At 42.1% G+C, this 72,089-nt stretch overlaps 1 protein-coding gene across 2 annotated transcripts; it reads left to right on the top strand.

The window, feature by feature from the left end:
* The first annotated feature begins 14,836 nt into the window (after window positions 1-14,836).
* On the top strand, window positions 14,837-59,364 carry RPLP2 (ribosomal protein lateral stalk subunit P2). 2 transcript variants are annotated; one of them, XM_044076617.1, is made up of 5 exons: window positions 14,837-14,947; window positions 31,314-31,437; window positions 44,822-44,870; window positions 53,127-53,222; window positions 59,242-59,364. In XM_044076617.1, exons 1-5 carry the CDS (start codon window positions 14,844-14,846, stop codon window positions 59,319-59,321), a joined length of 453 nt encoding a protein of 150 aa, XP_043932552.1. In that variant the 5' UTR covers window positions 14,837-14,843; the 3' UTR covers window positions 59,322-59,364. The 2 variants fall into 2 exon arrangements, with proteins under 2 accessions (XP_043932552.1, XP_043932553.1); XM_044076618.1 differs by lacking the exon at window positions 14,837-14,947 and adding an exon at window positions 15,443-15,572.
* The last annotated feature ends 12,725 nt before the right edge of the window (window positions 59,365-72,089 follow it).

Below are 72,089 nucleotides of genomic sequence, written 5' to 3'. Positions count from 1 at the left end.
AACTTCATGCTGTGACTGATCAATTTAATCCCTCTGTAGTTACTACAGCTCTGCACATCACCCTTATTCTTAAAAATCAGTACCAAAACACTTTCTCCATTCCTCAGGCATCCTCTCACTTTCCAAGATTTCATTAAACAATCTAGTTAAAAACTCCACTGCCATTTCACCTAAACACATCCATGCTTCCACAGGTATGTCATCTGGACCAACAGCCTTTCCTTTCTTCATAGCTATCCTTACTTCCTCCTTGCTAATCCACTGCACTTCATGACTCACTATCCGCACATCATCCAACCTTCTCTCCCTCTCATTCTCTTCATTCATCAGCCCCTCAAAGTACTCTTTCCATCTGCTCAACACACTCTCCTCACTTGCGAGTACATTTGCCTCATTATCCTTTATCACCCTTACCTGCTGCCCATCTTTACTAGCTCGGTCTCTCTGTGTAGCCAATCAGTACAGGTCCTTTTCTCCCTCCCTCCTTAGTGTCCAACCTTTCATACAACTCTTCATACACCTTATCCTTAGCCACTTCTCTCTTTGCCATGCACCTCATCTCCTTATACTCTTGTCTACTTTCCTCATCTCTCGGACAATCTCACTTGTTCTTTGCCAGCCTATTTCTCTGTATACTCCCTGTACTGTCTCATTCTACCACTAGGTCTCCTTGTCCTCCTTCCTCCTTCCAGATGCTCCTTCCAGATGTCACACCAAGCCCCTTTCTAGACCATGTGTCTTACTAGCTCTGCTGTAGTTACCCAGCTATTCGGTAACTCTTCACTGCCACCCAGTGCCTGTCTTAACTCTTCTCTGGACTCCACCTCACAATTACCCTTTTTCAATTTCCACCATTATCTGATCCTTGGTGCTACCCTCACACTCATCCTCCTCTTCTTGATTGCCAATGTCATCCTTCAAACCACCATCCTATGCTGCCTAACTACACTTTCCCTGCCACCACTTTACAGGTCTCCAATCTCCTTCAGACTGACCCTGTGTGCATCTTCCTCCACTCTTGTATGTCACCCTATGGCTCCTCCCTCTTGTTAAAATACGTATTCACCACAGCCATGTCCATCCTTTTCGCAAAATCCACTACCATCTGACCTTCTGCATTCCTTTCCTTAACACCATACCTACCCATCACTTCCTCATCCCCTCTGTTCCCTTCACCAACATGCCCACTGAAATCTGCTCCAATCACCAGTCTCTCACCCTTGGGTACAGTCATCACCACTTCATCCAATTTACTCCAGAATTTTTTCTTTCACATCCATCGCACACGCAACTTGTGGAGCATATGCACTAACAACATTCATCATTACACCATCAACTTCCAGCTTCATAAACATCACTCTATCAGACACTCTTTTCACCTCCAAAAGACTCTTAGCATACTGTTCCTTCAGGATAACCCCTATGCCATTTCTCCTCCCATCCACACCATGATAAAACAATTTGAACCTGCCGCCGATACACCTGGCCTTGCTCCCCTTCCATCTGGTCTCTTGCACACACAATATACCAACCTTCCTTTGGTCCATCATATCAGCTAGCTCTCTCCCTATACCAATCATACTGCCAACATTCAAAGTTCTGACCCTCACTATCACAGTCCTAGCCTTTACCTGCCATCGGGCATGCATTCCCCTACTTCTCCTCCTTCGGCCAACAGTAGCCCAATTTCTGCCAGCACCCTGTTGGCCAACAATACTGGCAGTGGTCATTGTTAACCCGGGCCTTGACTGATCCAGTATGTATATCTGTACTGTTGTCCGCATGTATGATTTGGCAAAATTTTACACCGGATGCCCTTCATGATGCAACCCTCCATTTATTCCGGGCTTGGGACTGGCACAAAGAAATGCACTGGCTTGTGCATCCCCACTTATTGGTTGATAGGTTGGTACTAGGCTATTGGCCCTAGGGCCTATACAAGCCTAGCCATAACAATTCCCTGGCTATTTCTTCCCACACTATTTACTTCCCTGGACCCCTGTCTAGCAGGGCGACTGACGTGATTCCCGGGGTGAATTTCCTTTGTCCCATCCAATCATCAAGGTCCCTTTTGAAGAGGGCCAAAGAGGCGCTCTGCTTGACATGTATGGGTAGTCTATTCCAGAGTCTGGGGAGTCTCTGGGTCAGGAACCTATCTCTCCAGCACGTTTTGTTTATTGTGATGACAATTTATATCCCTGGAGTATGTGGCTCTGAGGGATTGGGATTTCTTTAAGTGTAGCATGTCCAACAACTCTGGGTTTGACATGGCCTTGTATGTTAAGCAGAGATTGCCTCGGAGTAGACAATATGCGACAGAGTATAGCTGGAGTTTTTTAAGGTGGTCAGCATAGGGCATCTGCTTTAGGCCTGTGATTCTTTTAGTGAGGTATTTCTACCGCCTTTCCAGTTGTTGTAGATGTCTTGAGAGGTACATACCAAATGGGGCACTGTATTCTATAATGGGTCTAGTGAGGAGTACTTTCTTGATTTTTAATTTCTCCAAGTCTTACGGGTTTTTAATACCATGATGGGAATGAACCCCATTCCTAAGTCAAATTATGATTAAAGTTCATGCAATTACTATTGTTTCACTCATTGATGTTTGCCAAAAGTGCTCTTTGCAGCACCCGCAATGTGCCCAGTAATGACTCCTTCTGCAATTTGTACGGTGTTACATGAATTGGTAACATATCTAAAAGCAATTGTAAATTTTTTTTTATAAGACCAGTTGCTCCTACTACTATTGGAACTGTCTGGGTATCTTTCTTCCACATGGCTCTCGTTTCTGCCTGCAGATAAAGGTATTTTATGACTTTGTGTCTCTCTGTACACAAGACACTGTAGTCACTGGATGTGGTGATTTCAATGATCAATGTTACTTTTGTCTTCTTTTCTTGGACCACTACATCTGGTTATCTAGCATCTATCTTTTGAACTGCTGGTATTTGGTGATCCCATGTGATATAAACCATCATTTTCTACGATTCTTTGTGGCTCATGTTTCCAGTGTTTTTCAGCCACTTTGATACCATAATGTTTGCACAATCTCCAGTGTAACAGTCTTGCCACTTTATTATGCCTTTCAGTATACAGTCCCTGTGCCATTAGTGTGTCGCAACCAGCAACAAGGTGTATGACTGTTTCCAATTTGGTTTTACAAAACCTACATACGTCTGTTTCTCCCACGTTCAATGAACTTTGTAAACCAGCGTGTACGTAGCCCACTGTCTTGGGCTGCCAATATTAACCTTTCATTTCTTGATGTGAATTCACCTCTCCTTAACCATTCCTGCATTTGCTCTTGATCAACATGAGGCTCTGCCAGAAGTTTTCTATACTTGCAACTATATTTATGTTTTTTCCACATTTCTTGCCTTCTCATCTGATCCTTCACCTTATATTCTTTTTGTTTTTAGCACATTCAGTTTCTGTCTGGTTTTTATCCACTTCTGGTTTGATTTCCATTCCTGCTCGACATCTATATGCTTCTGTTAAATTCAGAAGAATGTCATCTTAGATTTATTCTCCTCATGTTTCAAAATTTTCACTACATTTGGATCTTGTGAGGCCAGTAGATATGTGTGGAGTCCCACAATTGCAGATCTATACATGTAATCAATTTCAACAAGGCCCATCCCTCCTTCGGAACAGGGAATATATAATCATGGCATACACTGATTTTTATAAATCATTTGGTGTCATGAAGCATCCTTCTTATTTTAATATCCTATCTATCCAACACTTTTTGGGGCCAGTCAATCACTGCAAAACTATAAGTTAGGATAGGAAGAGCAAATTGATTTATGGCTTGGATCTTGTTCCTAGATGTCAATGCTTTCAGGATTAATTTAAGTATTCTAAAGTATTCCTTACTGAGCTTTATTCACATTTGTTCATGTTTTATTGCTGATCCTTCATTTCCCAAGTATTTATACACTCCCTCTTGCTGAATTTCTTTTATATCACATTCTTGTCCCAAACTGATGTTTTCCTGGTGCTGCAGTTTTCCTTTTTTACAGGTTGCTTTTGCACATTTATCAAGACCAAATGACATTCCAATATCATCTGAAAAAGTTTTGACAACCTGCAGCTGTGCTTTCAGTTCATCTGATGAGCTATACAGTTTTAAATCATTGACAAAGAGAAGATGAGAAGTCATTAGACTTTGTTGTTTTCTAGAAGCCAAATTGTAGCCATGGCCTAAGCTGTTAAGTAAATAGCTTAATGGATTAATGGCAAGGCAGAATAGCAACAGTGACAAGAGAGTCACCCTGGCATATCCCCCTTTGGATTTTTATCCCTGGGATAATAATCTGTCCTTTATCATGGCTTAATTGCAAAGTAGTCTGCCACTGTTTCATGGTTACTGCAATGTTGTCAATCAGTGTAGGGTGTATCTTATACATTTTTAAGCACGCTTTTATCCATGAATGTGGGATACTATCAAATGCTTTTTTTTTTTGTAGTCAATCCATACCATACTTAGATTTGTCCCCTTCTTACAGTTCTCCACTATAACTTTAACAACAAATGATCCTTTGTTCCGTATGATTTTCTTTTATTGCCCTTTTGTTCTACTGCCATAATTGAGTTTTCTTCTAGATGACTATAAACTCTGTCACCGTCAATTCCCATGTATAGATTATATGTCGTCAGACAAGTTATTGGTGTATAATTTTTAGGGTAGCTTGCAGGTTCACTCTTAAGTAAGAGTATTGTTTTTCTTGTTGTTAACCAGTGTGGTGTGTGGTCAGGGTGCACATATAAACAGTTATTACTCATGGCTAGAGCCTCGTGCAAAGAAGTTAATATTTTAAGACAAAAGTTAGGTACTGCATCTGGGCCTGGGGTTTTCCAGTTAGAGGTTTTCTCAACTTCGTTTCAGTCTCTCTGGCTGTTATTTCATCCCATTTCATCTCCTGTATCTTTAAACTTCTCATTTTTTCTTTTACTTCTTCTATCCATTTAGCATCTTTGTTATGTTCCACAGGATCTTCATAGATACTTCTCCAAAATGTATCTACTTCCTCTTTTTTTTTTTTTGCGGTCTTTTAATTCCTTTTACCTTACTTTCCAATTCTCTATAAAACTTTTTTGGGTCATCAGTAAATTGCTTATTTTGTGATTTTCCCTTATATTTATCTTTGTATCTTCTAAGTCTTTCCGCCTGTTTTGAAATTTCTAGTTTATCTCCAATAGTGCATAATAGATCCTGGTCTGTTCTAATAATGCACATTGCTTTTATCACATCTATCTTAATATTTTTGTTGATCTGTTCCCTCTTCTATAATCTTCTAACAATGACACTTCTTGTCTTAGCTGCTTTATAGTTTTCTCTATTCTATATTTCCATGATGGTATTCGCTTTTGTCCCCTCTTTTCCCTCGCTACCCTGTGTTCCTGTGGTAGAACTTTTATCAGTTATTAATTTGGCAGCACAGTAATATATTCTGTTTACTTCTGTTATATTTCATGGATCTCTATGGACAGTCCTAATTACTGTGTTCATTTGTTTTATCAAGCTTCTGACTTTTGGGGTTTTATTAACCTTCTGCAGTCTATTTCTCTAATTGATCAAGATATATCTGTCTTTGTCTATTAAATCAAGCAACTCTTAACTAATTTTCTTCCATACTGAGGGCACATCCCTTGTTTTCCATTTCCTGCGGGCGTTCTATAGAAAGTTCTATAGCATCTTCCTGTGACACATTCTCTTCAATTTCATCCTGTGTCATCTGTTGTTCTGTCATATGGGAACACTGGCCTATCACTACTCAACATTGACTGCATCAGAGTTTCCGGTTTCTTTCCTTGCTGCCTAGCTTCAAATGATCATTTATACCGGTTTCCTGTGGAAGGCTCCAAAATATCTTGATATGGCACCTGACCAGTTGCTTCCTGTTCCACTGGTTCCCCTTAATTTGGATATCCATTGCTATATCCTGTTGTGGTGCTTTCTGCACTTGATTTTCTACACTGAATCCTTCTCTTTGTAGCTGTTCCAATACCTCAGTTTCTATTGTTTTGACTTCTCCATTACTAATCTCTTTTTCTACCTTTCCTCTTAGTCGTCTTATTTTTTTGTATTGTAAAGTTTTCCATATCTGGATTCCTTTGCCTATATATTTTTTTCAAATATCTTTGGTGCTGCTCTTTTTGTATTAGTTAGTTTTGCTTTCTCCTTTGCATAAATATTACACCATATTAAATTTATTTTCCTTTCCCCTGTCCATATTTCTTCTTCATGTTTCTCTTGATCTTCATGCTTTTCCTTTTTCTGGGGACTCACTCCATCATGCTGTGATGTAATCTGTTATACCTTCTACATTAAATCCTTCACTTTGCAGGCACTCCATAACTTCAACTTCTATTTCTTTAACTTCTGCTTTACTAATCGTCTTTTCTACATTAAATCTTTCTGCTGTTAATCTTTTTATTGTGAAAATTTCCATATCTGGATGCCTTCACCTGTAGCTTTCTTTGAACATCTTTGAAAGTGCCTTCTCTATATATTAGTTAACTTGGCATTCTCCTTTGCATAAATATTGCACCATATCAAATATTTTCTTTCCCATGTCCATATTTCTTTTTTATATTTTTCAAATATCTCTAGGTTTTGTTGTTTATATTTTTTCACTTCCTCGAATGCTTCTTTTTCCAAAGAGATCAAAGTTTCTTGAGCTATATACTGTTTTTCAAAAATCTGTTGTATTAAAGAAAGCAAATTTTTATTTGAAGCTTGTGACAGTTTTTCCTGCGGAAGTATTTTTCTTTCCTCTAATTTCTCTGTTAATCATCTTGTATATCTTGTGTCTGAAAATTCTGGGCTTTTTACATAATAGTATTAATACATAGTTGCTTTCTTATCCTCAATAGTCTACTCTATCGTCTTTATGGCTCTTCTTTGACCAATCAATTTTTGTTGTTTTTGTGGACTGCTATTTCCTTCTACAACAGGGAGGCCATCCTCCCCCTGACCCGGTCATTTTTTTCAGTCCTGGCACCAGTGTGCCTACCAGGATTGGGCACTTTTTTATCCTGGTCTTGTGCACCCAGCTATCTTTTTTATTTTTGATTTACTTCTGTCCATGATATATGCTATATAAATACAGTTTATATATATATGTATCTCAGTGTCACCTTGGTGAGATTTTGTGAAACACAGGGTCCACCTTACAAAGGTACTCACCAACACTTGAGGATGAATTCAATTTTCAGCACTACTACTCTCCTTTGCTTGCTGACTTTTCATCTCTCTATCAGAAAATTATTTACATTATGCATATTGTGTTTTTTTATTCAATCAAGATGTAGGCATGGCTTTTTTATTGCTAATAAGGCTATATTTCTAAAACTGCATAAAAATTATCAAGTGAAAAAGTGTTGCATGAAAGTTATTTGGTATGTTAACAATGGAAAGCATCTGTAATGTAATGTAACTATTCATATATTATACAACAGCTGATCTAATAAATTTAATCTTTAATTGAAGCAGTTTTAATGATTAAATTCAAATGGTTGAGTACTGTTAAAGACTTTTGTCCATTTGGCAGTTTTCTTTTTCTTTCTCTGTTTTGATGTGCTTCTTATGACACTTTTTCTTATATTATTGCACTTTCTTGACATTTAGTGTATGCTGCTGTCACTGCATGTAAAGGGGACTGTTGTCCCTCAAACCCTGTGCAAGTTGTAAAAATAGCAAAACAGACTACTTTTGTTTGGGGTTGTGGGCCAGTAGCAGATACAGTATAGCAGAAACAACATTTTTATATTACAGTATTTTCTTGGTGCTACTGGAGCATATATTGGAGACTGTTGCCCTGCTTAAACCCCTACTAGTGCCAACATTAGTTATTTATTGAAATTACATACTAACTACAGTTTTTTTCCCTCCCTCAGACCAAAACTCTGGGAGTCCTTGCCAGGCCATCTGAAAATTACTCCACACCCCATTTTTATAATCTCAGTTCAAATCATCTATCTGCAAGAGCAAAATGCCAGTGTGTATATTCTGATCACATAACCTAATTTCCCATTCCTCCTCCTCATTTTTAAATATATCCCTACTGTTAGATATTTCTTCACAAAGATGCAGCCACTCCCACAGAACTACCACAATCATTTCACATTATACTTCCATTCACTTTCTGCCTTTCATTGTCACGAAGTCTAATGCTCCACTTACCATCTCCTCCTTCACCTTTCATCTTCACTATTTAGGCCTGTTTATATGTATGTTATCTTTATGTCAGTACTGCAAAGTGTTACATAAAGTATTCTTACCTTAGAACTTTGGGGTTGCTATGGACCTGCTTTTTTGGCTTACTTCGGTTACTACCTTTATTTTTAATATACGTGTTACTAATGTTGATGCGCTTACCTAATGTAATTTTCAATTTGTTTTGGGGTGTTGGTCACTACTGATAAGTGCTCTACTCTTGTTAGAAAAAACGGAACAAAGACAGAGTTAATGGCAGCATTTATCACACTTTCTTATACTGTAGAAAGGCAGTGCCAGAACTGACAGATAAACATCACTGATATTGTCAGCCTTTGATAAATATTCTGTCAGCCATCAAATCCCTGAAAAAGATTAAGGATTGTTGCCTTCCACTTAAAGATCCATCCATAACCCCTTTCCCCCATTTCTGCACATGGGGTCAGGTGTCACATAAAACAGTAACAATCTACAGTCAATATTCACACTGCTGGATGGCTAGTCCTATTGATATTTTTTTTTAAATGCTAATTTGTAGCACTGTATTGCAACAAAAACTAACCATAAATTCCAATAAAAGTAATTTACAAGAAAAAAAAGTAAAATTAATCAGAAAACAAATGTAGCTGGGGGGGGGGGGTTGAAAGTAACTTCTAGTGTTATTAGTTTACATTATTTGACATTGGTTTACCAGGAAAGTCCTATTGGGCATATAATCCCATTTTCAGCAGAGGTTGGGGGAGAAAAGCTCCACAGACATAATACAATTAATAAACTACAGAATATTAACATACTAAAATGTATGTAAAATAACAGTGAAATTATACAATAGGGAAAAAATAAGGAAAAAACATACAAATAAAGGAAGAATCTACATACAAGATAAATGCAGTTAAATCAGTAGAACATTCAGTGAAATATTGAACAAACCACAAATAAAATAATATCATTAGATATAACAGATGATACACAAAAGAGCAGATGGGTGAAAAAAAAGTGAGATAAGGTAAAGAGTTATTACAAATGGGGAGAGAGGAGAAAAATAATTTAAAGTAGGGAGCAATAGGATAAGTGGTTAGAGACTTGGATAATTACAGAAGAAAGAAAGGAGAGAGGAAAAAAGCATGGGAAAGAAATATAGGTTAGTGTCAGACTGGTGTAAGACAGGTGCAGAGCAAAGAGTCGGGGAGGAATTCCTTTAAGGATTGTTTGAATATGTGACTACAACACATTGCTGTAATATAAATGTGAATGTTGGTCCAGGCTTTGACCACTAAGTAGGAGTATAAACTGTGACCTATAGATTTTTTTGGTTTACAGAATTCAAGGAGTGTTTTTCAGATGACCGAAGAGTAAAGTTTGGAATATTCCTGAGAACACTGGAAAATATGAAGGTCTCTCTCTCCAAACACCATTATATTGGGCGACTTCAACTACCCAAACATAGACTGGGAGCATTACTCTAGCTCCAACACCCTAGCCCAAAGATTACTAGAATTTATAAACTCAAATGCTATGGAACAACTTGTTACCACTCCCACAAGAGGGGAAAACATACTGGACCTGATCATCACCAACATGGGCACTCTATGCTCCAGACCAGAAGTGTATCCCTCATTGGTAAGATCAGACCATAAACTAATCTCACTGGATATTCACATCCCGACTCCACCCCCTGCCCTGAAAACCACAGTGAAAAACTTCTCTAATGCAAATTTCACACTCCTCAAAACCGAGGTGGAATCCTTCAAAGCCCTCGGGCCTGTGGAAAATACAGCCCAGACAGCAGAATCCTTTATAAACGCATTCTATTAACACCTTCAAGAATGCATGGATCATGCAATCCCAAATAAAACCAAGTCCCAATCCTCCAAAGGCAGACGTCCTGTCTGGTGGACCCCAGCCATAAACAAACTATACAATAGAAGGAGGAAGCTACTACATGATAGAGCAAAATCCCAAAAAGGGAAGGCATCTCTGATCAGTATTAGCAAAAAACTACGGGCACCCATAAAATCGTCTAAGGCCAGCTTCGAGAGAAAAATTGCACAGGACACCAAGGATAATCACAAGGCTTTCTTTAGTTATGTTAGGAGCCTGGGTAGGAATTCCCAGATATGCTCAGAATTAGTCCAAAATGACAAAAAATACACCGAACCCACAGACATTGCCAACATCCTAGCTGACAGGTTCAGCGCAAACTTCTCCCTCCCGACCAAAAGGGCAAATATCTATCCCAGCAGAGTGCTGCCCCCCTGACATCTCAGATGCTCAGGTAAGAGCTGCCCTCTCCAAAGCAAAAAACACAGCATCAATGGGACCAGACGGTGTCCCGGGCTGCATCCTACATGAACTCCAAGAAGAGCTAAACCCAAACATAAAACTGCTGTTCAATCTCAGCCTTACTACAGGCTATGTACCCAAACAGTGGCGTACAGCAACGGTGGTCCCTCTCCACAAAGGTGGTGCCTCAACGGATCCTGGAAACTATCACCCCATAAGCCTGACTAGCTTGGTCTGCAAAGCTATGGAAAGGATCATCATGGACCTCATAAATAAAGATATTGGGGACCTACAGACACTAGATCCTACCCAGTTTGGCTTTGTTAAGGGCAGATCCTGCCTCTTAAACCTGGTTGATTTCTTTGAAACAGTCATTAAGGCCATTGACGAGGGGAAGGTAGTCCACACAGCCTACCTGGACCTCGCAAAAGCCTTCGATACAATACCCCACTCGGGCATTATAGATAAGCTCACCAGCTTAAATATAAACCCCTATGTCACTAGATGGGTTGCAAACTGGCTCAAGGACAGAACCCACATGGTGAGAATTGCTGGAGCCATGTCAGACTCCAAACCAGTTACAAGTGGTGTCCCACAAGGCACAGTCCTGGGACGTCTCTTGTTTGGTATATATTTCTCGGAGGTACAGGCCAACACGGAAGGACTGTAGCTGACCAAGTTTGCAGATGACTGCAAACTGGGCACCATAATCGACACTCCAGCCGACACAAGCATCCTCCAAAAGGGCCTCATAGAAACAGACAACCGGTGCCAGAGCCATGGCCTCAAGCTAAACGCCAAAAAGTGTATAGTCATCCCCTTTGGCAAAAACAAAGTGCCCACAAATTACCACATAGGTGGTAATCCATTAAGTACAGAAGAAGCAATTAGGGACCTGGGGACCCAAGTTGATAGCAATCTCTCATTTGACAACCACGTGGCCAAAGTGGTTAGAAAAACATTTTATACAGCCCACCTAATCATGAAAGGATTCACATCTAGATCAGGGGAGGTCATCGTGCCTCTTTACTCATCCCTCATCAGGCCCATAATTGAGTACAATGCCCCTTTTGGGATGTACCTTACCAGACACCTGCAGCAACTAGAAAGACCCCAAAAGTACCTCACCAAGAGGATCAAATGGCTCAAACAGATGCCATATGCTGCCCGGTTAAAGAAACTCAAGCTCTACTCAGTGGCATACCACCTGCTCAGAGGCTATCTGTGCCTGACGTATAAAGCCATGTCCAACCCGGAATTAATGGACATGCTGCACCTCAGAAAATCCAAATCCCATCGAGCTATGCGCTCGAGAGACTTGAACCTCAGCACTGAAAGAAATAGGACATGCTGGAGGGACAGATTCATAACCCAGAGGCTCTCTTCACTCTGGAATAAAATCCCAGTCCAGGTTAGGCAGAGTCCCTCATTGACTCTCTTCAAGAGGAATCTTGATGAGTGGATGGGAGATCATAGGTTTACCCCGGGTATCACTTCTGCGTCACTGTTAGACAGAGGCACAGTATACTAACCTCGAAAAAGGGCATAGCAAAATTATTTTAAAACGGGTGGCAAAAGCCAAACACACTCTGGCTAGGCTTATAAATGCCCTAGGGCAGATAGCCTAGTATGAACCTATGAAATGGTGCTGGTTGCTGAATATGATGAAGATGTGTATATCATTTTATGAGCAAGGAGAAGCTGAGTAAAGGGCTTTGTTTTACAACAGTACCCCCCCCCCGATGCGTAGTAGCAAGGCCTGCTCAAAACCCGCCCAACACTCAGCACCAGGTGACGTTTTACTAAATTCATGAATAAACATCTTGCTGTTTTACTTGTTGGCATGAATATTCATCCGGGAATGTCAGCATGCAGAAAGCAGATAGTGCGGACTTATTTGTGTACTAAAGAGACACAGGCCACAGTACTTATGTTTTCAACTGCTTTTTCATGAACCCACATTATCAAGCAAAGACAGCATCTTTCTGTCAAGGCATTTTGTTTATTATATTCCAAAGTATTCATTTTATTCTCTGCCTGCAAACTGAAAAATTACTAAACGTTTTTAAATGTTTATAACATTTGTACAAATTAAAAATGGTTAATCTGTTTGGATCCTGTTACCTAAGTAGCAGTTGTCCTCATCGTAGTTTAAAGATCGCTACAATTATATAATCCCGAAACTGGAAGGGAAATGTTCAATTGTTGTCTTAGACAGCCAAAATGCTATTCCACTTTTTGAGTGGGCTAAAAAGCAGAAGTGTGGCAGTTTGCAGTAACTCTCTAACAAATGAGTTGCTATTCCACTTTTGAGTGGGCTAAAAAGCAGAAGTGTGGCAGTTTGCAGTAACTCTCTAACAAATGAGTTCCTAATTAAAACTTTGTAACAAAGACAGTTAACAATCCACTAAATCACCAAGGCATTTGTCACCTTTTACAGGTTAGGTTTGGTCCTACTTTGAAACTAGATGGCAGCAATCAATAGTGAGGAAGACAATTTTGTCAAGAGGTTATGAGTATGATTGCTTGTAGCAACACACCAAACAAGTAGTGCAACTTTTCTGGTTGTACATGTTAACCACTGTAAAACGAGCCAGGAAAATATTAGTAAATTTGCCAGTGAGAAAAATAAAATCCTTGTGTGGAAAAGAGATATGGACATGCACAGAGTAAACTGCTGAAGTAAAACTAAAAAACTTCACGTTGTGGTATCCTTGAAAATAACATTTACCCTTTACCACTCAAATCATGAGACTCCTAAGGACAAAAACAAATCAAGAAGAAATTTTGCAGTGTGGAGGGTGTGATGTTCACTTCCTAAATTATGATAAGCACTTAGTTCACTTAATAAAAATTGAACTATAAGATATAACTTTAAAATATGTGCTACAAAATAATCAAATAGAAAATAGTAGATAGTCCACAGTTAAGTTAAAAATGGAATATCCTTTACTGAAACACAGAAACGCACAAGGACACATAACTAGTTAGGAACGAGACTCCTCCATGCTAAGGACACTGGGGTGAAAAATGTCAATGATTGATGATCACACTGAATGTGCCACATTTGGGACTGTGGGTAAGCAATCTTACTTGGTGTGTGTCTAACACAGTGATGACGAACCTATGACACAAAGGTGACATACCAGCGTTCACCAACACCCGAGTTACCAAAGAATCTGAATGAACAGAAATACAAGAAATATGTGACCCTGCACTTATTTATTAAAACACAGCAACAAAAAAGTCATTAATTGATAATCAAATCAAATGCAATGTGTTACATACTTTTTCAGTTCAATTCAAAATTACATTAAAAGTAGGGTAATTTTTTGGTGCACTATTTAAGCCCAATTATTAGGGTGCATATTGTTTTCTCTATTGTAAGTCACTGATTTTTTTTCTTTTACTTTTATAATACATAGCACACATGATTGGACTATATTTTTTTAAATAAATGAATATGTAAAAAATTGTTTCTCCTTTGTTCGGGGTGTGTGTGTGACACATCACCAGAGTCACGATTGGCATTTTCCGAATTTTTGACATACGGAGCCCAAAAAGTTCAGCATCACTGGTCTAAAAGCATGTTCGGAAAAGGTTAGCGACTTGTAACAATGAGACCTATATTTTAACAAACACTAGGTAATTTTCAGACTCAAAAACAAAGGTAAAATCAGTCAGGAACACTTTTTGAATAATAGACAAAAATAAGATTACTCGAAGCAGCATGTATTTTTTTTTTTTTTTTTTTTTTTTTTTTTTTTTAAGTATGAAGTAAAATAAGCCACTATCTCAAATTAAGCAGAAAAAATGGGCCAGCAATGATTTTCTATGGACAACAGTGATTAGTGTTTCCTCATCATCTTAGGCTTCAGGCAATTGACACTCAAGAAATTTCACACCTCAGCCACTTACACACCACTCAACCTTTTACAACATAAATAAATAATGGGGGGGGGGGGGGGGCAAAGGGCCAAAAATATGGACAACTTTTAAATATTGTTCTTACTAACTTAGAAAGTTTATAGAATAACAGTTTTTTGATAGCATGAATTTTCTGAAGGGTATGAAGTCTGAAACTCAAATGTCTAGCACTATTTTCTGACTTCAATTACTTGCCAATGATTTGCCAGAAAACCACAATTTTATGAAAAACGGACCAATCATATGAAACAGAAATCTAGACATTCTGCGAAAATCTGTACAGTTGAGAAGTATGGCACGTATAGATATACTACAATTTATTTATAAACCCACACCCGCTGCTTATATATACCAACTCACTACAATGAAAAAGAGGGTAAATTACAAGGCAAATCTGCAGGGCAAGGCAATCATGCGTCATTTGTGTACTATCAACAGCACTAGACATGTCAACTACTCTAGCCGTGCGAAAGCCGGTGCTACTGTTGAAAAACAAAGCCTGTTTGAAGTAGTAAGGTAACTTAAAAGATTTGAAGACAGACGTCAGATCAGAATTGAGTGTTAGTTCAGGAAGCTGAATTTAAATACTGGAATTCCACTCTTGCTTTTGTTTGTATGGGGACATATCCAAAAGAAAATCTTGCAATAAATGTTAAATTGGGTACTTATTAACAACGAGTTTTGGATAGCATCCCCAAACATAATACACAGAAATACAAAATTGTGTTCATACAGCACATCTCTCGACAAGAGCCTTTGTATGGATATGTATGTTTTACAGACCGGGAATTTAATGGCTACAAACAGTTACCAAAATAGCTATGAGCTACATGCAATCCAATAGCACTTCCCTTACTACTTTGTAATACACCAACAGTATTATGTAAACACAATATTTACCACACCATATTCCTCCCTGTGCTGATAATTATTAACGTAAACGTGCATAGTTTCTAAGCTTCCTTTTAAACAGCACTAAACTAATGTAAAGCAAAAATATATCTGAAAAACATCACTTCCTCTCCGCGACCTCTGACCCAGCCCGCCTTCGCCTTATATACTGAGAAACAGCGGCGCGCGGCCTTTTCTTAAAGTAAGAATCAAGCGAGCACTACGTTTCGTGTCTGTAATAGACTTAAACGTGAGTAGTGCAGTGTTACTGCTATTTGTTGGTGTAAAGAGAAATCTGTTTACTTTTTTCCTTAAAAGGCATTGCCGTTCAATTGTTTTACTTCAAGTTTTACCAGTCTAAGCTATTTATATTTGTTTTAAAACGAGGCCTGGACTGGTGGCTTTCACGTGACATGTGGCCCTAGTTGGGTTGTAGATGAAACTCATTTGTAATGCTTTTGAATGGGGAGCTTTCACGCACTGCCACTTTTTGATCAGGGTGAATGGAGTTTATTATATAGTGCGATTAATGAGGCAGTTTCATTAAGTTTTAATAACCCAGCCGGAAAATACAGTTTTTGGTTTTCCTCTACGTTTCTTTTTTTGTTAATGTCAGAAGGGTGGCGGCTAGGCCAGTGCGTAAGATGCGTTCTTGGATGTTGGTAGCATTATTTTAAAAACGTGAGAACAGCTTGGAAATGTGCCCAGTTTTTATTTTTTTTTTCAGATGTAACTTAAATTGCTTAGTCGGGTGAAGCAGGTCCGTGGAAACAAACCTTTAGTCCTCGGGTAGCCTTAAAAGCTGTTTGCTAACAGCTGGGTAGAGTACTGATCCACGGGGGGGGGTTGCATTGTAGTCATCCCATGCGTTTTCATTGAAGGAACTACTGCGCATCCATTGCGTCTACGTTCCGGATACTGAAAAGGCAAGGCGCAAAGTTTCGAATTAATAAAAGTGAATGTAGTGCTGATTTGAAATGCAAGCAGTTGGATGGTTATAATCGGTGGGTGCATAATCCATGCATATTATGTGGGGAAGTAGTGAGAACTTGTATGGGGAAGTTATTCGTGGGGTAGGAAAGTCAAGTTTTATGTTATCTAAGTTTGATAACGTAAATTGAGATCTGTGGACGTCAGGCAGAAACAGCTTTATTTACTAGATGATGGCAAACATTAATAGATTACTTTAAGAAATATTAAATTGTCAGTGGCTATGTTGCGGATTTGAGGAGAGGGCGTCACGTAATTAGGAGTTGGTGACTTTTAGCGCTCTCCGCGATGTAACAGCCCACAACACACTCTATAGTTGTAGTGGAGCCCTGATCCTAATCCTAGAGTTCCCCTTTTCTCCCTAAACCCAACGGTGTTACCTTCATATCAAGATTGTAGCCTAAACTTAAAACCCGCCTCCCATTCCCAGGTTTCTTTCTAATCGCTCTCTAAAGTAGTACACATGGTTTGGCTGGGGTTACTACTTCCTATGGGGGGGGGGGGGGGTAGAAGAGTATAGCAACACCACTTAGAGTACGTGTGGGGGTTGGTGGGGGAATTGAGATGGAGTTGGGGGATGTTGGAAAATGATACGCAGACCAGTTGAAGCGGTGAGGATATTTGAAGATTTAGAGTACCCACCTGGAGTGACTTCCTTCTAAAAAAAGAATGAGGTTGGAGAAAGTGAGTGGATGTTAAAAAGACAGCTTTTGTGTGTTTTTTTTTTAAGCTTGGGTACTTAGTGGCATGGTCAGTGTAATTTTTTTTCCAGGCACTGTTCCTTTGAGAGTGCCAGAGATAATGTCATCCAAGGCAGGAAGAGATTTTATAATGCAGTGGTTTGTGGGGATAGTTGATTTTAGATGAAAAAGTTTGTTGAGGTTGGGAATAGTTAACCTTGGTGTCTTATAATTTGGGAGCTTATAATGGGGTAGGGAGCTACTTGTTCTTGCATGGGGGGATCATTCTCCGTGAACTTGGTTGCATATTTATGGTGTGTACCCTGCCAATTTCATATTACACTTTTTGCAGCCTTCATTTCCAATTTCATAATAAAGTTCTAGTTTTTGTTTTTCATGCAAAAATGGTGAGCATGAGTTTGGTAAGATTTTTCTTCCAGAAAGTCTGGCTTTGCATTGTATTGAATTAGCTGTGTGTCAGATAAATAGAGCCCAGTTATTACTTTCACAACACTGCACTTGTTTGTAGGTTCAGGTTCCATGGTCTGCTTTGTGTCCTTAAAATGTACAGTATTAAGGGGTGTGAAGTTTGGCGTGGCATTCTGTAAGCCACAGTTTTAGCATGTAGCTCTTTTCTTAGAAGGAACAGTGAGATTGGGTTGAATGTTTAGTTGATGCTATTGCCGAATGCTTCCAACAAATGGGTTTTGCAAAGCTGCTTAAAAGTATTTTTTAGTTAAGGTTATATAATTCCTAAATGATACTTCAGTTTCTTTACTGAAGTATGCTTCAGTGTGTTAGACTTATCGGCCAAACTTAAAAAAAACAAACAAATAAAACCCACCCAAGTGGTGGACTGCACCCTCTGGCCCTTTCCCAACTAAATATACCAACTCTGAGATTGCAGTACAGTGGAGAAAAGGGCAAAGTTCACCACATTGGCCAACATTTTGACTTGGATCCATTTGCATGTAGGTATACACATGTAGTGTTATTGTGTTGCACTACCGGTCACCGGTTCAGTGTGCTCAGCTCATAATGTTAAGACGCTTGTACTTTTTAACTACACTGCCAGTATTTACTGTAACAGGCTAAGAATTTGGATGTATGTGCAGATGTTTGTTTTCTTTTAATACTCAGCATTTGCTTATGCCTGTATGTAATGGCATTTAAACAGTGTAGGCAGGTCTGCAATGCTTACACTGAATATATTGGCTGCGTTACAAAGGGACACATGTCTACATAAAGAAAATTTAGAGGTGGTTTTAAATACATGCTAGAACCCCTTTGGTCAGAGTAATTTTCAGTTTAATTACTAATTCAGTAGCACTGCACTTTGGGTAATGGATTTAACTAAAGGCTTATAGTGCCTGCATATTTGAACTGTTTCTTACTGACATTGGTACACCTTGTTTGCTGTAGCATAGACTAGATCCAAGCCTGCTGAATCTAGCTTTGTTTGTATGCTTGTTTGTTTGCTTATTTCCCTGAAACGCTAATTCCACCTAAAACGCGGCTTTTCAGCGCTTCTGTGGATCCCTAGTGATATCTGCATTGCTTACTGTACGTACTTCCTTGTTTCACTTGAAAAAAGTTACTGTTTGTTGTTTTTGCATTTGTTACCTGTAACATAGTCGCAAGCTTACACACTCAAGTGCGCTAGCCTCCTCTGTGTATTTAAAATAATTTAAGCTCTGCATTTCTGTTTCTGGGGGGGGAAATGCAAAAATATTCATAGTTTTCCGCCTTTCTGAACTAGTCTAGTCCAGTTTTCAGGCTTTGCTGAATCCAGGACTGTTGTAAAGGTTCCTGTGTTGCCCATATCATACTTGGATAGTTAGGTGGCTTCCTTGTTCACTTTTAGAGAGGGAACTCGAGCAGCCTATCTGTCCCTGTAGGAGTGGTCCCAGCCCAGCAACTTGTAGCTCATTGGCCATTTTGGGCTAATTTCTATCCTTTTTGAATCTCCCTGGTATAAAAATCGCTTAGCGCGGTTTTGCGCAGCACTGTTTAGCTGCGGTTAAACTATTCCATGCTCCACTAAGTCTGCACTTTCAGTTTTTCACTTGAAACACTTCAACCTAGCACTAGAAATTAGGCAATTTAAGACCGGCACTTACTAAAACTAGCACTAGCTTGCACTTCAGCCCTATACTCAAGAAGTATAAGGTTCTTTACTCCTCCAATCAGCAATACAGTCCCAACCATCTATTCAGGCATGTTCAAGGGACAGCTTCAGGTGTGCTCTCCAGTCCAGCTGGTGAATCTGGGCATCCTGAGGCAATGTTACAATTTCCTCATTTACACAGACACCCCCTCCTCCTCCCAACCAACACAAACATATGTGAGAGATGCAGCTACACAGCCAAACTGCAGGCTAAGCTCTCTCAACCCACGTCTGGATCAACCAGTCACAAGGAGAAGGGTAACACTAGCACCACATTACCAGACTCGTAGACCAGCCATAGCTGCACCAGAAAACAACTCAGAAACACGCAAAAACATACTCTGAGGCTCTAAATAAGAACCTGCCTAAACAGAGACCTCCTAAGCATACACCCAAGCAACCCCCACCCCACAACAGAAACCAGGTAACACATACGTCACAACATTAGTGTGCCAAGCAAAAACAGCCCCTAAGGCTAAATAACGCACATAACACACTAGTAATTGGTGATCCTATTATCAGGCACACAGACGTCCCACTGACTAGACTGAACAAGGAGAAGGTTACCGTTAGCTGCCTGTCGGGTGCCAGAATCCGCCACATAACACATGCACTCAGGTCACGCCACAACAAGTACAAATATGACTCTGTCATTGTACATGTTGGCGTAAATGACCTGAGACGTACCTCCCTGGACTACATGAAGAAAGATTTGGAGGGGCTCTCTGACCATGTAGCCCAGGCTGGTATGACTAACTCTGAGTAGCATCCTGCCCTCACCCAAAATGATGCCAGCATACGAAGAAAAAATGATCAGTTTCAACAATTGGTTAAACTACTGGTGTCATTCAAAGGGGATCCAGTACTTGTCAGCCTGGGACGACATGCTTGACAAGCCACGTTGCTTTGCCAGAGACTGCTTGCATCTGTTGCCCCTGGGCTTTCGAGTACTGGCCAAGACTCTTGCCACCACAGTACTGCCTTTTTTAGGTAAGGCTCAAAAGACAAACCCGCCTCCATAAACAGCAATAGTAAACAAAAACTGAGGGTAATGCTGCTCAACGCCAGAAGTCTAAACCTCAAAATGCACGCACTCAAGGCTCTCCTTAGTATGGAAGAAATTGACGTATGTGCAATGACAGAAACCTGGTTCAAGGCTCCAGAGAGCACCCCAGCACTACCAGGCTATAACTCCTACCATACCTTTAGGTCCCAAAACCAGGACCGGAACACAAAAGGAGGGTGTGTGTCCATATTCATCAAGAACACCCACACCTCCAGGTTAGTAGCACAGTACACGGATTCTGCGACCATCCAAGTACAGTTGACAGCGGGTAATTTATAGCTTGCTACATATCTCCCACCTTGTCTCAGGACCCTCACACAGCATTCCTGAGAACATTAGAAAGTATGAAGATTCTACCCAACACAGTGCTACTGGGTGACTTCAACTATCCAAACATTAACTGGAAAAACTGCTCAAACGCCCTAGCCCAATGCTTCTTTGAGTTTATAAACTCAAACGCCCTTGCACTGCTGGTCACCACTCCCACAAGAGGTGACAACATTCTGGACCTGGTCATCACCATCATGGGGGAACCTATGTTCCACACCTGAGGTAAACTCGTCATTGGTAAGATCAGATCACAAACTAATCACACTAGACATCTACATCCCAACCCCCCCCCCCCACCCCCAGTCAAGGAAATCAAGGTAAAAAACTTCTCTAAAGCCAACTTCACACTCCTCAAGACCGAGGTGGGAAGTTACAAAGCTCCCAATCAAATGGAAAATTATGACCCAATGGCAGAATCCTTTACAAGTGCATTCTATGAACATCTTCAAGAATGCATGGACCGAGCCATCCCAAGTAAAACCAAGACCAACTCCTCAAAAAAGAGGAAGCCAGTCTGGTGGACCCCGGCCATAAATAAACTTTACAACAGAAGGAGGAAACTCCTGCAAGATGGAACAAAATCCCAAAATAAAAAGGCATCTCTGATTAACATCAGTAAAAAAAACTGCGCTCCCTCATTAAATCATCCAAGGCCAACTTCGAAAGAAAAATAGCTAATGACTCTAAGGATAGCCACAAGGCCTTTAACTATGTCAAGCGTGTAGGGGCAAACTGTCAGATATGCTCAGAGCTAGTGCATAATGGCCATAAATACAGTGAACCAACCGACATTGCCAACATCCTGGCTGATAAGTTCAGTGCAAACTTCACCCCCCCCCCCCCCCGTCCACCAAAGGGGCTAGCTCCCATCCCAGAAGAATGTGACGCTCCAGATATCTGACACACAAGTAAAGACAGCCCTTGCAAAGGCCAAAAACACAGCATCAATGGGACCAGATGCTATCCCAGGGTTGCGTCTTACACAAGCTTCAAAATGAACTAACCCCCCATCTCAAATCACTATTCAAATTCAGCCTCTCTACAGGCTGTGTAGCCAAAGAATGGCGTACAGCAACAGTCGTACCACTCCACAAAGGTGATGCCACAACTGACCCTGGGAACTATCGCCCTATAAGCTTGACTAGCTTGGTCTGCAAAGCCATGGAGCTCGTTAATAGGGACATTGGGAACCTCCAGACACTGGACCCCACCCAGTTCGGCTTTAAAGGTAGATCTTGCCTCCTGAACTTGGTCGACTTCTTCGAAACAGGTCACCAAGGCCATGGATGAAGGGAAGGTGGTCCACACAGCATATCTGGACCTCGCTAAGGTGTTCGACACCATCCCACACTCAGGAATCTTAGACAAACTCACCAGCTTAAATATCAGCCCCCATGTCACGAGATGGGTTGCCAGTTGGCGAGACAGAACCCACATGGTAAGAGTGTCAGGCGCCATGTCTGACTCTAAACCAGTCACAAGCGGAGTGCCACAGGGCTCAGTCCTGGGACCCCTCCTGTTTGGTATATATTTCTCCGAAGTACAGACAAAGGCAGAGGGACTGGCTAACCAAGTTCGCAGATGACTGTAAATTGGGAGAAATAATTGACTCTCCAGCTGACACAGACAGACATCCTGGTGCCTCAAGCTAAATGCCAAAAAATGCATAGTAATCCCATTTGGGAAAAACAAAGTACCTACAAACTACCACATAGATGGCAATCCACGAAGTACAGAAGAAGTAATTAGGGACCTGGGTACCCAAGTAGATAGCATGCTCTCCTTTGATAACCACATAGCTAAAACGGTCAGGAAATCCTTCTATGTGGCACACCTGATCACAAAGGTTTCTCATTCAGATCCAAGGAGGTGATTGTGCCCCTTTACTACTCACTTATTAGGCCCATGATGGAGTACAATGCCCCATTTGGGATGTACCTCACTAGACACCTGCATCAACTAGAAAGACCACAGAAGTACCTCACTAAGAGGATTAAGGGCCTTAAACAATTACCCTATGAAGCACGACTAAAAAAGCTCCAGCTGTTCTCAGTCGCTTACCGTCTGCTCAGGTGACCTATGCCTGACCTATAGGGCCATGTCAAACCCTGAACTAATGGACATGCTTCACCTCAAAAAAAAAAAAAAAAAGATCCCTCAGAACCACTCGTTCTAGCAACTAACTTGAAACTATGTACAACAATAAACATGACATGCTGGAGGGATATATTCCTGTCCCAGCGCCTCCCCTCACTCTGGAATAGAATCCCAATCCATATTCGAGACAGCTCCTCTCTGACCCACTTCAAGAGAAATCTTGGTGAGTGGATGGGTAATCGTAAGTTCTACCCTGGCATCACTTCAGGAGCCCTGTTGACAGAGGCCCATGTTACTAACCTAATGGGGAGGCGAAAGCCATCACTCTGTGGCTAGACTTATAAATGCCCATGGGCAGATAACTTAGTACTTGCCTATGAACCTATGAACTGAGCCAGCATATTTAGATGCAGCATTGTGGTCAAGTGTTGATTCTGTTTACTGATTTCTTGCATCCTTAGTCGTGCTTTTTGTTTTGTTCTGTGACCCGAGGAAGTGATCACTGTACTAGGCAAGTGTTGATCATATGATCTGAATTACAGGGGTCTCGTTTTTCTGTTACAGTACTTGCTGCCACATGAATTTACAGTTGTTTGCATAGCTGCCCTTGGGTCCAAATAAAAAAAAATGGTAGAGGAAGAGAGGGGGGAAGAGGGGAGCTATTCAGAAAGAGCAGGTGTGCAAACAAAATTACTCATGGTCAGTGCAAGTAACCAGCACCAGGATGGAAGGAGGAAGAACCTGCTCTGCAAAAATTCATGTTTCTGGGGCCCTGTATTTTCAATTTCTCTGTTTGGCCTTGGGTGCTTATGAGAACTACAAGCTGTTGTGTAGTAGTAGTGTGACATGAGTAACACGACCACTAGAACAGTGTGCTGATTCTGTGATGAAACAAAAGTTTGTGACATCACTTCAAAGTAAAGCTTTAAGGGTACACTTTGTGTTGAGTCTTAGGGTTAAGGACAGCCATGCACACAGATGTTAACCTTTTATTGGACCATCGTAGGTTTTGCAATTAACTCGCTTTCAAGATGTCATGAGCCTTTTATTAGGGGTTCTGGTGCATGGGTTCAGCCTTCTTGCTTGCCATGATCCTTTGCCAAGTCCTGACTTAGTTCCTACATGATGCTGGTTTTATTTTTTTACAAACTTATTAAAACTGAGGTCTAGTGTGCTGGCAGGGTGTCTCATTTTCTAGGTTTTTCTTTCACTCCACAACCTGCTTGTTACTACTGGATGGCTGTGCTTTGACCTGTTCTGTGTTATGAGTGGATGTGATCTATGTCCAGATCTGTTATCCTTGCTTGTTAACAAGAAGAAAATAGGTGCAGGTCTGTGCAAGTCTTTCAACTCAAAATTCAGTCCTTAAATACAGGTTAATGTTAAATTTGCCATTATAATATTTGATTTAGGAATGTGAGCTGCTAATGCCCAGGGTTCGATTCCTTGAACCTTCATTTGTCTTCTGTGGGGGTGTGAACAAGTCGCTTAAGGGTCCTGGCTTACTCCTGGGGGGAGGGGGGGCTTGTGCCTAGTGGCTTTTCAGAGTTAACAAGTAACACTTGTCAGACTGTGGCTTGTTCTGCAGTTGTAGCCATACAACTAGAGTTGACAAGTTGTTTAGAGCTGTTTTGTCTGAAGCCTGTTACCTCCATTTTCTTGAGTGATACCACCCTCTCCCTTGAAAGCTGGCACAAGTGAATGTTTCAAGATGCCAGTGATGGGTACCTTATGAGTATAATTAGTCCTGTGAAAACACTTCAGGCTTTATTCATATCTTTTTACTGCCATAGTAAATCTTTTTTGTTTACTAGAAGTGCCATAGATGCCTGGGAAACTTTGGTTTCAAAATGTACAGTGGTCAACTCCTTTTTTTTTTTTTTTTTTTTTTACTGTTCTAGGTAAGCTTTTATGCTGTATTGATACTTTCTTTCAAATGTACAACATTGCCCCAGAAATTTGGTCCAGTAGTTTTAACCTTTGTAGAGTGCAGTGCTGGTGTACAGTGGACTGCTGGTGTACTGCATGTTCACTGACCAGTGTGAATCATTTCACTTGGTTTAGTACTTGGTCTGCACTGGTTTCTCACCTTGGAGTAACCCTTGTTTCAGTCAAATGGCTTAATGGTTACCCTTGTTCTGCTACAGGTGTCATCTTTGCCAGTGATATTTGGTGGTGCCAGGGTTGCTTTTGAGTTTCTATCATGTTTTCTGATGGCTTCTGACACACCAAACTGATTCATCCCTTGATGCTGGAAGTTCTGTATGACTTGTCCCCTTTACCTTTTGTGGTGTTCAGCAGTCTCATTGATGTAGTAGCTCGTGCTCAGTGGGTTATGTCATGCCAAGGATATGACTGTGCAGTCTCCTAATCTGTGGCTATCTACATGTCTACGCTGCTATGGCATGAGCTACCTAATGGAAAAAAACAACAGCCTAGGTGCCAGACACTTCAGTACTTTCTTGTTGCTGGGGGGGCTCTGTGCTTCAGAGGAGCAATTTCATGAGCTTTTCAGTCCCTCAGCTGTTGGGCGAGTCTGTCGTGGCACTGTTTCCTCCCGACCCTCTAACATTGCTCCTACCAAAAATAATGCACCCTGATGTTCAGAATTTTTGTACCACATGGTGTGCTGCACAGGTAACTTAACGACATGAATGGTTTATTGCAGTTTTTAGTTCCTGTAGAACAGGCAGTTTTGTCATTGGTTATAGGGACTGTTCAGGAGGGTGATGCTTCAGATAACACTGAAGAATCCCTGCTCTTATCAAGAGTCTTTTTCTGCCCCGATAGTGATTCTGATGACATTTAATCTTTTGTAGAAACAGTCTAGAACAAATATTTTTCATTGGAAACCAGTTCCTTCTAGACTAGAAAAGTATAACACTTCTGTCATGCCAGACTTGGAGGATGTCTGACTTTGCTTTCAATAATCCTGATGGTCAAGCTTCTGTACTGAAAAAGGCAGACTGTTTCCTCAGTCTAATAAATACGTTCTCATCTTGGGTCATAACAGGCAGTTTTCTTCTCCAGCTGCTAATAACTTAATGCTACCACCTTTCCTGGTAAAGATGGTAAGGCATTTTAACAGGTTTGATAATTTTTTTTCTTCCACGTTGGCATTTAGAATTTTGAGCTACAAGGCCCGATATGTTAAATTACCTGCTTAGCTGATATAGATAGGTGAAGTTTGAGATTTTAAATTCTCCTTTAAATGCGGAAATTCTGTTTTGGTCAGCTATTACTCGGGTGCTCAGTCTGAAGAGTAATTTTAATTTAAGATGGTATGAAGATTTCTTGAATCTTGCTCAGAATCTAAGTTTTCTACTTTTTTCAAAAACATGGGTTTTGAGTGGTTCAGGGGGGTTACGGATAGCACTGGGTAATCCTTCCTTTTGCCGAATTACAGTTTTAAGTAACACCAGGCCTAAAAGGTGCTTGTCACATACCCATTGGCAGAGAGTTCAGAAGCTTACTCATCCAAGCGTCAGCAGTCCCTTGCCAGGGTTTCATATCTCCTTGACTTGGATTTTCAGACCATTAGTCAAAAATCTTAATTTGTAAGCCGCGGTGGTGCAGCGGTAGCGTTGTCGCCATGCAGCAAGAGGTTCTCCCATTCGATTCTCGGCTGGGGTGCCTTCTGTGTGGAGTCTGCATGTCCTCACTGCGGTCGAGTGGCGTTCGAAAGACATGCGTAAAGGGGCGTGCCTTCGTTGAAGGTTGGGCTGGCACCTTGGCACCATAAAAATCTGCCAATCAGCGGACCAGAAAAGGTGAAAGAATTCATCAAAGATCTTAATTTCCTTCCCACTCGATATTGCTTCTTAGATGCTTTCTAGGCTGTTCTATGCAAAAGGCATTCCTAACGCATGAGAAGGTAGACATTCATCTAGGAATGTTCCTGAGATTTTCCAGTCAGTCTTGACTTCAAATTCCTGTAAAATATTCCTAACTGTTCGTGGCTGCAGTTCTCATGATTTCTTCTGCCAGTCTTCACATGAGAAAATTGGTTCATTTCTCAAAACCATGAGGACCCAATGTTCTCATCCTCTGAAGTTTCAAATTCCAGTTTTGGGATTTGTGAAGAGGTGACCGTCTTAATGGAGGGTAGATTTCATTAAGTCCAGACCCTCCCATTTCTTTCAGATCTTCTTAGTCTGTAACCATATGCAGATCTGATATTGCATAGGTGCTGTTTCTGTGGGGGTGAAAGGGCATAGTCTTTAGAACAGTGTAGACTGAGCAAAGCACATCAACTGTAGGGATGAGCCATGCTATAGAGTTTCTGGTGTCCAGGACCTTTAAAGTGGTAACAGACAATACTGCAGTGATATGGTATATAAGCAAGGGGACACCAGGTTCTACCCTCTGCATGCTGGTTTTGGTGGCCTGGGATATTGCTGTAGTTTTATTCTCCAGGCCTTCTCGTTGAGGACCCTGTCAGTTTCTTACAAATAAAAATTAAACGGTCGTCTTTCAGGAATTAATATAAATGTGGGAAACACTCAGTTGTGTTGTCTCTTCAAAATGTAGAACTAAGCGGATTCTGTTCAGACTCCTTGCAGCAGCGTCTGGAAGGTGCTTTTGTTCCCTTGGGCAGATGTTTATGCATTTCTGCCCTTTCCACTGATACCCAGGATAATTCTGAAGATTCAGAAGGACTCTCAATGTCATTGTGGTAATTCCTTTCTGTCTTGGGCAACACTGGCGGTTCTCCCTTTTCATGGATTTGGTCAGGGGCAGTTTCCACAAGCTTTTTCAATCATGCACCCCGATCTTTAACTTCTACAACTCACTGCCTGTATGATTCAATTTTATTGGCTTTTAGACACCTTTATTTAGACTACATGCAATGTGTATTAAAAGGCAAGAAGGCCTATTGGAAAATCTTGTTAGCAAATAGAAGAGGTTTTCCAGTTGTTTAATTAGGAGGTAGTACAAGATCTGGAATTATGTACCTCTGGTTCTGAATTTTTTTCCTCTGGCCTTTCTTACTTTATCTGTGTTAGTGTTTTTGACATTTCAGCATGCCTGCCCATGAGTCCTGTCTCTATGTCAGTCTTTGGTCAAATAATTTTTAAAAAGGGTTTTGTTTCTTGGGCCACACAGAAAGCAGGTGGCTCCTTCTTGGGTTCTTAGCTTTGTGCTGGAAAGGTGATCCTTGTCTAGCTTTTGAACCTGCTCATCCGAGTACAGTTCATGACTTAAAAAATTGTTGTATTCGTTTTGAAGCTCTGAGTGATGAATGAGCTGAAAGCTCTCGTGGTGGGTGAATCCTGTTTAGTATTCCATAGTAAGTCGCGTTAAGATCAAAACCCTCATTTCATACCAAAATTGGTTTCAACATTTACATTGAATCAAGTAGCCAGTCTCCCTGTTTTCTAGTCTTATAAAAAAGAACAGATTCTTGCTGTCGATGTGCAGAGGCAACTTTGGTTTTATCTTGAACCACGTCCTGTAGGATATCCGATCAGCTGTTTTATTTCCAGTGAAGGAACGAGAAGGATCAGCCAGTTTCTATACAGACCATATCTGTATGGTTGTCCCAGTCTGTTCCATTGTGAAGCCATTACAGGCAGCATCAAGGGTCATTTCCACTAGAGCCTTTTCGCTGATGGCACATTGGAAAGGGGAGATTCTAGAGGCAGCTACTTGGTCCTCTGTACTTTTACAAAAAAATACAAACTGAATTCTTTTTCTAGGCCAGGTCTGTTTGCTAGGTGCAAGAACCATTCTCCACAGACTCCTGGATCCTTATCCTTCCTCCTCCCAGGTTAGATAAGCTATGATCTATCCACTGTTCTTAGGCTACTGCAGCAGTGAGAATGATAAATGTATAACCGTTTAAGTTGTGCTTGTCATAATGATACTTGTTCAGAGACCTCACTGTTGCAGTAGTTGCACCCTCCTTTCATCTCCCTTGTTTTTCTCTGTTTTTGTGTATAGTTTATTTAGGTAGTTCAGGACTTCCCGCCCACAGAAAGAGAGAGAAGTGTTTGGTGTGTGAACTAGTTTTGTGTGCTGGGTAACTTGTGCCTTGGCTACCTAGATGATGTGTGGAGAGAGGAGCTAGAGACTTTGGAGGCAGGTTGACCATTGTATTTTTGGCATGATATAACTGAACTAGTCCGTTTAAAGTCTGAGGTTAATACAGAATTAGAAATGACAAGACGCCAAGGCTCAAACTTAATTTATTAAACAAAAACTTACTAAATAAACAACTGATAAATCATGTATAACTAATAAGTCATGTACTTACAAGCATATGCAAAAACAAAATCATCTTTACCACTGATAGGGAGACTTCATTCCTATTCAGTGCAGCTATCTGTCCAGTCAAGGCAGGGCCGACACTGGCAAAATGGCACTCTCCTCAGTTCAGGCTGATGCTGTGATCAAATCCGGATGGTTATGATTTCCATTTGAGCTTTTTATAGTCTTGAACAGGTTCAACTAATGACCTTGATCACAAACTCATGAGCTGATGGAATATTTTAGAAAATTACAGATCATTTCCTAAGTTGTAAACAAGTCTCGTAATGTCTGATCTTGTGCCTTACTTCCCTTTTCTGAAGAACAGTTAGCCCACAAAACTTGATATAGTTCCTCTTTGAAATCCCTGTATTCTGGTAAATATCTTTTAAGCTGATAACTTACAGGTCAACAAAAGTTCTGCCAGTAATCAGTGAGCAAGGCCTGCTCTTAAGCATATAATATTGTTACAATATTAGCAGCATATAGTATTGTAGCAGCATGTCAGATCAAGCAATAATCAAACATACACACACTGGTACTTGACTCGAGGCATAAAAACCAGGTAGACTGTGTAGATCCGTCACATATAACCCACTTGGTGTAGGCTACTTGTAGGAGAGGACTTTGAACATTTACTGTTTATGTTAAGTGCTGCTTCCACAACAGCAATCTCATTGCAGATGTGACCGCTTGCAGTTCTGGTATGTTCCGTTTGGCTGTTTTAAGTATATTGGTCATGTCATAGACCATGTATTTGGAGCTGCAGGTTGCTTTTTTGGCTGACTTGTGACCTTGTAGTGTTTAAAATTGTCTAAGCCTAACTTGTGGAAAACCAGCATTGTCAGTGTCTGGTCACTTTTTTTTAACCAGGAGGCAACATCCATTGCATCTTTAAAAAGATTTGGTTAGATTAATCTTTCATGTTGCTGATTGCTGCCCTAAACCAAGTCTTGGCCATTGGTTGACCATACATATCTAACGTGCCATTCTGCAAACTTGAAAATTGTGGCTAGCCCCTGACTTTTTCCCAACATTTGTTACGTATTTGCTGTGTATTTGTATAGTTATCTCTGCTTCATTGCATTTTGAATATTTTCAGCAGTGTATACAAACTGTCTTGCTCTCTCAACACTAAGATGCAGGTTGTGCAAGGTAAACTGGATTCGTCCACTTGGCGAAAGGTTTTCTTGTTGCAAGCCTTTTCTATCACAGTGGAATGTACAGCTCTGTGCTAGTGGAATGTACAGCTCTGTGCTATGTATATCGAGCTTTCTGAGATCCCGGTCTTTAATGCCTGACAAATCTGGAGCTGACGTGACTTCATTTATATTTGCCTTAGGACATCGATTTCCATTGAACAAGCTTTTTAACACTGGACCTTCTTAGTCCCCAAACCACGTATTTTATCATGTGCCATTTGTTCTTGTTAGATACTTGCTCAAGTCAGCATATTAGAACTTAAAATGGATTACTGGTAATCACTAAGTGTAGTACCTCGCTGGATGCGCAGTAGCAAATCCCGCCCCAAACATGCCTCTAGCTGCACGGACCCTGCACCCGCATGAATATTCACATTGCTGCTGCCGTGGCAAGGCAGCATCAACTGCACTTGGAGATTGCCGGATTACTTTAGGTTTACAGCTTACTTGTGTTAATAGACTTAAAGTTGCTGTTAATCTTGTTGCCTTTTATGGTCTTAAATTGTTTATAATACTTCAGACTTGCTACCTTTTAATTGCTTATTGTGTTATACGATATGTTATGTTTTCATGGTTGTGATCCATTGGTGTCCTTTCAGCACTTGGTTAAATTTAGGCCCCACTAGTGGAGTGAAGGGACAAAACCCTCACAATGACTGTCAACCCAGGTTTGATTAACAGCTCTGGCTACTGAACAGCAGGGAGGGATGTGCATGCCTTTCCTGGAGGAGGGTGTTTGTTGATGGTACTCTTGAGGGAGGCATGGTCCAGTAAGGGATGATGCTCTTGGGGGTGGCATAGTCCAGTAAGGGAAGTTACCCTGGGATGAACCAAAAAGTGTGGTGGGGCTGAGGGGGAAGAGAATTTTAAAGGATACCCCTCCCCTTTCCAGGATAGAAGCAAAGACATGCTCCCCTTGGGTGCCCTTAAGATTTGCCACTGGCCACAGTGACAAGTAAGTTGATGTAGAAGACAAGCTGGTAGCATGGCGTGGACATGACACTGGGAGCCAGGTTGGAAAATAATCCCCGGGGAGGGAATTTGGAACTGACTTTTGACTAATGCAGCTTACCTGGTAACAAAGCCATGGTGAGGTAAAAGAACTGGTAATACTTTAGAAGATATTTGCATTCACCTTTAAATTTGTTGGAGCTTTTAATTAACTTGTGCATTCACACTGAACAAATATTTATTTTTTTTTTAATACTAGAATGCGTTACGTGGCCGCTTACCTGCTTGCCACACTTGGTGGCAACTCAAGCCCTTCAGCCAAGGACATCAAGAAAATCCTTGATAGTGTTGGAATCGAAGCAGATGACACTCGTCTCAACAAGGTTAGTGTTTTCATGTCCTGTTTCATATTAAGCTGTGCAGGTTTTTGTTGACATGTTTGTCACAGTTTTAGCATGACTATTTGTTAATGGCTTGAGATTTCAGGAATTAATTGGTTATTTTTCAAATGACAGGATAAAGTTTAGGAAAGGTGACTCATTTTAATACAATAGGAAAATGAGGTGAGGTTACAGTGCCATCTTTTCTTAGTAGCCTCATTTGAAAACTGGAGTATGTGAAGTGAGGGGGGAGGGGTTCTGATAAGGACTTGTCCCAACAGTGGAAAGTGACTGTTCTCGAGTAAAGCGACTGACAGGGCAGATAGCTCCAACTCTGTGCAAATAAAAATAATTTTTGGGTGGATCATTCAAAACTGCGTTTGGGGAGGGGGATAAATAAGAAAGGAAAAGTATGGAGATCTAGTTGTTTTACTGCAGTTTTCAGAAATGTGGGGGGGGAGGTGGATCTGATTTTGAAGGGGGTAGGGAATGGATTGGTTATTACTGGGGCTAGAATACCTAAGATATTAATTACAATTGCAGTTTTGGACAGATAGCAAAAGTTGGATCTTAATAGATTATTTTGTGTATGTGTTGGGGAAGGGACAGCACCTAACAGACTTGGTTCCAGAGATGAGTACTGGTGAGAGGGGCATGATTTCCTATGGTTAAGCATGGTGGAAATATGTTTATAGACAAAAGTAGTGCAGCATAATGGAGCAGATTTAAAAAAGGTAAGCACGTCTACTGCCAAGAGTGGAGGGGGCTACGTTTTATAGCAGGTCTATGCAGCATACTTATTAATTGCTAGTCACAAGGTAGTTTTGCATTTTTGTTCTGTGTGGAATAAGTTTTAATACTGAATGTCTTTCTCGGTTCATAGGTAGGTACTAGGCTATTGGCCCTAGGGCCTATATAAACCTAGCCAAAGGTACCCTGGCTTTCGCCACCCAAGAAAATTATTTTCCTGTGCCACTGTCGAGCAGAGCCACAGAAGTGATCCCTGTGGTGAATTTCCTATCTCCCATCCAATCATCAAGATTTTTCTTGGAACAGTGCTAATGAGGAGCTTTGTTTGAGATATATATATATATATATATATATATATATATATATATATATATATATATATATATATATATAGGTAGTTTGTTCCAGAGTATTGGAAGTCTCTGGGACTGGAATCTATCCCTCCAGCATGTTCTGTTTATTGTGGTGACGAGGTTTAGGTCTGTAGAATGTGTGTAGCTCTTAGGGATTGGGATTTCTTTAAGTGGAGCATGTCTAAAAGCTCTGGGTTTGACATAGCCTTGTGTGTTAGGCAGAGATTGCCTCTGAGTAGGCGATATGCAACAGAGTAAAGCTGCAGTTTTTTGAGACTGTCTGCATAGGGCATCTCTTTGAGGCCGGTAATCCTCTTTGTGAGGTATTTCTGTGGCCTTTCCAGTTGTAGATGTCTTGTGAGGTACATACCAAAAGGGCCATTGTACTCCTACAATGGGTCTGAGTGATGAGTAGAGGGGAACAATGACCTCTTTTTTCCTGGATGAGAAGCCTTTTGTTTTGTAGAGAACTCAGCACAGCTCCTCGTGGTATCCAAAAGAGTTCCTAGAGCAACAGAGGACAGAAAAAGCAACTTTCCAGATTTTAAGTATTTTTTCTTGCATTTTTCGACCATTTGTGTTATTTGACGACTGTTTCTGTCTATTTTATAGTGGTATTACCTGTTTTTCCTGTTTTTATAAGCTTTAATTGTTGGTTGCACTTCTTAGTTTAAGTTTGATTAAAAGTTAAACTACAGGCTAATGCACTCAAGTGTACTAGCTTTTGATAGCATTTAATCGAAAAGCAAAGCATTTATTGTGTTTTCTGTTCTGTCTGTGAAAAAAACTTAAAAAAACTATTCTTGTTCTCCTAACTTTCCTGGCTAGTTTGTTCCAGTGATCAGATTTTGCTGATCCCTGGGCTTTGTCTTGGTTCCTGTACTTCTCCATTTTCTTTGTTTGGTCAGGGGGAAGTTTCTTTACTCACCAGTGGGAGTGGGGAGTACTGAGCTGCCTGTTTGTCCTCAGAGGAGTGGTTTAAGACAGTGTAGTTCAGTGGCCATTTTGGGTAATTTCCTGCCTTTTCCAGCCCCCTGCTATAAAGCACGCTTTAGCGTGGAGTTGCCACTAGAGCAGCATCGGGCAGAGCCGGTTTAACAACTTTTTCTGGCTCCATAAAGTCTGTTCTTCATTTTTTCCCTTAGAACTGCTCTACTAGTAACCTAAACAGTATATCCTTTGACTAAAAAGCGCAGCACTTGTTCCTAAAAGGTTTTTTTTTTTTCTCAAAAAAAAAAAAAAAAAAGAGCTCGGCACTTGTCACTTCTATATTATACAAAGTCCCTCACTTGCGAAACCCCCCCAGGAGTACTCACTTCCTTACTAAGTCCTCTCTTATTCAGTCTCATACCTAATTTCTTAATTTTTCTAGCATGTCGAAGGGCCAGATGCTGGCGTCCTCTCCTGCCCAGTTGGTGAATCTGGGAATATTGAGGCAATGTTACAATTGCCTCATGTACACAGACAACCCTCTCCTCCTCCCACATAACACAAATACTTGCGAGAGATGCAGCTATTGAGCCAAACTGGAGGCTGAGCTCTCAACTCAGGACTGGCAAGACCAGACAGGAGGAGAAGGCAACTACACACACCACAAAACCAGCCTCACATAATGCTACCACACCACTGAATCAAACACATAAACACACAAAGACATACTCGGAGGCTCTGAGTAAAAATTTACCTAAACAGCAGAGGCCTCCAAAGCAGACACCCAAACAACTGCTACCTCAAGACACCCCACAAGCAACACACAAACCACAAAATCAGTGTGCAAAGCAGTCACAGCCCTTAAAGCCAAATACAGCACCAAACATACTTGTCATAGGTGACTCCATAGTCAGACACACTGACGTCCCACTCACCAGGCTGAACAAGGAGAGGGTCACAGTAAGCTGCCTATCGGGCGCTAGAATCCGCCACATAACACAAGCACTCTGGTCACTCCATGGCAAGTACAAATATGACAGTCATTGTCCATGCTGGTGTGAACGTCCTGAGACGTACCTCCCTGGACTACATGAAAAGAGACATAGAAGAGCTCTCTGATTATGTAGCCCAGGCAGGTATGACCCTGACCCTGAGCAGTATCCTTCCTTCACCAAGAATGATGCCACAATATAGAGACAAAATGATCAGCTTTAACAATTGGCTTAATGTCTGGTGTCATTCAAAGGGGATCCAGTGTCTGTCTGCCTGGGATGACATGCTTGACAAGCCACGCTGCTTCACAAGGGACGGCTTGCAGCTGTCACCCCTGGGATTCCGGATATTGGCTAAGGCTCTTGCCACCTCCATAGTGCCTTTTTTAGGCAAGGCTCAAATTCTAAACGTACCACCCTAGAAAACAAAAATGGGAAGAAACTGAGGGTAATGCTGCTCAATGCCAGAAGTCTAAATCTCAAAATGCACGCACTCGAGGCCCTTCTCAGTATGGAGAACATCGATATCTGTGCTGTAACTGAAACCTGGTTCAAGGCTCCTGAGAGCACCCCGGCACTATTAGGTTTTACCTCATATCATGCGTTCCGGCCCCAAAACCCGGACCACACCACAAAAGGAGGGGGTGTATCCGTATTCATAAAGGATACCCACACCTCCAGGTTGGTGGCAACGCACGAAGCTTCGGGAAACGATCCATTTGCAACTAACCATAGGCAAAACTGCTCTACAAATTGTAGCATGCTACAGGCCACCCTCTCAAACTCAGGAACCCCACACAGCCTTCCTGAAGACACTGGAGGGTATAAATGTATCTCCAAACACCATCATATTGGGTGACTTCAACTACCCGAATATAGACTTGGGAACATTACTCAAGCCCTAACTTTCTAGCCCAACGGTTCCTGGAGTTCATAAATTCAAATGCCATGGAACAGCTAGTCACTGTTCCCACGAGAGGAGAAAATATACTAGATCTCATTATCACAAACATGGGAACAAAATGCTCCACACCGGAAGTATATCCCTCATTGGTGAGATCTGATCATAAACTAATCTCACTGGAAATCCACATCCCGCCCCCACCCCAAACAAAAAAGACCACAGTGAAGAACTTCTCTAAAGCAAACTTCACACTACTCAAGGCTGGTGTGGTATCCTTCAAGGCCCCTGAGCCAGTGGAAACCACAACCCAAGCTGCGGAAGCCCTTACAATTGCCTTCTATGAACACCTCCAGGACTGCATGGATCAGGCAATCCCAAATAAAACCAAGACTCTTTCCACAAAGGGCAAATGTCCAGTCTGGTGGACCCCAGTCATTAACAAACTTTACGATAAGAGGAGAAAGCTATTACATGATAGAACAAAATCCATAAAAGGGAAGTCACCCTTGATCATTATTAGTAAAAAAAAATACGAGCACTCATAAAATCAACTAAGGCCAATTTTGAGAGAAAAATTGCCATGGATTCAAAGGACAATCATAAGGCCTTTTTCAGCTATGTTAGGAACCTGGATGGAAACTCCCAGATATGCTCAGAATTAGTCCAAAATGATACAAAAATCACTGAACCCACAGACATTGCCAACATACTGGCAGACAGGTTCAGTGCAAACTTCACCCCCCTCTCCTCCCCTAAAGGAGAGATAACTATCCCAGCGGAGTGTAGCCTCCCAGACATCTCAAATGCGCAGGTGAAAGCTGCTCTCTAAAGCTAAAAACACAGCATCAATGGGACCGGATTGTGTCCCCGGCTGTGTGCTACGCGAGCTAAATGAGGAATTAAACCCGCACATAAAGCAGCTGTTTAATCTCAGCCTCACCACAGGATACGTGCCCAAGGAGTGGCGTACGGCAAATGTGGTCCCACTCCACAAAGGTGGTGCCTCTACGGACCCTGGTAATTACCGCCCCATAAGCTTAACAACTCTAGTCTGCAAAGCTATGGAGAGGATCATAATGGAGCTCATAAACAAAGATATAGGGGACTTGCAGACATTGGACCCGACCCAGTTTGGCTTCGTCAAGGGCAGATCATACCTTTTGAACTTGGTCGACTTCTTCGAAACAGTCACCAAGGCCATTGATGAGGGTAAGGCAGTCCATACAGCCTACCTTGACCTTGCAAAGGCTTTCGACACAATACCCCACTCGGGTATTGTAGAAAAACATACCAGCTTAAATGTAAACCCATATGTCACAAGATGGGTTGCAAATTGGCTTAAGGACAGAACCCACAGGGTTAGAGTTGCTGGCGCTATGTCAGACTCCAAGCCGGTCACAAGTTGGGCTCGGTCCTTGGCCCCCTATTGTTCGGCATCTACTTCTCAGAAGTACAGGCCAACATGGGAGGACTTTGGCTGACAAAGTTTGCAGACTACTGCAAACTGGGCGCCATAGTGGAAAGTGCATCGGACACGGATATCCTTCAGAAGGGACTCACTGAAACAGATAGCTGGTGCCAGAGCCATGGCCTGAAGTTAAATGCCAAAAAATGTATAGTCATACCCTTTGGGAAAAACAAGGTAACCCCAAGCTACTATATAGGTGGCAATCCACTAAGCACAGAAGAGGTTATCGGGGACCTGGGAACCCAGGTTGACAGTGGCCTTTCTTTTGACACTCACATTGCTAAAGTGGTTAGAAAGACCTTCTACATTGCCCACCTGATCATGAAGGGATTCACATCCAGATCTAGTGAAGTCATTGTTCCCCTGTACTCTTCACTTATCAGACCAATGATAGAGTACAATGCCCCATTCGGGATGTATCTCACCCGACATCTGCAGCAGTTGGAGAGACCCCAAAAGTTCCTCACCAAAAGGATAAAGGGACTCCAAAATCTGTCATATGCTGCCAGATTGAAGAAACTCCAGCTCTATTCAGTCGCATACCGTCTGCTCAGAGGTGACATGTGCCTGACATACAAGGCCATGTCCAACCCGGAATTAATGGACATGTTCCACCTCAAAACATCCAAATCCACCAAAACCACTAGAGCAAGCGACTTAAACCTTAGCACGGATATAAATAGGACGTGCTGGAGGGATAGATTTATCACTCAGGCTCCCTATGCTGTGGAATAAAATCCCGGTCCATGTGAGGCAGAGCACCTCGTTGGCTCTGTTCAAGAGAAATCTTGACCTCTGGATGGGAGATCGTAGGTTTACCCCGGGAATCATCTCTGTCACTGCTGGACAGAGGCACAACAAACTAGTGGGCACAGTATTTTTTCATATAAGAGGTGGCGTAAGCCACAAAACTTTGGGCTAGGCTTATAAATGCCTTAGGGCGGAGAGCCTAGTATAAACCTATGAACCTATGAGGTGTGCCACATAGAAGGATTTCCTGACTACTGTGGCGATGTGATTATCAAAGGAGAGACTACTGTCCACCTGTGTCCCAAGGTCTCTTATCACACTTTCGGTGTTAAGTAGACTACCACCTATGTGTGGGTAGTTCATGGGTACTGAGTTTTTACCAAAAGGAATGACAATGCACTTTTTGGCATTGAGCTTGAGGCCATGGCTTTGACACCAGGCATCTGTGTCAGCAAGGCCCTTTTGTAGGATGTCCACATCTTTTGGAGTTTTGATTATGGCTCCTAGTTCTGCAGTCATCTGCGAACTTCGTTAGCCAAAAGACCTTCTGTGTTGGCCTGTACTTCAGAGAAGTAGATGCCAAACAGGAGAGGACCCAGGACTGAACCCTGCGGTACTCCACTTGTCACTGGTCTGAAGCTGGATTTGGAGTCTGCTACTTTCACAGTGTGGGTTCTGTCAGTGAGCCAGTTGGCAATCCATCTTGTGACATAAGGATTTATACCTAGTTTAGTGAGTTTATCTATAATTCCACAGTGGGGGATGGTGTCAAAAGCCTTGGCGAGATCTAGATAGGCTGTGTGAACCACCTTACTCTCATCTACGGCTTTGGTGACTGCTTCAAAGAAGTCCATCAGGTTTGGGAGACATGATCTGCCTTTTACAAACCCGAACTGGGTGGGGTCCTGAGTTTGGAGATTACCAATGTCATTGTTTATAAGTTCCATGATACGCTCCGTAGCCTTGCAGACCAGGCTCGTTAGGCTAATGGGGCGGTAGTTTCCAGGGTCTGTGGTGGCTCCCCCTTTGTGGAGTGGGATAACTGTCGCTGTGCGCCATTCAGTAGTGGGCACACAGCCTGAGGTGAGGCTATGATTGAACATGGTAGGTATCAGCCCGACGCTTGATAGTGCGTTTATTGAACCTAGCGCAAAACCGACAACCAGGGACGTCGTGGTCTGGGCCTAGGCAAGGAATACAATAAGAATGAAAATCCTTAGGAGGTATTTGCTTCCCACGAAAAATACAATTATTAACTTTGACATCGGTCTGAGGCGAGAAAAGTTTCCCCGACGGGGTACTTAGCTTTATAGAAGACTTCGGCTGAAATTCTGTTCAGAAATCTCAGGAGCTGGCCGACCGGCACTTGCGAACTGCTTCTGCTTCGGGCACCGCGCGGCAAGAAAGACTGAAGAAAATGGCGTCGGCTGCCTCTTTTATACCCCTGCCGCTCTGACGTCAGGGAAGAAGCGATGACAACAGACGCCGGACCAAGGCTTTGGAATTCTGGCAGATCATGGGACCTGACGGGATAACCCAAGTGTGATGACTGCAGCAGCATAGCACGATGAACATCTTTGCATTCTTCTGGTATAGAGATGGGTCCTTTAGGGGATGACAGAGGGGTAAAGTTAGCACTGAACCTGTCTGCCAGGATGTTGGCAATATCTGTTGGTTCTGTATATTTAGTGCCATTCTGCTGTAACTCGGAGCAGATCTGAGTATTGCCACTGAGATTCTTGACATAGCTATAGAATGCTTTGTGGTTGTCTTTAGTCAGTAGCGATTTTGTTTTCATAACTAGCTTTGGAGGATTTTGTGAGGGATCTCCGCTTCTTACTGAAGTGACCAGGGAGTTTCTCCAATCATGGGATTTTACTCTTTTTTTGCAACAGTTTCTCTCTTCTGTTGTAGAGTTTGTTTATGGCAGGGGACCACCAGATTGGCTTCCTTTTTTTGGAGGATAGTATCTTGGTTCTGTTAGGGGTTGCACGATCCATGCACTCATGTAAGTGCATTTGTGTAGGATTCAGCAGTCGTACCTCTATTGTCCGTCAGCATGGGTGTCGTGAAGTTGGCTTTGGAGAAATTTTTTACTGTGGTTTCCCTAATGGGGGGTGGGGGAGGAATGTGGATGTCTAGGGTGATTAGCTTATGGTCAGATCTGACCAATGAGGAATTGACCTCTGGTGTGGAGCAACGGTTGCCCATGTTGGTAACCAGGTCTAGAATATTGCTGCCCGTGTTGGGGGGTGTGGATAAGTTGATCCATGGCATTGGAATTTATGAATTCCAGAAAACGTTGAGCACAAGAGTTGGTACATGAGTAGTTTTCCCAGTTAATGGTAGGGTAGTTGAAATTGCCCATTATTAGGGTGTTAGGTTGTACCCTAATATTTTCCAGTGTATTAAGAAATGAGGAATGGGAATCCTGGGGCTTGGTGGGGGATCTGTAGCAAGCTACAATTTGGATTTGCGGTCTTGCCCAGAGTTAGTTGCACTTGGATAATCTCGGATGCATTATGCTGAACAACTAGCCTGGAGGTGTGGATATCCCTAATGAATATGGACACGCCTCTGCCTTTAGTGTTTCGGTCCAGGTAAGGTGGCCGAAAGGTGTGGTATGAATTATAGCCTGGTAATGCAGGGGTACTCTCTGGAGCCTTGAACCAGGTCTCTGTCACTGCACAGATGTCGATGTTCTCCATTTTGAGTGCCTCGAGAGAGTGCATTTTGAAGTTTAGACTTCTATCGTTGAATAGCAATACCCTCAGATTCTTCTTGCCTGTACCTGTTAGGGTGGTGAATTTGTCATTTGAACCTGCACAGTTTTTATTTTCGGGTAGCTTGTGAATTTTGTTGCTTTAGGTAAAAGTTTGCTTGCTGTTTTTGGCTGCTCACCTTGCAGTATCAGAAGCAGTTAATTGTGGCAAGTGAAATATCCTAGCGTAATTTCTTGGATTTGAAGATTTTTTTGGTGTAACATGCCCATTTATACTTGGAACTGGCTGTCTAAACTTTATACTTGTAAATTAACAGGTGTGTATCCAGGTGGTAGTGTTTGAGTGCCTTTCCCTAATTGAGTTTGCTTTTGGCTGTCCTTAGGACATTTGGTCAAAGTTTTTTTTAATTACTGGCTGAATTGGCGTCTACGTGAAGAAAATCTTGACTAGTCTGTACCGTTGAAACTTCTGTGGCTTTTTTGCAATTTTAAGATGTCTTCTACATTGAGGTAAATGTATGTCGTACACTAAAGGGGATTTTGTAGTGTGTCCTAGTGAAAAGGTGTTCAGAAGCCCTGTCAAGATGAGTTGTATTTTCATAGGTATGTACTAGGCTATTAGCCCTAGGGCCTATATAAACCTAGCCAAAAAGGTACCCTGGCTTTTGCCACCCAAGAAAATTATTTTCCTGTGCCCCTGTCGAGCAGTGTCACAGAAGTGATCCCTGGGGTAAATTTCCTATTTCCCATCCAATCAAGATTTTTCTTGAAGAGTGCTAATGAGGAGCTCTGTTTGACATAGGTAGTCTGCTCCAGAGTATGGGAAGTCTCTGGGGCAGGAATCTATCCCTCCAGCATGTTCTGTTTGTTGTGGTGACGAGGTTTAGGTCCCTAGAGCGTGTAGCTCGGAGGGATTGGGATTTCTTTAAGTGGAGCATGTCCAACAGCTCTGGGTTTGACATAGCTTTGTACGTTGGGCAGAGGTTGCCTCTGAGTAGGCGATATGAGATGGAGTAAAGCTGGAGTTTTTTGAGACTGTCTGCGTAGGGCATCTGTTTGAGGCCAGTAATCCTCTGTGTGGTATTTCTGTGGCCTTTCCAGTTGATGTCTTGAGGTACATACCAAAAGGGGCGTTGTACTCTATAATGGATCTAACGAGTGATGCGTGGAGGGAACAATGACCTCTTTTTTTCTGTGATGAGGTGAGCCACGTAGGATTTCCTTACCATTGTGGCGATGTGATTATCAAAAGAGAGACTACTTGTCCACCTGTGTCCCAAGGTCTCTTATCACACTTTAGGCGTTAAGTAGACTACCACTTATGTGGTAGTTCATGGGTACAGAGTTTTAATCAAAGGGGTTGACAATACTCTTTTTGGCATTGGATCTTCAGGCCATGGCTTTGACACCAGGCAATTGTCTCAGTGAGGCCCTTTTGTAGTATGTCCACATCGTTAGGAGTTTAGATTATGGCTCCTAGGTTGCAGTCATCTGCAAACTTTTTTAGCCAAAGACCTTCTGTGTTAGCCTGTACTTCAGAGAAATAGATGCCAAACAGGAGAGGACCCAGGACTGAACCCTGTGGTGCTCCAGTTGTCACTGGTATGAAGTCGGATTTGGAGTCTGCTACTTTCACGGTGTGGATTCTGTCCCATGAGCCAGTTGGCATCCCATCTTGTGACATGGGGATTTATACCTATTTTAGTGAGTTTATCTGTAATTCCAGAGTGGGGGATGGTGTTGAAAGCCTTGGTGAGGTCTAGATAAGCTGTGTGAACCACCTTACCCTCATCTATGGCTTTGGTGACTGCTTCAAAGAAGTCAGTCAGGTTTAGGAGACATGATCTGCCTTTTACAAACCCGAACTGGATAGGGTCCAGAGTTTGGAGATTACCAATGTCTTTGAGTTCCATGATACTTTCCATGGCCTTGCAGACCAGGCTCGTCAGGCTAATGGGGCGGTATTTCCCGGGGTCTGTCGTGGCTCCCCCTTTGTAGAGTGGGATAACCGTCGTGGTGCGCCATTCGGTGGGCACAAAGCCTGAGGTGAGGCTATGATTGAACATGGTATTTAGGTAGGGGTGCCAGTTTATTTTAATGGTACAGGCATGAGACTCTTGGATAACATATCAATTGGCTAGGTAAAACTTCATGATCATCTTTCTTTAGGAACTATTTTTGATGCAGGCAGTAAAAAGGGGTCACTTTGTAGTACAAATTAGGATTAGGGGTTCCTGGGGTCTGCATCTCCCATGGATGGTAGGTAATGCCTGTAAGTACTTCCCTTGCCTGTCCTGATACTTAGGAATTGGAGCTGCCTTCTCTCCATTCTCTTTTAAAGAAGGTGAAAATAGGTAAAGGAAAGAATTGCTAAATTTCTGGAATTGGAAAATCATTTCTTCAGATTTGTGGATGAAGTGACAATGAGAAGGAATTACAAACCTGACTTTTCAGCCATTCACTTTTTCTGTACAGTATTAGCCCCTTGTTAGTTTTGAGATTGTCAAAATGTGTTTATACAGTCTGCATTCAGTAGCCTGAAGGTTGTGTAATTTGAAAAATGGGCAGCCCCTGTCTGGATCCTGCATTTCAGATGCTGTAAGATAACCTGGTAGTACAATTTACAGCCACTGCTGTAACAAGGGCTAATGTGCATTAGGTGTCTGACACACTGTGTTTGATCATGGTCATTAAACTATACAAAGCAAAATATGCAGCCCTAAGTACCCGATGTGTGTTATGGGGAGGGCAGTGAACATTACCTGCTGTTGCACAAAGTGTGTGTTTTTTGAGAGGAAGTGGGATTTGTCATTCAAAAATCTTGACTTTGAGGCCTTGTGTGTGAGAATGTAATCTGGTATTTCTCTCTACTGCTAGTGAATGATTCTTAGTTACCCCATGGGTAGAGACGGACATGAAGGTGTATATCTTCTGTTGTGGTTCTATTTGTTTTTAACTGGGTTAGAGGGCTGAGTCACAAGGCCCAACTTCTTTTTGGAAGGAAAGGTTGGGGGGTGGAGGGCATATTGAGACACATTTTGGATCACACTGTCTCCATGCATATCCTTTGGTTCTTATGTTGTAGTAAATGGTCACTAAAATGTGTTCCTTCAGCCTTGGACATTGGAGGTGTAAGCATTGAAAGCTGACAGACAGCTGTGCAGGTCTTTCCTTACTGCAACATGATTTTGCAGATATGTAATCTCTTTGGATGTTGTAGCGGACATCACTAATGGGGTGATGGTGTATAAACCTTTAAATGGCTGTTTTTTTGCAGATGTCTGCTGCTAAAGCAGATTGCAGTAATGGGTCTGTGTATGGGTCTGTCTAAAGGCTCTGAGCATGCTTTTGCCAGCTATAAGAATGCTATAAAGATTCCTTGTGTCGGTAGGAAGAGCTTGTTCTTTCAATTTTGAGGGGGAAATGTTTTACAGGGCAAAGTTGCTGCTTCTTTACTTTCAGTCCCAGTTTTTATTCTAACTCGCTTTTGTAGCGTTGCTTTTACTTATTTTGCTAACGTGCTTTGTTCCACTGAATTTTTCTTTCCATGCTGTTGGTATTCACTTCGCTTGCTGGCCCTGGATTTAAAAAACAGCAGCTTTTTTTTTAACAGCATTGTATTGTACACGGGTTCTGAACCTCTGTTTTATAGATGGATGAACAGAAGCTGCAAGAACTGGGTTAAGTGGTAGCACTTCAGCTAAAATTCTGTCTAATAATTGCATTTAACTGCATTACAATGAAATTGAGTAGTGAAAAGGAATGCACGGTGGTTTAAAAGATGAGCTTTTAATTGGACTATATTTTGAGGAGTTCTGGAATGTCTGGGTTAAAAAGGTGCTGATGTTCATGGGCTAGTTTTCAAATACTTGCATCACAAAACTTTGATTTATGGGATCTTGGTGATGCAGAGTGGTGGCATAAGCTATATTTGTAATCACTTTTTGGTCCATTTTAAGAGATCTGGAAAAGCAGTGCTAGTCTCTGAAGATAGCTGACAGAGCCTTGCATTGATGCAAATTGTCAGTGTTACAAGTGGAATGTTTGTGGCGATTTCATCTGGTGGTACATGTGGTTTTTTGGACCATGTGTTGAGAATTTTGTACCTCTTTGGCCTGCCTAGAAGGAGGAATACTACAGTTAACAACACTGGTGCTCCAGAAAAATGAGCCAAGGAAATAACGTAAAATAGTTTATTCAACGTTTTCATCAGACTTCATCCGACTTAGTTGAATAAACTATTTTACGTTATTTCCTTGGCTCGTTTTTCTGGAGCACCAGTGTTTGTTGTTCGAAGTTGGTTTTGCTGGTTTTGGGTTTTTCTTTGGAATACTACAGTTGTTGATTGCATTGGCCTAGTCTGTGGTGTTTTGCTACTATCTCCCAGTATCTTAGTCTTCGCTTTCTGGTTTGGGATTGGCTGGTTGAATTGCTGATGTATGGGGTAGACTGCAACATACACTGATAATCACTGGTTTGCATGCAAATAGTAATTTTTATTTTTTGCTTCTTTGGCAGGTCATCAATGAACTGAATGGCAAAGATATAAATGATGTCATCAATGCAGGTATGTTTTCTTTACGGTCTGTAATTATTTGCTGGCAGAAATGGGCAGTATTTTAGGCTTTCAAGCTTCTTAGAGAAATGTCTTTTTTAATCTTTCTGGCTGAGAACCCTCAGCTTTACCTACTTTGCATTTTGCAGTCTGTAAAGTTGTACACTTTTTTTATCCCACCATAAACATTTTTCAGACTACCAGAAGGTCACTGTAAGCTGCCTGTCTGGTGCCAGGATCTGCCACATAACACAAGCAACTCAGGTCACTCCAAAGCAAGTACAAATATGACTCCATTTCCATGCTGGTGTGTGACCTGAGACGTACCTCCCTGGACTACATGAAAAGAGACACAGAGGAGCTCTCTGATCATGTAGCCCAGGCCGGTATGACCCTGACCTTGAGTAGCATCTTACCCTCACCAAGAATGATGCCACGGTATAAAGACAAAATGATCAATTTTAACAATTGGCTAAAGTATTGGCGTCATTCAAAGGGGATCCAGTGTCTGTCAGCCTGGGATGACATGCTCGACAAGCCATGCTGCTTCGCTAGGGACTGCTTGCACCTGTCACCCCCGGGCTTTCGAATACTGGCTAAGGCTCTTGCCACCCCCATAGTGCCTTTTTTTAGGCAAGGTTCAAAAGACAAACCCACCTCCATAGACAACACAAAGAAAAAGAAACTAAGGGTAATGCTGCTCAACGCCAGAAGTCTAAACCTCAAGATGCATGCACTCGAGGCTCTCCTCAGTATGGAGAATATCGATATCTGTGCAGTAACAGAAACCTGGTTCAAGGCTCCCGAGAGCACGCAAGCACTACCAGGTTATATCTCATACCATGCTTTTCGGCCCCGAAACACGGACCGAACCGCAAAAGGAGGGGGGGGGGAGTATCCATATTCATCAAAGATACCCACACTTCCAGGTTAGTGGCACTGCATGAAGCATCGGAGACCATCCATGTGCAACTAACAGTGGGCAAAACTGCCTTTCAGTTTGTAGCCTGCTACAGACCACCCTCCCAAACTCAGGAACCCCACTCTGCTTTCCTGAGAACACTGGAGAATATGAAGGTCTCTCAACACCATTATACTGGGTGACTTCAACTACCCAAACATAGACTGGGAATTTATAAACTCAAATGCTATGGAACAACTGGTCACCACTCCCACAAGAGGGGAAAACACATTGGACCTGATCATCACCAACATGGGAACTCTTATGTTCCATACCAGAGGTATACCCCTCATTGGTAAGATGTGACCATAAATTAATCTCACTGGACATCCATATCCCATCCCCACCCCCAGCCAAGGAAACCACGGTGAAGAACTTCTCAAAAGCAAACTTCACACCTCAAAACCGAGGTGGAATCCTTCAAAGCCAGTGGAAAATATGGCCCAAACCGCAGAATCCTTTACAAACGCTTTGTATGGACACCTACAGGAATGCATGGATCGTGCTATCCCAAATAAAACCAAGACTCATTCCTCCAAAGGCAGGAGACCTGTCTGGTGGACCCCAGCCATAAATAAGCTATACAACAGAAGGAGGAAGCTACTACATGATAGAGCAAAATCCCAAAAAGGGGAAGGCATCTCTCATCAGTACTAGCAAGAAACTATGATCCCTCATAAAATCATCTAAGGCTTGCTTCGAAAGAAAAATTGCACAAGAATGCATCTAAGGCTTGCTTCGAAAGAAAAATTGCACAAGATGCTAAAGATAATCACAAGGCCTTCTTTAGTTGTGTCAGGAACCTGGGTGGCAACTCCCAGATAAGCTCAGAGTTGGTTCAAAATGACAAAAAATACACTGAACCCACAGACATTGCCAACATCCTGGGAGACAGGTTCAGAGCTGCCCTGTCTAAAGCAAAAAACACAGCATCAATGGGACAGGACGGTGTCCCGGGCTGCGTCTTACACGAACTCCAAGAAGAACTGAACCCTCACATGAAGTCACTGTTCAATCTCAGCCTTACTACAGGATATGTACCCAAGGAATGGCGTACAGCAACAGTGGTCCCACTCCACAAAGGTGGTGCCACAATGGACCCCGGAAACTATCGCCCTATAAGCCTGACTAGCCTGGTCTGCAAAGCTATGGAGCGTATCATCATGAAACTCCTAAACAAAGACATTGGGAACCTCCAAACACTGGATCCTAACCAATTCGGTTTTGTTAAGGGCAGATCTTGCCTCTTGAACCTGCTCAACTTCTTTGAAACTGTCACCAAGGCCATAGATGAAGGGTAGTCCACACAGCCTACCTGGATCTTGCAAAAGCCTTCGACACAATACCCCACTCAGGCATCATAAATAAGCTCACCAGCTTAAATATCAACCCCTATGTCACAAGATGGGTTGCACACTGGCTCAGGGATAGAACCCACATGGTCAGAATTGCAGGTGCCATGTCAGACTCTAAACCAGTTACAAGTTGCGTCCCACAAGGCTCGGTCCTGGGACCTCTCTTATTCGGTATATATTTCTCTGAGGTACAGGCTAACATGGGAGGACTATGGCTGACCAAGTTCACAGATGACTGCAAACTGGGTACCATAATTGAGACTCTGACATAAGCATCCTCCAAAAGGGTCTCGCAGAGATGGATAACTGATGCCAGAGCCATGGCCTAAAGCTAAATGCCAAAAAGTGCATAGTCATCCCCTTTGGGAAAAACAAAGTGCCCACAAATTACCACATAGGTGGTAATCCATTAAGTACGGAAGAAGTAATTAAGGATTTGGGGACCCAAGTAGATAGCAATTTCTCCTTTGACAATCACGTTGCCAAAGTGGTTAGCAAAGACCTTCTATATAGCCCACCTTATCACGAAAGGGTTCACATCTAGATCGAGAGGTCATTGTGCCCCTCTACTCATCACTCATCAGGCCCATAATTGAATACAATGCTCCATTTGGGATGTATCTTACCCGACACCTGCAGCAACTGGAAAGACCCCAAAAGTACCTCACCAAGAGGGTCAAGGGACTCGGATGCCCTACGCAGTTAGGCTAAAGAAACTCCAGCTCTACTCAGTTGCTTACCACCTACTCAGAGGCGATCTGTGCCTGACGTATAAAGCCATGTCCAACCCAGAATTAAACGACATGCTCCACCTCAGGAAATCCAAATCCCTTAGAGCTACATGCTCCAGGAACTTAAACCTCAGCACAGAAATAAATAGGACATGCTGGAGGGACAGATTCATATCCCAGAGGCTCCCCTCACTCTGGAACAAAATCCCAATCCATGTTAGAGTCCCTCAATGACCCTCTTCAAGAGAAATCTTGACAAGTGGATGTGAGATCGTAGGTTTACCCCTGGGATCTCTTCTGTGTCCCTGCTAGACAGAGGCACAGTAAACTAACCTCAAAAGGGCTATCTTCTGTGACCTACTACACAGAGGCACAGTCAACTAATCTAAAAGGATGGCGAAAGCCCAAACGCACTCTGGCTAGGCTTATAAATTCCCTAGGGCAGATAGCCTAGTATCAACCTATGAAACTAAACATTTCTGTTATCTCCTGTCAATTATTTTGTAATGCCTGATGGCTATCAGGCTTCTTGTTACTGTCCATTTCATATTGGGCAAGAGCAGTATTTTTGCATAGCTCTCATGATTGAAGTTTGGGAACTTCCCCACCCTTGATGACTCCTGGGCAGCTAAACATCACTGCAAGAGCATCCTTTGCATTCCTGACATGTGCCTCATGAGAGCCACCTTTGCTGAGTTTTAGGTCTTGAGTCCATCTTCCCCAGTGTCTTGACTGTTGGGAGCTATCCAGGCCTCCACTTGCACAGGGACAGTTGACCATCAGGGACTGCCTTGCTCCTGCCCTCAAATTGCTCTTCTAGTGCCTCAGTTGTTAGCCCAGACTGCAATCCAAGTTGAACTTTTTCCATTGGTACCACAGGACTGGACTTCTTTCCACTTGCTTACCTGGAGTTTGAGTTCTCTCATTGGCCATTGGTCCTACACTATCTGTTCATTGAGCAATTTCATATTTTATGTTGAGGGAAGTATCTGCTTGACTAAACTGTCATTTTTGGGTGGTTGGCAGGTTGAGTCATCGGGATTCTCTGTCAAGTTTTCTCTAAGTAATGACTTGTGTTTGGATTAATCAGAGAAGCTTGATCTACAAGGGACAGGTCTGAAGAATGTGAGTTTAGAATTGTTTATTGGGTAAAACAGACATTTGGACCAGCTTCAAGCTGTGATAGCTGCACTTGATGCATGCATAGAGAGATGTAAAGGTAGCAGCTTGGTAAATTCCTATCTACAAGACGGATGTTGAATTCATATGCTGCAAAAGACATTTTGCAAGCAATTTACAGAAACCGTGAAAGCATGATATATAAGCAGTTAGACTCAAAGTATATATATTTGAACCGGATGTGCTAACAAGTAGCCAAAACTTAGCTCATGTAGGAGAAAGAATGGATGTGGCTGCGCAGTGGTGCAGCGGTAGCATTGTCACCTCACAGCAAGAGGTTCTCCGGTTCGATTCTCTGCTGGGGTGCCTTCTGTATGGAGTCTGCATGTCCTCCCTGCATTCGTGTGGGTTTCCTCCCACATTAGAGACCTGCATCTGGAGCATTTCTCCCCGAGCCTCCGCTGAAAATTGGCTCGTTCAAAGTCTGACTTTTCCGGTTAAGAAATGTAAAATAACATTTAAAAAAAATTTTAAATGGGATGTAAATGGCTGTTTTCTTTGCACCTGAGGTGGACTAATTTTGGACTGTTTCTTCTTTAGAATGGACTGCAGAATCTTTTTTCATAAGGATTTGTTTATTCAAAGGACACCGGTTCATTGGAAGTATTTCCTGTGTTGATTTTGCCCTTGGCATAGTACTGAGACTCCTTGATCTGGTCACCCATAGCCTAATGGTAACCGGTCAGTGTTTGTCCTTGATAGCTCTGCTTTTGCTACAATTGACTAACATTCTTTTTGGACAGTTCAGGCACTCTTATGAATTGGTTTGTGGCTTAACCTTTGAACATATCTAATGAGTAGTGTCTGACTATGTACAGTCTCTGCCCTCTCCAGTGGCTCACTGGGTTCAGTTTTCAGTCATGGGTTGTCTATTTTTGCTCCCTTTGTAAAATTTGCAGGAAAGAGGTATGTCTTCATTACCGCCCATTAGTATAGATTATGTGCAACTTTGCCTTTCCTCCGGACAAAATACTCCTAAGCATTTGAAGTACATACAGAATTGGGTGAATTCATGATTACTTGAGGTTGAGTACATCTAGGCTGTGTGGTGGTTGCCATGGAGGACTGAGGCTACCAGCTGCTGAGTCTTCATCCTGCAATGCTGAGTTTGTCCTGTCTCTGCTTGCTTATTGTGCAACATTGAGTAAGCCACTTAGCTAGCAGGTCTCCTAGGCCTCCTCAAAGTGGGCCTTAACCTTGTAAAATTACTGGCAATGGCCATACCACTTCAAGGAATTTGTTGGCAAAATGGAAAGTCTAATCATAACTTTGTGAATGGTATTATATTGAAAGAGAGCGTGCCCCAGCATCTCGTGGTTGAGAATAGTCGTCTGGTGCAAGAGGGAACTTCCTCTCCCCATAGTTTGAGCTTATTGTTAAATATTTGCTTTTGATCAGTGGAAGTGCATTGAGTGTAACTGATACTTGGTGTGATTTGAATCCACTTGCCCTGGTGTTTAGGTGTTCCATCACAACCCCTTTGTCACATTTTTTCACATGGGGTCAGTGTTTTCTTCCAAAAATTTAGCAGTTGGGGACCAGTTGTCCTTTGTCACGTTATCTTCTCATGACCTTCCTGTGGTTTTATGCCCTATTCTTGCAGCTAAATTTGTATGTGTAGTTACTTTCACATAACTGGTGCTGTGGAGTCTGCAATCATTACAAGTTGGTCTGTTTTGCTGTAAGGACTTTTTTGGCTGTCTAGCAAACTGCAGGTTGGTGTAATGGTTAGTGTTTACCTCACAGGCACAAGTTACAGAGTTTGATTCTCACCTTTGCACACACTGTTGGCATATTGGTTAAGGTGTTTACCTTACAGACACAAGGTGCAGGGTTTGATTCTGACATTGGACAAGTGGTTAGGCTTAAAATGGCCCAAAAGGGCAGTTAGTCTAGTATGAACCCTGCATTTTGGGTCTTCAGTACCTAAAGGAGCTGCTGGTTTGGCCTTTCTGTCGTTCATCCATAGAATTGTAGAAGGCTTCCCATAGTGTCTGGAAACCATTTGCACATTCTGTCATGCACCTTGGAATTTGAGCTCTCTCTCCAGTGGTTTTTATTGCGTCTCTGAAAGGATTCACATCCCTTGCACTCCTTTTCCAAGTTTTAGCAGCAGCTGTTGACAGCAGTGGTAAATGGCAACTTAAGCAATCCTGACAGTGGCCAAAAGCCATGAGACAATTATATTGAGGAAAGTAAACTTGCATAAGTAAATCGGGCGATTGAAGGAAAGCCACATAGTTCAAAAATGTAGTAACATGTTCCATTTCAGAGAAACACCATACTTTGAGGTAGTTGATGCTTCACAAGAGTTCCATAAACTTAATGTCAAGATGTGAGGCAAAAAAGTGAAGTGCGATACAAGGCAGTTTATAGGGATTTGTTTAAACAAATGTTTTTTTAAATTACGATTTTAACAATAGAAAAGAAAACTTAGAGCCACTTAACTCAATAACAAGCACACACAAACTGTTAAATTATTATAAAATGTTAGACTTGAAAACCATTAATAATTTATCTTTAAGTTTAAGCTAATATTTGAGTGTTTGACATTTTAAGTCTTAATTGTAAAAGTGCACGTGTGTTTTAGTCTGTTACAAAGTGATTAGTGTCTTTGTTGGAACCATACAGTGTTGTAGATGGCTGTCTAGTGCACTGCCCATCCTCTTAGCGTCTTAGAGGAATTTTAGGATTTCTAAAATTTAAGGATTTAAAAATACCTTAGGATTTCTAAAATTTAAGGATTTAAAAATACCACCAGAGGGTAGAAAGGTAGCATGATGTACTTAAAATGTGATGGTTTCAATCGAGACTATTTTTTTTAATAGGTTAGGATGGGCTATAGGTTAATATTTTTAAGATTTGTGTAGTAGTGTTTTGAAATAGAACAGCATTATTTATTTAACATTTAACTGGGAAAGTCTGACTTGGAACGAAGCCAGTTTTCAGCGGAGGTTCTGGGAGAAACTCTCCAGATGCATGTCTGTGTAACGTGGCAGGAAACCCACACGGATGCAGGGAGGACATGCAGACTCTGCACAGAAGGCACCCCAGCCGAGAATCGAACCAGAGAACCTCTTGCTGTGATTTTTTTTTGTAATTTTGCAATATTATTGAATGGTATTGCCCTGTAGTACAACTTTAATTATGTTTGCTAGTACAAGTTTTAGTTGAAGTGAATTAGCTGGTATGTCTTTTTATTAAAGTATTGTGTATTCTCTTGACCTTAAGTTGTAAAAATCTGCACTGTAATTAGAGTGTTTTTTTTTTTAGACTAGGACTTTTATCTGTGAAGGCATAGTTAAGTATTTACCTTTTAACCGATATTGCTTTGTCAAGAAAAATAAACCTCAGAACAAGTCTATATCTGCTGGTAAAAAAAAACATGTACACGTCATAACTGTAAGGTATGTGCCCTTTAAGTACTGTATTTGATATGTACTTGTTGCATAGTTTTCATTGGTTGGTGTCCATTTCATAAAAATGTGTACTGAAATGCAGTCTTTATGTTAAATTGCATATGACCAAGATGCAGTATTACTTTCAACTATTCTGTTAATTCATTCCTCATGGAAAGGTGACCTGAATGCATTTAAGGCCGTATGCAGTAAAAAAAATTTAGAGCATCAGCCTCATTCCCTTGCTAGAGTTGTGTTCTGTTTCACATTGCCTGAACTGGCAAGTTCCTACTTTAGGTCCACTGAAATATGGGGATTGCATTCAAATTGTTGCTAAAGTCTCCTCTTTGATTATTTTGCCACTTAAGAAATTGAGTTGCAGCGTTATTGTCCTTGCTTCACTGTCAGTTTAGGGTTGATAAACCACATGGGGAAGTAGAGTTATTATGGATTTATTCTAGTGGCAAGTAGTGCTTATTTGTCTGCCATATAATTTTGTTAAAGTATGGTAAGCAGTATTGTTAAAATATTAAATATTTTGTAACTCTCCATATAGTAACTGTTCCATAAAGTTCCATGTGTAACATTTAAAGCGTGTCAAGAAATGCAGTATTACCACATAACTTAACTGTTTCCTTTCGTAGGCCTGTCCAAACTAGCCTGTGTGCCAGCAGGTGGAGCTGTTGCTGTTTCTGCAGCTGCTGCGGGTGGAGGTGATAAAGCAGCCGCTGCTCCAGCAGGTAAAGGGTTTTTCTTTTTTTTTTTTTCACTCCCTACCTGTGATGCAGTGAAACAAGCTTGTTGCTATGGGGTTGTAAGAGGCAGGATCAGAATCTGAATGAGGCTTCAGTGTGAAGCATGAACAGTCTTGAATAACTGCTTTGCTGGGTTGTGGAAATTGAAACAGTGCTGTAGATGTTAAAATTGGTGAGAATAGATGGTTCAAATTGTTTCCATTTTTTTATGGAAGTAGACAGGGCAGCTGCTCCCTACTGGGTCAGTTTTTCAGAATAGTGCTATTATAATGGAGATTAAAATATGGTGCTTCCAGAGGAGCCTGTAGTCATTTTGTGAAACTGAAAAGAGAAGAGCTACATTAAGGACTAGTGCTGCAGGTCCCACTCTTCAGCAGCAGTGTTGTGACTGGGAAGAGTTGTTAGGATAACATTGCCTGTAACCTCATGTTTTTCAAAGTGCTTAATGCTGGGAGTGGTAGACTGTCATATAGGATTGCATACAAAAAGTACTGTTTGAGCCAACTTGATGTGCTAGGTTCTCTGTCCATGTTTTTTCCCTTTAAACATTTTTTCTGTGGTTCATAGGTTGGTACTAGACTGTCGGCCCTAGGGCCTGTACAAGCCTAGCCATGACAATTCCCTGGTTGTTTATACCCACAATGTTTACTTCCCTGGACCCCTGTCTATTAGGGCGACTGACGTGATTCCCGGGGTGAATTTCCCATCTCCCATCCAATTGTCAAGCTTCCTTTTGAATAGGGCCAAAGAGGCGCTCTGCTTGACATGTATGGGGAGTCTCTGGGTCAGGAACCTATCCCTCCAGCTTGTCTTGTTCATTGTGACAACGAGGTTTAGTTCCCTGCAGAGTGTGGCTCTGAGCGATTGGGCTTTCTTTAGGTGGAGCATGTCCAGCAGCTCTGGGTTAGACATGGCCTTGTAAGTTAAGCAGAGGTCGTCTCTGAGTAGGCGATGTGTGACAGAGTACAGCTGGAATTTTTTTAGACTGTCTGCATAGGGCGTCTGCTTTAGGCCTGTGATACGTAGAGAGATTTCTGAGGCCTTTCCAACTGTTGCAGATGTCTTGTGAGGTACATACAAATTGGGGCATTGTACTGTATAATGGGTCTAATGAGGGACTAGTACAGTGGGACAAAGGCCTCCTTTCTGGATGAAAAGCCCTTTGTGATGAGGTGTACCACATAGAAGGATTTCCTCACTGTTGTGGCGATGTGATGAGGTTGTACCACATAGAAGGATTTCCTCACTGTTGTGGCGATGTGGTCATTAAAGGTGAGACCACTGTCCACCTGAGTCTCTCCTAACACTTTGTGTTTATAGAGTATTGCCGCCTATGTGGTAGTTCATGGATATGTTTTTTTTCTGAAGGGGGGTAACTACTTTTCTTGGCATTGAGCTTGAGTTAGACTGGCACCAAGCATCTGTTTCTATAAGGCCAAAACTGTAAGGCCCTTTTGTAGGGTATCTGCATAATTTGGGGAATCGATAATGTCATCTGTGAACTTTGTTAGCCGGAGTCGCTAAGTGTTGGCCTGTACTTCAGAGAAGTAGATGCCAAACAAGAGCGGTCCCAGGACTGAAACCTGAGGTACTCCACTTGTCTGGAGCTGGATCTGGATTTGAATATTTTTAGTGTGTGTTCTGTCAGTAAACCAATTGGCAACCCATCGAGTGATGTAGGGATTAATGCCCAGCTTGGTAAGTTTATCTGATTCCAGAGTAGTGGATGGTGTCAAAGGCTTTGGCGAGGTCCAGATAGGCTGTGTGGACCAGCTTGCCACGGCTCTAGAGACTGATTCAAAGAAATCAATCTGGTTGAGGAGACAGGATCAGCCCTTCACGAACCCAAACTGGGTGGGGTCCAATGTTTGAAGGGTGCCAATGTCCTTGTTTATAAGTTCCATGATAATGCATTCCATGACATTGCAGACCAGGCTCATCAGACTGATGGAGGCGGTAGTTCCCAGGATACAGGGTGGATCCTCCCTTGTGAAGTGGGATGACTGTAGGTGTGCGACATTCAGTGGGCACGAAGCCTGAGGTGAGGCTATGGTTGAACATGACGCTTAGGTGAGGTGTCGGTTCATTTTGTAGTTCATGTAGTATATAGCCTGGTATATCATCTAGTCCCATGGATGCTGTGATGACTGGAATTTGGCAATCTGCTGGTATTGGGATGGGCCCTTTAGGGAGTGAGGGGGGGTGAAATTGGCACTGAATCGATCTGCCAGGATATTGGCGATATCCTTGGGATCAGTGTATTTAATGTCATTCTGTTGTAGCTCAGAGCAGATCTGAGCATTGCCACTTAAATTTTTGACATATGTATAGAATGCCTTGTGGTTGTCTTTGGAATCTTTGGCAATTCTATTTTCGTAACTAGCTTTGGAGGATTTTATGAGGGATCTCAGCTTTTTGCTAAGGCTGGTAGTGGAGTTTTTTACATCTTGGGATTTTCCTCTCTTCTGCAACAGTTTTTCTTCCTTCTGTTGTATATTTTGTTTATGGCTGAGGACCACTAGATTGGCTTCCTTTTTTGGAGGAGCCTGTCTTGGTTCCGTTAGGGATGGCACAACTCGTGCACGAGTGTATGTGCTTGTACAGTGCCTTAGTGTAGGATTCAGCCGTTGAACATTCAGTTCCCTTCTGCATGGGTGTCGTGAAGTTAGTCACTTCTGACTTGAGTAGCATGAAGTTGTCTTTGAGCAAAGTTTTTAATGGTTTCCTTACTGTGGGGGTGGGTTGTGGATGTCAAAGGTGATTAGTTTATGGTCAGACCTGACCAACGAGGGGGTTGACCACTGGTGTGGAGCATCTATTTCCCATGTTGGTGATGACCAGGTCTAGGATATTTGAGCCCCTGGTGGGACTATGAATTAGTTGATCTAGGGCATTGGAATTAATGAATTCCAAGAAACGTTGGGCAAAGGTGTTGGTACCGGAGTAGTTTTCCCAGTTACTTGCGGGGTAGTTGAAATCACCCAATGTTAGGGTGTTTGGTTGTATCTTAATATTTTCTAATATGTTTAGAAAGGTGTGGTGGGACTCTTGGGGCATGATGGGGGATTTGTAGCAAGCTACAATTTGGATTGCAGCTTTACCTAGTGCCAGTTGCACCTGGAGAATTTCAGATGCATTATGTTGGGCTACTAGCATGGAGGTGTGAATGTCCTTGGTGAATATGGACACTGCTCCACCTTTCATGTTTCATTCCTGGTTTGGTGGCCGAAAAGTGTGCTAAGACTTGTAGCCTGGTATTGCTGTGGTGCACTCTGGAGCCTTGAACCAGGTCTCTGTTACTGCACAGATATCTATCTTCTCAATTTTTAGGAGTGCCTCGAGAGAGTGCATTTTGAGGTTTAGACTTCTAGCATTGAGTAGCATTACCCACAGATTTTGCATGTTTGTGTTTGTTACGTTGGTGGTTTTGTCATTTGAACCTTGCCTGAAAAAGACACTATATGGGTGGCAAGGGCCTTGGCCAGTAACCTGAATCCCATGGGCGACAGGTACAGACCTCTCTGGTAAAGCATCGTGGTTTGTCGATCATGTTGTCCCAGGCAGACAGATACCGGATCCCCTTTGAATGACATCAGAAGCTTAGCCAATTGTTGAAGTCTATCATGTTGTCCTTATACTGTGGTATCATTCTGAGCGAAGGCAGGATGCTACTCGGGGCTAGGGTCATACCTGCCTGGGCCACATGGTTTGAGAGCTCTTCCATGTCCCTCCATGTAGTCCAGGGAGGTACGTCTCAAGTCATTCACCCCCAACATGAACGACAGTCATATTTGTACTTGAGTGACTTTGAGTGCATGCATTATGTGTCGGATCCTGGCACCTGGCATGCAGCTGACTAATTTTCTCCTTGTTTAGCCTGGTAAGTGGGACATCAGTGTGCCTGACTATAGTCACCTATAAAGTGTTTGGTACATTGTCTTGCCTTAGGGGCCGTTTTTGGGTGGCACACTGGTAGTGTGAGCTGTGTCGCTTTGGTTGTGATTGGTGTTTGCGTTTTGGCTTCGGAGGTCCTCATTGCTTGGTTAGGTTAATGTTAAGGTTCTCTGCATATGTGGGTTTTATGTTATGTGCGAGTGATGGTGTGGGTTTTGTGGGGCAATGTGTTGCTTGAGGGTGTAGTGCAGATGTTTACCTTCTCCTCTTGACTGTCTTAACACAGTCTTGGCTGGAGAGAGCTTTGCTTCCCGTTTGGCTATGTAATTGCATCTCTCGCAGGTTACAGTATTTGGTGGTAGGAGGAGAGTGTTGTCTGTGTACATGAGGCAATTGCTACATTGCCCCAGTATGCCCATATTCACCAGGTGGACAGGAGAAATCACCAGAAGCTGCTCCTTGGACGTGCCTGGTTAGGGGCTATCTAGTAAAGTACAAGAGCTGTTTTCCCTTACCTTGGCAAGGTACTAATTTTAGGCTTCTTAGTGCCTGCGGTTAATTTCCCTTATTAACAGGGAGGATTTTAGTGCTTGTATTAAGTTACAACTTAGTGCTTTCTAGTAGTTCTAGAGCAAGTGCTAGTCACAGGGATATAGATTTTAGTGCTACTACTGAAAATTTGAAGAGCCGACTTTCTGGCACTGGGAATAGCCCCGCGGCGATGTGCAAACACGCGTTTTTAATGCCAGAAAGAATAAAGGGTTAGAAATTAGCCCAAAAACTGCCAATAGGCTACAGTTTCAGTGCTGAAACCACTCCTCTAGTGCTAGAATGGCTGTACACACTCTCACTGGTAATCAGAAGGACCTCCCTGGGAACTGAACTAGTTCAGAAAGCCGGGAAACCAGCAACAAGAGTTTTTTTTTTAGAAAAGCAGGCAAGGACAAGCGATAAACGGTGGATATGCTCTGAAAAGGCAAGCACACTTGAGTGTGTTGTCTAAATCGGAAAATAAGTCAAAAAAAGTAAATGCAGTTTAAATTTTTTAAAACTGGCAGAAAACCAAGTGCACCATAATAAAAACGATTTAGAGATGCAATAAAATACAGTAGGTTAAAGTACAGAAACGGCAAAACGAACAGCAGATGGCAAAAACGAGCAATTAATGCCAAAAAGTACTTGACCAAAACGTCTCTAATGAATAAGGTCTATAGTATAACACTGAAGAGCTGTTTAAGTGAATGCCTCTTCGTCGACATCACTAAAGCGCGAACGGTCAAAATAGCGAATTCTTTCCCTGGGAAGGAATTCGCTTGCACAAACATAACTGTGGGGGGCTTTGCCCCCCACACCCCCTAATAAATATGCCAACTCCGAGATTGCACTACGGTGGAGAAAAGGGCAACACTGTGTAGTTGGCCAACTACATCTTTGCCCTGTAAAGTATTCATTGAATTGTTTATATGCTTTTCAATGAATACATGTCCCTCATTTGGGGTTTGATATTGCGTTTCAGCATTGTAATATAGCCCCGAATGAATGTTACTTTGCTGAAATGGGAGACCTTTTTCTGCTAGGTAGCCAGGTAGTTCATTAAGCAGAGGGGAATGAACACTACCTCGGTCTAGACGAACTTTATGCAGGTATTTGAAGGGGGACTGGGTAATTTTTTAGTTGGGCATCAAAAACATCAACATGTTGCCAGGTTCTGTAAATTGCTGTGTAAAGCTTCGGTCTCCCAACTTTTATGATTGTACAGAAATGCAGCCCAAAAAACTGCAGGATGGAGTTTCTGGCCAAGCCCAGCATAAGTAGTGCTGTTTTACTGTGCGTTGGAATGTCAGTTCCTTGTGTCTGTGCACTTGCTTGATGTGCTTCATTAAAGCTTTTATGATATTTTTGAAAGTATCCTTTAGACACTAGAGGGTTAATCTTGGAGAAATGAATGGAAATGCATCTTATGTCCTGTTATGCTTATAAGTTAAACTAAATGTTCAGATTTTAATTATTGAAATAACATTTTGCAATTCATTTTGTAGCTCTTAAGTCCTTTTGTAAATTACTTGCAAGTAAGGGGGTGTATGTATTATAACTTTATTTTTTATTATAGCTGCTGAGAAGAAAGAGGAAGAAAAGAAGGAAGAATCTGAAGAGTCTGATGAAGATATGGGCTTTGGACTCTTTGACTAAATTGTTACTTCACTGTTGATAATAAAACTATTTGTGAAGCCTATGCTGTTCGAGTTGTCATTTCATTAGGAATTGTATGACATGCATTTTAGTCGCTTTCACAGTGATTGCATTCTCTGGAGTATGGAACAGAAAGAGTATCGTTTTCTCTAATACTTTTTTGAAATAAACCCAAGGTTTCCTTGGGTGGTGACTGATGTGAATAGAAGCCTGTATTCAGTTATGTAGACCCCCCCACTGCCTTACAGCTATCAAATTATCTATGTACTATCTCATTTTTCCCTCATTACTAGGACAAGAGCCAGTAGAGAGGTGCCCTGGTTGATTCAGTCATTAGGGCTGTTTTTTGTTTTGCATCTATCCCCCTGCTATGCATGCATAGTAATGCACCTGTAGATTAGAGTGCAGTGGCAATCAACAAGAAGTTTCACTGTCCACTCAGAGTGGCATACCATCTTAAGATGCTCCTTCTTTTGAAGCCAGAGCTCCCGCAATGTCTGGTCACCACTGGGGAATCACCCTGCAGGTATGCACCCCAGGCATACCCTCCTACCCACACCCCCTCCGTCCAATTAAGCAAGTACTTGAGTCTCTTAACTTGAGTCACCTAATTTGTAGTCATTTTGTCCCAGTGGAGCTGGCTATTATTTAGCTTAAACTGGAATTTTTGGTGCACACAAGTGATGATTTAACCCCGCATTAATGACTTGCTCCAAATTGTGAAGTTGTGCACTAGTTGCAGTGTTAATGTGATTAATGACGTAGGATCATAAGAAACTGCTAGTGTTGTGAGCCTGGTGAGTTTGGTAGATATTGTAATAAGTACCTTTAAGCACGTGTTGAGCAATCCTGAGGCTGGGATTCTAACATGAGATTTGATTAGTAGCATAATTGATATTAAGTTTGGGCTTTTATTACAGTTTGATCCCAAGTTTGATTTGTGTTGTGGTGCTTGTGCCATGTGTCCTTATTGGTTTCCAGTAGTATAGTCACTTTTTTTTCATCTTGGACATAGTAGCTGATAAGTGAGCGATTCTGAATTATCCAGCGTGGATGTATTCTGCTGTGGACTGATGTACCATCCAGGGAAAGTTTACTATACTGTATCCCCTTAAAAATATATATATTGGTGAAGGCTCTGGCCCTTGCAACTCTGAATTTTGATAAATGTATAGATATGGATTTTAGATGAATTGGCTTAGCTGCAACCTGGGTGCAAGAGGTAAGTGTATCGTGGGCTGGTTGGAATGGCTTGGCAACTGGAATTTTTCTGTAGGTTGCTGTCTTTATGCTAAGGGTGTAAAATTATCCTGGCAGAAGATGTATTGTGCTGCATAAACCTATTCATTGATAGTAAGTTTATTGGACCAGCTTAGTTGAATTTTTCTTTCTGTTTTAAGCTCCTCCACAAGACTATTTTGTATATGCTTTCCTTTAAAAAAATAGTATTCATTTTATGCCTGCATGTCATTTGCATTTCATGTGATTTTTTTAAGGTTTTACAGCATGTTTAGTTGACATTTCATTTTTGTACATGTATGGCTTGTGTTTCTGCTGTCATTACCGTGTTGTGGATATGTGACACTGGGGTATGAAATTACTTGTTACCCGAATTTTGTACAAGGGAATGTTTTGGATAGATAAAATGTTTATGTACCTACATTACCTCACAACTCAAGTGACTGGAGGATGATTTTGCCAGTAATTGGTTTGTTTGGTTTACTAATAGGCAGATCTATGATCTCTTTCTTGGGGCTTTGTCTTGCAGCTGTGAATTAAATTGAATTTATTGGGGAATGGCTTTGGGGAAAGGATTGTTCACGTGGACATTGTCAAGACTTTACCCAGCTTTTCAAACTGTTGAGTGCCATTGTTTGGGAATCCTGTCCATACACCCTCTTGAAACTGGATGCTAAGGAACCTGTGGATATATGCAGATGCTTGTTTGATCGTCTTAATCCAGTACTGTGGATTGGTAAATACTGGTGCTGTAGCTAAACAGACTTGCGCTGAACCTAAAAGTACTACAAGTGAGCACAAAGTGCGTTACATGTTGGTATAATTGTAAAATAATTTATTGTGCACTTTGTGCTTTTCAGCTCCATGATTGCAGCCTCATAATTATCTAGTAGAGTGAAAGAATGAGGTGGAATACATTGTGCTGCATTACTGTTTTGTAGGGTACTTAAGCTCCCACTTGTTTTGAACACGAGAATGTGGCTGTTATGCCGTAGAACTTGCTTGGGTAGTGGTTAGTTTAGTACCCTGTTGTTGTGCACTTCTCCATTGATTTGTGCTGTTTTTCGTTCTAGTTGTATAATGTATTCATAGGAAGTTACTAGGCTAATGGCCCTAGAGCCTTACAAGCATGCCTAGCCATATTTTATCCCAAGTTGCCCCAGTTGTCTGTGGTAAGGTGAGTGACATTTGCAGAGGTATGGGTCTTGTGCACTTCACAGGAACTTGAGTGTAAGTTGTTAATTTCCTTCCATAGGAACAGAATGGTAGTGCATCCATTCCTTCTCTGAAACCATATCAGAAGCATCTCTGATTCCTAAAGAATAAGCTTAAGTGCTAACATTCCAACTCCTTGCGATTTGTCTGCAGTAGTCCGTAATGCATGCTGCTCACTGAGTTTATGCAGCAAGCTCATGAAATATGCCCCAAGATTAGTAGTATGCAGATGTTCTTCGTTTTCCATTGCTGCAGTCCTTACTATTGGGTTTAGTCCGCATCCAGTCGGCCCGAATACCAGAGTATAAGGCTGACGTCGGTCAGGGCGCATTAGACTGACGTCAGTACGTCAGGGTACTAATGCGCATGACCGGCGTCATATCCTCAGTCTTTTTTGCCGCGTGGTCCGATGCAGAAGCAGTTTTGCGAGTGCAGGTTGGCGTTCTGAAATATTTCCGAAACCGGAGTTTCAGACCGAATCAGAGTTGGCTAAGTACCCGTTGGGGAACATTTTGGTTTTTCTTGCCTCAGTATTTAACCGGATGTCAGAAAAGTGAATAACTGTATTTCTTGTGGGAAACAAATACCTCATAGGGATTACCATACATTGTGTATACCTTGTTTAGGGCCTGAGCACGACGTTGTTGGTTGCCGCTCTTGTGCTAGGTTTAACAAACGCACTATCAAGAGGAGGTTAGACTGTGCCAGATTAGTGTTTGGGAAGCGTTGCAATTATAAAATGCCGTCGGATGCTCCGACGCCCGCTTCGTCCAAGAAGCGCAAGGACAAAACAACGAAGCCTAGGGTTGATGAACCGGCAGTCACGGACGTCGGTTCTTTAGGTGGCTCAGTGGAGCCAGAGGTTTTGCCAGGAGTTTCTATGGAGTCTCAGGCGGAAACTTTACTGTTACAGGATGTACCCTCTCAGGAGGCAGGCCAGGCTGAGGGGGCTTCTCAGGTAACTATTCTTCCCTCTCTTCCCAAAGTAGTTAGAGCCTCTCCTTCTGTTGCCAAAACTTCTTTTAGAGGTAGGCCAACTTCAGCTTCAGTAGGGGCTTCTCCTAGCCTTTCGGGTTCTGTACCTAAGAAACATATGCTTAAAATGGCAGAAGATTTGATTACTATGATTAGAGGTTCTATGGGCCCTCCTGATAAGAGGCCTAGGGTGGAACCAGAGTTTGACAGTTTTGAACAGGGTTCGGGGGCTTCTGAGTCTTCTGCGGAAGATTTGCAGGAGTATCCTCATTATTCTGATTCTGATGTGGATGATGCCACCCCTTCGGCTTCTCCTCCTGAGGATTTTTCATTTTCAGAGACTCTGCATTCCATGAGGGAGCACTTTAAATGGGAAGGCCAGGATTACTCTGATTCCAGGAAGAGGCTTAGGGAATTCTTGTTTTTACCCCAGCATAGGCCCTTAGCTATACCTCCTGTGTTGAATGTGGTGGAAGATGTTTTGCAGAGGCTTCCTGAACCCTGATTCTTTGCCTCCTGCTCCTGTTAAACCTGATAGGTACTATAGGGTGCCCGGCTCATAAGTATTTGTTTCAGAGTCCTAGGGCGGACCCAGAAACTGTTTCTCAGGGGCCTAAAGGTGTTAAGGCCTCTGTGGTTAAAAATCCTGTTCCCACTGACAAAGAGGCAAGGGCGTTAGATAGGTGGGGTAAGAAAGTGTATACTTCTTCCGCTCTAGCCATGAGAGCGTTGAATTGTCAGTTTCACATGCTGAAATATCAAAATTATCTCCTTTCACAATTGAAATCTAAGGTGGATGCTTTGGTGGAAGGTATTGATTGTAAAGACTTGCTGGATTTAGTTTATGTGTCTGAACAAGTGGGCAAGCATTCTTTACAATGTGGTTTTGATGCTGTGCAGGCCTCCTCGAGGGTGGCTGCCACTAGTTCTGTTCTTCGCAGGCATGCCTGGTTGAGGGATCAAAATTTGGCTGAGCATGTTAAAACAAGGATTTTGGATGCTCCTTTACAGTCTGATGTGTTGTTTGGTTCACCTGTGGAAGCAGTTTTAAAGAAAATGGAGGACAAAGCTAAGTCTATGCAAACTGTTAAAGATTTTTTGCAGGTACAGCCACCGAAGTTTAGTAGAAATTGGCCTGCTAAGGGGTGGACATATCCTGCTTATGATTCCCAGTCTAGGGGTAGGTCTAGACGTGGTAGGGGCAGGGCTCAAGGTTCTTTTAGGCCTAGAACAGGGAGTTCACCTGCTCAGTCTTCTGGTGAGGGCAGGGGTCAGTCCTTTCGTAAACAGACCCAATGACCTGCCTTTTCAGCTGCCAGTAGATTCTCGTCTGGCAGCTCCTTTGGAAGGACGACTGTCTCTTTTCAAAGGAAATTGGGATTTAATTCCTCAAATTTCTCAGTTACTCCAAATGGGGGCCATTCAGCCAGTCCCTGTATCAGAAAGGGGCCTAGGATTTTATTCTCGCATGTTCCTAGTACCAAAGAAGGGGAACACTTGGAGACTACTTTTGGACTTATCTCTCCTCAACACTTATCTGGACATTCCCAAGTTCAAGATGTTGACGTTACAACAGCTTTTACCCCTGCTGGGCAAAGATCACTGGATGGTAACTTTAGATCTCAAGGAAGCTTACCTTCATGTGCCTATCAGGCTAAGTTACAGGAAGTATCTGCGGTTTCAAGCTGGAGATTCTCATTATCAGTTCTCTGCATTGCCCTTTGGCTTATCTACTGCGCCCAGAGTATTCACAAAGGTTCTGGCTCCAGTGATAGCTTACTTCAGGCTACAAGGACTTCAAATCTATCCTTATTTCGACGACTGCCTGATTCTGGCTCAAGAAAAGGAAGACCTTCTACAGCATCTGGAATATCTTATAGCAGTGCTAAGATGCCTAGGGTATTCTGTGAACGAAATAAAGTCCAGTCTAGTACCCTCTCAAGACATGTGCTTTCTGGGTGTGAGACTGAATACAGCAGCCCAGATGGCCTTTTTAACCCCGGACAAACAAAAGAGTCTATCACTTTACTTCCATCAACTATCTCATCAGTCCGTGCTGACTGCAGAGACAGTCCTTCAAGCATTAGGGTTCATGGCATCTTATATTCTGGTGCTTCCCAATGCCAAACTGCATATGAGGAAGTTACAATGGTATCTCAAAAATGTATGGACACAGCACTGCCAGGATTTAGACACTGTCATTCCAATAATACCTTGCCTTCAAAGGGAATTTTTGTGGTGGGCTCAGGAATGTCACCTAAACAAGGGACTCTCTGTGACCCGGCCAGAGGCGAGTCAGATTTTACCGACAAATGCCTCAGACATTGCTTGGGGAGCTCATCTAACTGGAAAGTGGATACAAGACAAGTGGCCTGCCAGACTACAGCATCTACATATCAACATGAAGGAGATGTTAGCAGTCCAGTTCGCATTACTGGCTTTCAAGGAGTTACTTCTTCCAGGGCAGGTGTTGATTCTAACAGACAACACAACTGTCATGTGGTACTTCAACAAACAAGGGGGAACACATTCTTATCCTCTATGCAGGCAAGCAGTGATTTTATGGGAGACTGCGCTACGCTTGCACCTAACTCTTCAGGCAAGGTTTCTGCCAGGAGCACAGAACTCCTTAGCAGATGTGTTAAGCAGACAACTCATGGATCCCCACAAGTGGAAACTGGATCTTCATGTATTTCAGAAATTGACAGTGTCATGGGGAACTCCAGACATAGATCTGTTCGCTTCTCCACTAAACCACCAGCTACCACAGTTTTGCACAAAGGGGTTTCATCACACAGCTTGGAAAGTGGATGCTCTGTCTTTCAGTTGGACAAACCTTCATGTGTATGCCTTTCCACCTCTGCCTCTTCTTCCAAAGGTACTGTTAACGGTCAGACAGGACAGGCCAAGGATGATTTTGATAGCTCCAGATTGGCCTCGGCAACACTGGTACCCTCTACTACGGAGTCTGGTAAAGAAGCCTCCATGGCCTTAACCTTTGATTCCACATCTGTTATCCCAGCAGGACGGTCATCTGCTCAATGTCAAGCTTCACTCTCTTCATCTGACAGCCTGGCATATTCTGTGTTGAAACACAGCAGGTCTCAACTTCCTCAACAAGTTTTAAATGTGATTATGGAAGCTAGAAGACCTAGTACAAGGAAAGTGTACGCAGCAAAATGGAAGAGATTTTTATTTTGGAGTAAAGCAAAGAATTTGGAGATTTCTGAGCCTAATTTGAGTATGGCTCTTCAATATCTTACTGAGTTGCTGGACAAGGGTCTGTCCTTCTCTTCCATTAAGATTCATGCTGCAGCAATCTCAGCTCACTATGATTGTGACCCACCATTGTTTTCGCATCCTTTGTTCAAGCAGTTTCTTAGAGGGGCAAAAAATATAAGACCCCCACGTAGAGCTCCTACTCCTGCTTGGGATCTCAATTTTGTGTTGGAAGAACTTACTCTACAACCTTTTGAGCCTGCGGCTACTGCTGAATTGAAATATTTGTCATGGAAGACTGCTTTTTTGTTGGCTATTACTTCTGCAAGAAGGGTGTCTGAGTTGCAGGCCCTTATGGCAGTCGAGCCTTTTTGATTTTCCATAAGGATAGGGTATCATTACGTACTAATCCTTCCTTTATGCCTAAGGTGGTTTCTAGTGTGGCTTTAAACCAAACTATTCATTTGCCTACTTTTTATGCAGACCCCCAAAATAAAGGGCAAAAGATTTTGCATACTTTAGATGTACACAGGCAATTGCGTTATTACTTAAGCAGGACTAAGGATTTTAGGCAGTCTCAGCAGTTGTTTGTTTCTTTTGCTTTGAGTTCGCAGGGCAAGCCTGTGTCAAAACAAACTATTTCTAGGTGGATTGGCTTTTGCATTGCATTTTGTTATTCCCATCATGGCAAGGAGGTTCCAGCTGGGATTAGGCCTCATTCCACTAGGGCTACTGCCACTTCAACAGCATTTCTGCGGGGGGTGGCAACTAAGGATATTTTGGAAGCAGCTACTTGGAGTTCAGTGCATACTTTCTCTAAGCATTATCACCTTCCTATCTACTCTAAGTCTAGGGCTGGTTTTGCCACAGCTGTTTTGCAAGGCATGTTGTCAGCTCCTGCTTCTTTATGATTTGCCAACCTCCCTTACCTCTGCTTTGGGATTCTACCCAATAGTAAGGACTGCAGCAATGGAAGACGAAGAACATAGTACAGTTTTGTACCTACCATAAATGTAGATGTTCGAGGATTCCATTGCTGCAGTCCAATTTACCCTCCCTCCTTCCCCTCTGTGTTTAGGGGTGGTTGTGTAGTTGAGTTTACCTGCTTATATTTTTGTATATATTGTTCATGTTTTGGTGCAGGTATTTTGGGCCTTGTCTTTTTAGGGTCTTCTGACATCTGGGGCAAGAAAAGACTGAGGATATGACGCCGGTCATGCGCATTAGTACCCTGACGTACTGACGTCAGTCTAATGCGCCCTGACCGACGTCAGCCTTATACTCTGGTATTCGGGCCGACTGGATGCGGACTAAACCCAATAGTAAGGACTGCAGCAATGGAATCCTCGAACATCTACATTTATGGTAGGTACAAAACTGTACTTTTCATGGTTGTAATAGAAAAAATGCCAATAACTTCCTTATGACCCAAATTTAGAGCCTGTGCAGCTTCATGTACCCTCTTCTGCACCCTGCTGAGTGACACTTGCAACGTTTTTTTCTGCCAACAAAATATTTATGCATAGAAGTGCTTTGTTTTGTATATTTTTGGAACAGAGTTGTCCTCTGTTCCACTAATGCTTTTCACTCCTTGTTCATTTTAAGTTTTCCGCACTTGGGTACAGAAACATGCAGGAATGCTGATCTTTTTTTTTTTTTTTTTTTTTTTTTTTTTTTCCCCCATAACCAGGACTGTATGTAAACTTAAGTTGCAGACAAGTTGCAGTTTTTTTCATCTCCAACCTGGTATCTTGACACTTAGTACAACAGTGAAATCTCGTGTGGTGGAGGGCAGTTTTTCACATTGCTGCAAATTCTTTCACTTTGTGGTCATGGATATCCTTGCTGCGACAAAAGGACTGAATCCTATTTAATGTATTTGTCTCTTGACTCCATTTGGGATAATTACTGCTTACGGAGACGGAGCCTGTCTATATAACCCTGAAAAGAACCATTAATCTTGAGCAAGAGACTCTCCAAACTGCGCAGATTAATTTAGGTTGCTTTTTAATTTTGATTGTATTTTTCACCCCCTTTTTACCTACTATTAAGGGCAATAGGCAACACTTCATTAAAATGAGATCTAGATATTCTCCGTTTTTTACAGCTAACACAATTCATAACTTTTATAGAGACTTGTACATATTTGGTTATAATGTTCAGTTATTTCTAATTTGGTCATTTTCCTCTAGAATATGCAGCTAAATTTATATCACAAGTAAACTATATGTGGTGCATGGAACACTGATTACACCCAAAAATAGGGAACAAAGAAACCTGTTGTGCCACTGTAGCGGAAGACTAGGCTATCACAGCATTACAAATGTACACTTCCTCAGTGCTGTGACTGGTATATTCCTTTGTTCCCTGAGTATGTCTTCTGTCCACTGATGTTTACAACATTAGTCTGTAAGTAACTAACTTATTTAAATCAGGGCAGTATTTAAAACTATCCCCCTCCTTACTTTGCTGTCTGGTAACACTTTCTTTGAAAGCCAGTACAGAACTTGATCAGTAAAAGCGTTTCTGGATTCTTTGTAGATGGAGTAGATAACAGATCATAACTTTGTAGCAGATGGAATTATCATCGATCATAACTTATTGCGTATTCTCTACATGGATGCTAATTTCTTGGCATGTGTCTCAAACAGCATAACCCATCTTTCCTGTACGTCACTAGAGTGTGTAACAACTGTTGACTGCATTGATTAAATTTGTATAGATGGAATGTTTAGTCAAAAACAACTAAAACTTGAGAAACTTTTTGCTGGGTGTGGGCTCCCTGCTCTCCGCATACCCTACTAAAGTTCATCAACTTTGAGATTGTGCAACATTGAGGAAAGGGAGAAGCTTCTGCTCATTGGTGATACTGCAGAAAATTGCATCTCATGCAATGAAGTAATGGGAATTGACTAAAGGCTATTCCTGTTTGGACTAAAATAGTCCGATCACCTATGAACCCCTTAATACATTTCTCAACCACTTCAAGTTCCATTACTTGCTCTTTTCTCATATCTCTAATCTGATATTGTAGGCCAGAATTTGATTTTTTTTTCTTTTATTTCTCATTTTCTATATCGTGTACATAAATTCAGAAAATAAGTGTGATGTACTTTTGAGTCATTTTGTAGCTATTGCGTTTTTTTTTCAAGCTGTCATTGGGTGCATCATAAAACTTACTTGTGATGTTCACATGTGAGAATATGTATACATATGAAATCTGTACACCTTAGACATGGTTAAAGTAATGGCCCAGAATAGTAAGTTTTCACACTGATCGCCACAGCAAAATACGTTCTAACATGCTTTACAAGGCACATTAATCATGCAAAGCCAAAAAGAGCAAATGACATCAGGATCGGTAATTTTCATGGACAGTCATCATACCCAGAAGCTTATAAGTACTTTTAAGTGCCACAGTAATGTAGTTCATTCAAGCACACAAGTTGTTAGCCATCCACTACTAACATTTTGTACTACAAGGGTGTCCAGTGCCATGCCCTTGGATTAAAAAAAAGCTGGACATTAAAAGTTATCACAGCCCCTATTTTGTCAACAATGGCTATCACATGAGTATTAAAATTTGCAGGCATTCTGCCCCTTAACTCAGTAACACAGTAGCAGACTCTTTGGAGAAAATCCAGGATAGTTTCAGGAGTGGATGCTACACCAGATTGTCTTGCTACACTTGACCTGTGAGGAATCCCCCAAGTGGACATGTTTGTCTCCAGTATGAATGAACAACTACATTTCTGTTCCAGGGCATCTTCCAAAGAGGTCTGGATGACTGATGCCTTTCCATCCATGGGACGGGTATTTCTTTATGCCCGTTTGCTTTCCTCCCATTTCCAAACTCCTCCAAAAGATTAGGAAGGAGACTTTCCAAGGATTTTACTGGTCCTGACAACCCGGTTTCTCCCTTCTCATGTATGTGTCAAGAGCAGTTACCCAGCAGTTCCTCAGAGTATTGTCTTAGTGTCATCTCTCGATTCATCTCGGTATTCAAAATATAACAATATGGAGGATAGGTTTTTGATCTTTTACCCACCCTTTTATGCTGGCATGTAATGGAGACAAAAAAAAAACTTAACAGGACAACTTATCCAAATGGGGGGAAAATTGCTTTAGTGCCAAAATAGAAAACCCGAGACCCATCAGATGGGGGGGGGCGGCGGCGGCATCTGGTTCTCCAGTACCTCTGTGAATTACTCAATTCTGGCATAATATACAGCTTCAGTTGAGGTGCATCTTTTCAGTATGTCTGCCACCAAATCCATCTGAAAGGCCATGGAGAGACTCCTCGTGGACCTTAAAGATATAGGTCATCCCCAAACACTTACTCTGTTTGGATTTGTCAAAGGGAGATTATGCCTGTCAAACCTGATGGGCTTCTTTGAGACAGGCCCAAAGGCCCTGGATAAGGGGAAATCTCTGCATACAGCCTACTTAGACTTGGCCAAGGCTTTTGACACTATTCCCCCATTCGGCATAATTGAGTCACCCAGCTAGGTATTGACCCTTATGTCGTTAGATGTTTCGCTAACTGGTTCACTGATAGAACACACATGGTCAAAATAGGGGAATCCACCTCCAACAGCAGACCTGTAACCAATATATTGTCCTCTCTTTCAGTAGGAGCGATGTGCCTGCTAACTACCACATCAATAGCACCCTAAGTACGCACTCGGTGGTGAGAGCTGGGCACACGAGTTGACATCAATCTTGCCTTTGATCACTTCAGTGTCTCCACAGTGGTAAGGGCATTCTGTATTGCTCATCTTATAAGTAAGGGCATTGCCTCCAGAAAAAGTTAACCTCCCTGTACTCTTCCTTCATCAGGCCTATAATTGAGTACAGTGCCTCTTTTGGTATATACCTTTCCAAGTACCTGCAGTAATTGGAGAAACCCACAAAGGTTCCTCACAAGGAAAATTCAACGAGTTCAACATCAGTCCTGTGTGGAGCGTCCAAAATTACTGCCACTTTAGTCTGTTTCATGCAGACTACTCAGAGGCTATCTCTGACCCTGCTTTATTGGAAATGCTGTATATCTGCAAGTCAAATGGTACATGGGTTACTCGCTCTAAAGACAGTAGAACCTGTTGTAGGGACAGATTTGTCTCCCAGAGGTTACTGTGCCTGTGGAATAGACTCCCACCATGTCAAACAGAACACCTCATTGGCCCTCTTCAAACGCAATCTGGATGATTGGATGGGTAACTAAATTCACCCTAGGGGTTCCACCTGTGCCCCTTTTGGACACTAGCATTAGGGGCTGATTGTGGAAATAAGGGTAGAACTTGGCTAGTCTTGTAAGGGCCATTAGCCAAGTAACTTCCTGAGAGGCAAGCTGGACTTGGGATAAGGGGCTACTGAGAATGAAGAATGTAGCAGCCTTTTTGGTCAAGTGAAGATTAATGTTTGTCCCCGTGTTGATCATGGAGACCTACCAATAAACATACATGACAGCTTGGCATTGTGATACTTTAAAGCAGGAAGGACAATGAGACGTAGTTAGTGTTTTGGTCAGCAATGATTTACTTCCTAAATGCAGTGAGCTGGTGCAGAAGGCACATAGAAAGTAGTGGTGCCTGAAAGATGTTTACAGATTGCTTTAGTGACTCTCAAGTCGCATGTTACTAGTCCAGTAGCATCTTTTTTTTTTGCCACTAAATGAGGAGAAACCAGTTTTGAGGGCTATTGCAGTGCTAACTCTTATACCTCAAATAGCTCTTGTGGCCCCCAGACTGTAGTTACAGTAAGAAAATGTGGTGCAACACACATTGTACTTCAGTGACATGTTTGTGTCACTGGTACCTTAAGGTTAAGATGTAATAACATGTACTTGACAGGGGGGGGGGTTCCTTTACTTTCTAGTGGTTTGTGAGTAAGCAGAGAGGGCATTTGGTTTTCTTTCAACTTGTTCACACTATGGCAGTGCGGATATCTTGCTGTACTACACTGGTGTTATAGTAGATGTCACCATTTCTTAGGGTGGATGTACTGTTATGTGCCTGCATTATTTCATTAATAGAGATCTGTGCTGTTAATGAGCAGATTAAATGCTAGGCATAAAGCCCAGCTGGTTTAAGAGATGTTTGCAGGGCTAAGGAAAGTGTC

Source organism: Protopterus annectens, chromosome 7.part0 (assembly GCF_019279795.1).
Source record: "Protopterus annectens isolate FY-2018-M chromosome 7.part0, PAN1.0, whole genome shotgun sequence".
Classification (NCBI taxonomy): domain Eukaryota; kingdom Metazoa; phylum Chordata; order Ceratodontiformes; family Protopteridae; genus Protopterus; species Protopterus annectens.
Note: the sequence above shows the minus strand (reverse complement) of the source record. Positions and strands in the feature narration are given on the sequence as shown.

Excerpts from the sequence above, each read along its gene's own strand:
- RPLP2 (XM_044076617.1), top strand. The coding sequence starts at position 14,844 with ATGCGTCATTTGTGTACTATCAACAGCACTAGACATGTCAACTACTCT. Across the intron at positions 31,438-44,821 it reads ATGACACTCGTCTCAACAAG|GTCATCAATGAACTGAATGG; the intron begins GTTAGTGTTTTC and ends CTTCTTTGGCAG. Across the intron at positions 53,223-59,241 it reads AGCAGCCGCTGCTCCAGCAG|CTGCTGAGAAGAAAGAGGAA; the intron begins GTAAAGGGTTTT and ends TTTTTATTATAG.